Below are 56389 nucleotides of genomic sequence, written 5' to 3' on the forward strand. Positions count from 1 at the left end.
ATGAATAAATAAAACAATTCAATTCAATTCAATTCAATGTTAAAAAAAAATACTATAATCAGGTGTAAAATAATTCAATTCAAAGTACCTATTTTGCGGAAAAAAATTTTGAGTTCTGCAAAGTGGCCTTATGGTAATGATACGCACTGTATAATAAAAAAAAAATAATTTTGTATTTAAAATATTATACATTTCAAACTTGAGACTCTGGCGCTTGCATGCAACTATATGCCGAAATTTGGCACACTTACCCTATATTATAATATTTTATTTTTCCAGGTGAAATTTTTCTCTCCAACACTTTAGTATACATGGTTGTTCTTACGTATTTCTGTATTATTGACTTTTCTTTTGGTTGCTGTAACGACTGTTTGGTGGTTTGGAACACAACTGGGGAAATAGTCGTGACAGGAAAAAGAAGTAGATAATGCAAAAGCATATGAAACTTATAGGCATTTTTCTCCTTTACAATTTTTATTTAAATAGCACCATTAGACTAGCTTATTGTGCTATTCCAATGAAAAACGAAAAGGAATTTTTTTCATAAACAATATTTTTAGTATTCTTAAATGCCTTAAATTAGTTGTTTTGTATTAGGTGGCGAAAAAGTGCTTACAGGGCGAAAAGGGCTGACTCTACCCTACTTTGTGAGCGTCTCTCTGGTGAGGTAGTGTTGCCTATTCCGGCAACATCTTTTGCTTTCCTAAATTTCTTATTCATTTTGTGTTTTTTTTTTCAATTTCTGAGTTGTACAATTTCCAAAGAAAAAAACCATCGCTTTTATGAAAAAGATGATGTGGAAAAGGCCTTGGAAGAGTTCAGGAAGGGCAAATTGCTACGGGAATCTGCGCGTAAATTTGAGATGCTACTCATCAGGGTCTTCAGGACAAATTACACGGAAGATCTCTGGGCTTGTGGGTCATAAACGTATTAAACTAAATATTAAACTCGCTCCGTTTGACGTTTTGAAATTTTCCGTTGCGTCACAAAAGGTATGGTCAGAAAAAAGGTGGCCGGTATTTCACTCAAAGTGGCCGGAATACTACCCAAAGCAATGCTCATATTTTTATTGATTTTTCAATATTTTGGGAAGTAATTAAAAAAAAACAAAGATGATAAACTAGTCTTCAAGGTTCCACACAACCCTCCCGAAAAGGAAGTAACAAAAAATATCAATATGAATTAAAAATATTGCATTTCAAGCTTAGGACTTCGGTGCTTATATGCAACTATGCCGAAATTTGGCACACTTACCCTATATTTACACAAAGTTGAATCTTTCATGCTGTCTCCTGAAAAATGTTCGAAAATTAGTTTGCCCCTTGTAATTTCCAAGGAGCTGAGCGATCAGCTCGTGGTAGCATCCGTTACATTTTCAAAAATACACTTAAGTTCACTAAGATGCCATGGCGCTTCAGTCGCATGGAAGCGCAAAATAAGATGCTGCTGTGAAAAATTTTCTCTCGTTTTTCTTAGTTTTTTGTCAATATCACACGATAAATTGCTGGTTTTTAGTAATAAACCATGTCCAAAAGTACCAAGGAATTGATGTAAGTTGAAAGATTTTCCTATTTCTTGTAATATATTGAGATATTCTGAAAATTGTCTTCCTAACCTCTTCAGACAGTGGAAGCTTCTTTGGAAGCTGGTGTCCGGCAATCACTATGACACCCCTCTGGAGGATGTTGATGACAAATTGTCCGAGGTAGTGGATGAATTGAGACAGGGACTGAAGCAGTATGGAAAAAATACGACGAAATCCGATGAAAAACTTCGTGAAGTTGTAAAAGAGGCTGGACAGGAGAAATTGCTATCTTTTTGCCAACGCCTTCAGCATTTTCTCGATATTGATGCCCTGCAAACTTGGTCACTGCTGTGTTCTTATCTCTTGACAGAGTACAGAGGTGCACCAAATTCCCTGTCATTGTATACAGCCAATGAGGAGAGTATGATGCAATTCCTACAGGACATTTGGAAGTTCTATTCCATGGAACGTATGGTGGTGCTGAAGATTGTCCGAAATATTCTGGAATTTCACAAATCTCATGTACACCCCTATGCCGATGCATATGACAAAGTGCTGATGGAGATTGATGTGAAGAAATTGAGGGAGAGTTTGCTGAGTCAGCTGGAAATGTTGATCAAGGAACCACCACCGAGTACCTCTTCCAGCTTCGGTAAGCAATTGTTTAATAAAATTCCACAGTGGTGTGAGAGGAAGCTCAAGGAGATCAATGAGATTCTGCATCTTCTCATTCTCGTTGTGCATTTTGACGGTATTTCCGTGAAGGAGTTCAAACAATTGCTGGATCTCTTTAAGTATCACTCATTTGGGCGACAGCAGCAGTACATTGAGAGATCTTCACATGAAGAACTTGCCAATAAGATTAATTTCAGTGAAGTTGCTTTGTTTATTTGCTGTGTGAATATTTCTAGTAGGAAGGATTCTGAGGAATGGTTATTGGAGGTACAGAAATTGGATAAGGAAATCTTGGGAATGCATCAACAGCCCGAACATGGACCTATTTTGCTCTTTTGGATGCTCCTGAACTTTCGTTTAGCCATCACACGAATTGACGAAGAACTCATGCGGAAGTACACAAGGTGCGGTGGTAGGGCTACTCAATTGGGTGTCTTTCAGTATTTGACACAGATGATCCGGGAACCTATGTTCCAAGAAATGAGTCTCTTGGCTAAAATTGTTCGAACGTGTATTTATGAGAATTTGGGATTTCTCTGTGAACTCTTCGATGAGGATGGATCTGTTGGCATGAAACCGGGTGTTTTTGATCTTTTGGCCGAACTCCTGAAAACCCCAAAAATTTCTGGTGAATTTTGTTCATGTGAGAATGCTGCAGTAAGATCACTCTTTAATACAGCCATTGAATATTTTCCTGAGGATATTCTTCCTCTGGCTCAATTGGCCACATCTCTAACTACATCCGGTGCTAACCAATATGCTTTTGTGCGGGATCATTTGATGACACTACCCGTGTATACGGAAGCCCAATCCCAGAAACAATTTGATCTGCGTCAACATACCGAAGTTGATGAATATATTTTGGGCAGTGACTATACACCCTTTCCCGACATTCCGTATGTCATCCGCAAAGGCACAATTGTTGTTGTTATTGACAAAAAAGATCATACACTCATGCACTTTAAGGCACCACTTGATTTCTTTCATGTGCTGCACCATGAGATGAATGAACTGATGAGGGAATTGCAGGAATTCACAGTGATCAGGGAAAAACGAATTGAACGAGTGACGGCGGGAATAAAATTCCTGGTGGCTGTACTGAAGAGAATCAAGTCACCCGAGGATATCAATGAGAGTATGGTGTTTCCCACGGAAGAGGTACTCATCCTCCTGGCCAGATTGCGTGAAGTGCAGGATCCATCGATGGAATTAATGTCATGTTGCTTGGATGTCTGTACCGCACTCATTCCCCTATTCCCCAACGAGATCCTCCGCAGAGTCATTAACACCAACATCCTCCCGACAATTCCCAACAGAACACTCTCATATGTCGAATACGCCAGAGCTGTGAGCTTCAATTCTGGCAGCCTTGGATACTATTTGGTCAATGCTGAAACGACAAGTGGCAAATATGATTTTCTCAAAGCATATTTTCGCTTTTTGAAAGCCGTCTCAGTAGGCGATGGAGATGTAGAGAAAATGTTCAATGTTGAATTGCCAGGATTGCTTTTCCTCCTGCATGCTGTTTTTCCCCATTGTCACTCGTGGAAGTTTCTCGAGAAAACCGACAAGTCCACAGTGTACATCTTTGCACTGGAACACTTCCTCAGGATCCTGCAGGATGGAGTAAGTGGAAAGATCCATCGACGCCTTCTGGTAGATGTGACAATCTTCAGTTTACTCAATCTCGACTGTGGCCTTACACTTTTGCGATTTGTCGGTGTTGGCAATGGGAATTTGGAAGCATTGGTACAGGCAGAAACAAATTGGATGATGATTGCAAATTCCGGACTCAATCTAATCATTCAACTCTCAATGACCATTCTCATGCACATTCTCAAGCAAAAGGTCACACTGGAGAGTGATACAAAAAGTCTGTCGCCACTTGAGAGTGTCATTTACACTCAGCCCAAACAGAGGGATCCCCTCCGAATCATCCCAGTGGTCACCAGTTACATGGATAACATCTTCAACAGACGCCTACCCTTGTTGGCATGCCGTCTCCTGAGACGCTTTGCCATCGAGTTCCGGATGTCCCTGTTGGCGTGTCTAGACATGGATGCTGATCACATTCGTGTAGTGTTCCTCCAACGACTGAGGGATGAAGCAGAACGTGATGATGTCAAGATAGCCATACTGGAATTTGTAGAAGCATGCATTGATTGTCAACCAGGTCTAGTGGAGGCATTCTTCAGTGTTTCCAATGATCGACGTGGTTTACTGGGTATCAAGAGTACCAAGAAACTTCATATACTCACCGAAGGAATTCCCGTCTACATGACAGAATACCTCAATGTTGTCCATAAAGATCCGGAAAAGATTGCCAATCCATTGCTAAGTCGCATAATGTCCCTCTTTCATGCTATCTGGCGCAACAATATGCAGAGTTTGGTGGGAACACTCGTAGCTAGTGACACCTTTTGGCCATCTCTCTGTAGTCCACTCTTCACAACCATCAATCCCACCGTCAAAGCCTACTCCCAGTTATTCAATATCATGGGAATTGAAGCATTCAAAGCCAACACAGCTGAAGCAATGCCACTAAAACTCAAAGAGTGCTTTGTTAAATTTCTAAAACCAGATACCTTCACCAAATGGCTTGAAATTATCTTCACATTTGATGACAATGATGACAATTGTGAAGGAGATGTTCCTGAGTGGCTGTGTCGTTTGCAATCCTTCAAGGATCTCATGGTAGTCCTGTTACGTCGAAATTATCCCGAGATCCCGGTTAAATGCAAAAAAGTCCTCATCAGGATCTGTTTTCAGCGTCTTGTGACCAAAGCCAAGGCGGCTGATGACTTCAGACCCGTGATAATCCTCGCTGAACTTTTCCTAGTGTCCATGGAAAATAGCCTGGGAAAATTTGTGGATAATGAAAAGGAAGATCGTGAATTACTGAAGAATTCGGCAGATCTCCTCAATTGTCTGGCACTCTCATACGATGATATTCACGTGAGAGCTCGTGAAGCCATCTTAGGTGCCACAATAGAGATCACACGTGCCCTTCCCGATGATCTGGTGGATGATGTAGAGACAACAAGGAGTCTCTTGTGTGCCACAATGGATATTATATGCACAGAACTTATGGATGTAGAGAGAAAAGTGAGGCAGAAGACAACAGAAATCACAAATAGAGGTTCTTCACTTATACTGGCCATGCACCTTCTCCGGAATATTTTGATGATTCTCGAAAAGAATCAAATTGATGTATGGCATGAATGGTTGGAATCCTACAAGATGGCCAATAGACTCTTGAGTGCAGTCAATGGGATTTTCCATTCGCATGAACATAGAAAAATCACAACTGAACTTCTCAATCTCCTTGTGATTCTGGCCAAGACTCTACGTCCCGATTACCTTCTCCACTGTGATGTTGTCTACTATCTCTGGCTCAATCTTCTGCCACCACGAGAGCTAAATCAATCACTTCAATCGGGTCAAACCACTGGGAAATGGCACACACAAGATTGGCTGCCAATTTATGCACGAGGAGTGGAGTTAGTGGCAGTCCTTCTACAGAGAAATACACACATTTTCTTCAGGGATGCAATTAATTTTGTGGGAGTTCATGAAGAATTCCTAATTGCATCGATAATGCTGGCCAAGGAGTCTCTGGAAGCCAATGCTCTTGCTCTAATTAAGACTGTTCTTGATCTCGTGTATGAAATGGCCAAGTACCATCGTCTCTGGAGGCTGGAACATCCGCAAAGTATGATGAATATCATGGTAAGTTAATTTTATCTAAATTCTCAAATTTAGGGAAAATTTGAAACATTTGGTTCAGAAACTGAGTTTGAATAATTTTGTAATACTTATTGATTTTACCAATATTGATCGTAAATTAATTTATAAAATAAGCAAGATTCTTGCTGTGAGCTAAAATAGAATGTATACGTAGGGTAGAGTAAGCCCTTTTCGCCACCTTAAGGTTTTGTACCCTTGTAATTCTTACAATTTTTGTCGAAATAAACAGAAATTTTCTGTACAAGTGCTTTGAAGCATTGTCTCTCTAATGAACCAGGAGACTTTCCGGGAATTTTTAAGCATCTAGTTGAAAAAATACATTTCCTGCAACAATGCATGTTTCAGTACTTTTCGCCACTTTGTAAACACTTTTTCGCCACTGTGTAAGCACTTTTTCGCCACTTGTTTTTAATTGATTTTTAAGAAACAGCAGCTTTCGAAAACCCGCAAAAGTACATTGCACAGTACTTTTCTTATTTAACACCTATATTAGACAATTATTAGAGTATTTCGAATGATTTTTTGCACATTTTTTGTTTGCGACAAAAATCAATTGACAATTACGTCTGTTTCAACTAAATTCCGCGAGGTCCGCCACTTGTAAAATGCTTGGAAATATGAGTGGCGAAAAGTACTTACACAACCGAAAAAAGTAAGCCCTATTTCACCACATCCGTATTTCTTTATTTTTTTGGAAAACATTATTAAATAATTATATTAGAGCGAAGCTTAGTTAATAACAAAGTGACTTTCAGTGAAAAATATCAAATACTGTACTGCAAAAACATAAAATATTGCAATACAATTTGTCTGAGCGTTGACAAGTTTATTAAGAACTCCATATTTTTTTGATGACTGTTCACCTTGTCGACAATTTCTTCAATTAACTTGCAAATAATCTAGTCGGTGGAGCACCAGTTATGGTTTTCTGATCCGTTGGACTAGAGGTTACGAAGTAATAGTCATTTCGTAGTTCCATGAACTCATAATTCCCTGAAAAAGTGATTTTACTTGTAGGTGGCGAAAAAGTACTGACTCTACCCTAAATTCTGTTTTGAATTTTAAGTTTAAGTATCTAGGAATTGGAGATTTTTGAAGTATAGTTTTTTTTAAATTATTCTTTTAAAACTAAAGTGGGTAAATTTAAAGAGTTTCGTTTTAAACGTCTTGGCAATGGTTTTATTTACGTTTGAATCAAATAATTAACCAAAAGAGATGGCAAAACGTCCCAGCTTTGCGGAAGGCTCGAACTCACGAGACAGAGCACTCCGTAAAATAGTTTTTCGCTTGATTTTTTGGTGGTTACTGGTCTACTAGACATGAAATTGATTTATAAGTTACAAAAGCATTTCAAAATCAAAAATTGGTAGATAAATGATCATTTTAGATTTAGGGTGAATTTTGGAATGTGGGACACTTATGAAAAAGTTCAATTTCAAATGCAGTTTTAAGCAGAATAAATTTTTTTTTCCATTTACTTTGTTTAATGAGATTCCTTATGAAATATTCTAACAGAATCTTCGTTTTTATTAGAAATTTCAACCAATTAATTGGAATATTTAATCAAAAATTAGAAAGCAACACGTTTTGAAAAGATGGACAAAATTTTGGTAAATGGCACAAAAACTTTTGGAAAGATGGACATAGTGATATTAATCTCCATCTCCGGAAGTCGATAGCTCTTACCGTTTGATCTCTATCCGTGTCACAAGCTTTCGAACAAATAAAAAGTATTTCTGAAAAATTCTTGAGAAAGATACAGCAATTACGGGTACTATACTCACTCATAACTGATTAAGTCCGATACAGTCGAGTTGGAAAAGAAATCCAAATTTAAGGGAATCTGTTGAAAAATAGTTCATCCAAAGTGGTTAAAATATAATGTTCGAAAATTCGATATATAGAAATGGTTTTCGAACATAGATGTCCAATGACGAAAAAATATTCGCCTCTTGGACTACCTCTAAAACATGTGCGAAAATGAAAGAAATTGTAGGAACCGTTTTCGAAATAAACCAAAAAACATGGTTTTGGAGAGGAAGGTGCGGAGCTGGAGGAAAAAAAGCTGTCATAGATAATGTTGACTTATGGGGGGTCGTTGAAAACCATAAGTCGATATCTTTTATTGTTTGGCCTCTATGCGTGTCACCAGTTGAAAAATTTTGATTATAAAGCTGCTCTCTTTTTGAGTTCGAGCAGTAATTTTTGTGTTAAGTCTCACAACAAAGTTTAAGCTCTGAGAAATTACTCAAAATTCACCAGTCTATAATCTATACCCTAATCGTCCTTTTTTGCAACTGATTTTTAACCAGTTTGTTGATTTTTCAGTCCAACAAAAACACCTTAGTCTTGAAAAATCGAAATTTTATTTTAATTCACTTTGGGAAAGGGAGAGTAAGGAAAAATTAAAGTCATATTAATTATCTACGAATCGACTTTTTGGGGGGTACCCTGAAGCTCTTGCATTCCTATCTCTAATCATTTGACGTATAAGTTCTATGATTTGCTAAAGCTTTCGATGCTTTTATGAGGTCTACACACTAGAAGCAATTTTCGTAAAAAATTGCCTTTTTTAAAAATTCTGACGTTTCTGCCTACAAGGATAGAGGAAATTTTCTTTAAAAAGCATTTTTTAAAGAAATTTCTCCTAGTGTGTAGAGACCTTTACGCTCTAACCAATCACAAAATGCGATAGAAGACTCTCAAATTCGGGCATATGGGACCGAAATGTCAGCCGAATTAGACAGAAATTCAGGCGACAAACTTTTTGAAATGCAACGATTTTTTATTCATGTGCATATAGATATTGAGTTTACACACTCATATATAACGTAAATTGCATGAAAATCCCTCAATAATGCAAAATCACATCAAAACTAAGACAAACCATGCCAAATTTGAGCATATTTGATTAATTTGATAATCATAATCAAACTTGAAAAATGACAACAGACTTTTTTCAAATGTAACCGCTGCCCGAATAAAAAATTAAGTAGCCCGATTTTAAAAGAGCCGAATTTGCGAGAGGCTACTGTAGTAGTAGATTTATCTACAGCGGAAACTGGGGCACCATCGAACATGGGGTAGCACCGAACACTGCGATTTTTTAATTAAATGACTCCAAAGGACGAGTCCAAGTCCAAGTATAATTTAGAAATAAAAATAAGTGTTGGATGCTACCCCATGTTCTGTGGTGCCCCAGTTTCCCCTAAGTCACAATCGTCCCAGTATATGAAATTAAAAAAAAAAGTTCTCATGTTAATGTTTCCTGAAAATCATTACCATCCTTTTTATCCTGCAGAGAAGTATTCAGCAACTAATGGACCACGCAATTTCACTGCTTCATCGACCAAATCAGCTCAGTCAACTCCTGACTACTCCTCTGACTTCCATAAAAGCGAGAAGTGAACCAAATCCACCGGTTCAGCCACACAAAGTTCTCATAACTGCCATGAATGAGTATGTTTTTTGATAAATTTCTGGTCCTTATTTAATTATTTTAATTATACCTTGAAACTTTTTTCAGATTAATTGAGATTATTACACTTTGTGCTAAGACATTGTTGATCTTCAGTCCTAAACTTATGGATTTGCTCTGTGAACCAGAATTTCAGCCATCACAGTGGCAAGCACTCATTGAGATTCAATTTAAGACGCCTGCATTGAATGAATCTGTTAGGCATTTATCCCTAGGAGCTCTCCTGACGGCTGTGGTTACTCTGACAAAATCTCTGAAATTGGTAAGTTATGGTGAATAAAATCATAAAAAATACAATGAATAATATATTTAAAAAATTGTTTTTTAGATTCAGTACAATTTCACAGAGTATCCGCTGAATTATAAGGATTCTGATCGCACGGAAATGAGCATAAGTACTTCAGTTATCGATTATACACAATCAACAACAACAACAACAAGTCCTCGACCACCTTTTGGAAAGTCCCTGTCAACATCGAGCTATGGAACACCAACTCCTTCCGATGAGATTCTATCAAAGCTCAATGGGAGACTCTGTGTCATGGCTTTGGAATATTGTTTGACTCTTGTGGCCAGTCAGAGTCTTTTGGCTCTGCGGGATCCTAATCTGTCAATTGTGGACAAGCAGCTTATCCGAAAGGAACTAATGAGCAATGAATTGGCTTTTTTTCATGATTTTGTGAAGAAGAGAATACTTCTCAATGGAAGAACATTCAATGGTAGGAAGAAGTATGGCTTCCTGAATATTCCTGGTAGGTCACATGCCAAGCCAGATGATGATCAAGGAGGAGAATTTCCAAAACCATCTACTTCCAAGGGTATTAGCCAAAGGGATTCAATGAGGGTGAAAATGGTGAAAAAGTTACATCAGCAGAAAGCCCAACCTTTCATAACGTCAACGCCAATGAAGGAGACTTTCTTGCCAAATACACCGGGATTTGAAAGTAATACTCCCATTATGAAACCACTTCCATCCGGAAGCAATCCGATGGACAAAAGGCTTTGCCTGAGGGAAGAAATTCAATTTCATGAGGGTGATCCTCCACCGCCAACTCTCAATATTGCTAAATTTGTTGAGGAGGACTATCTACATTTCCTTTCTTACCTTTTCACCTCGGTCTGCCACTCAGATGTTTAGTTTATTTCCTAAAAACCAAATCTCTCATGAACTATTTTCCGTAAAGCTGAATAAATGCCGTTACTATATGAATTTCTTGTCTAGAGACTCTAGATTTCTCTTTTGTGGTAACTAGCGCCAGTGGTCTCCGTTTGGACTTAGTCCATTTCCCTGTTGGAGTGGATATCTTTTCGACAATTTCGCCGGAAAAAGGTAAATTTTCTACAATTTCTAAGCTTAATCCTGCAGTAAAATTGTCTTGAAAGGGTTACTGTGTGTTGGCAGTGAAAATTGACGAGAAATACTTCCGGGAAACTTAGTAATCCGCGAATGAGAAATTGCAGTGACGTTTCTCTTACATAATAATTTTTCTACCGCCGAAAAAGCCTAAATTCCTTGTGAAAATCTGATAGTTTTGCATTTAATTGTGTTTATGGGATAGTTGTGAATATTTTTGGAGTGTTTTAAGAGTGAATATTTGGAAAATTTGGACAAAAAATGCAAGTTCAGTTTAATTGAGGTTATGTTGTGTCATTCCAGGGAGCCCGACTTCCCAACCATGATGCAAAGATTGAACGTTGCCGGACCCCTCCTGAGGGCTGCTGCCACTCAAGGGGTTGAGCAACAGCAACAACGTGGCATGGCCACCCTCAAAGCCATCTCAATTCGCTTGAAGTCGGTGAAAAACATCCAGAAAATCACTCAATCCATGAAGATGGTGTCAGCTGCTAAGTGAGTATCCCCTCGGTGCCAGTGCACAGTGGGGCCAAAGCGGCCAAAACCTATTTTTTTCAACTATTTTTAATCAAACCTAAATTATTTTTATTTCATTTGGCGTTAATTGAAGAACATTTTCCCAAATTTTCATTAAGATCGGTCAAAAATTGTGGCCTATAGGGTGGATTGTGGAAAGGGAGACACTTAAGAAAAAGTTCAATTTCAAATGCATTTTTAAGCCGAATATTTATTTTTCTCATTTTTTTATCATGAGATTCCTTGTGAAATATTCTAACAGAATCTTAACAGTTTTTAATAGATATTTCAAGCAATTAATTGGAATATTCCATCAAATTAGAAACCAACACAGTTTGAAAAGATGGACAAAATTTTGGAAAGCGGGACAAAAATTTTTGGAAAGTTGGACATAGTGATATTAATGCCAAAATATCATACAAAATATGTAGAAAATCAAATGTTGAGGGTTTTCTCTGTATACTTGCACATTTGATGGTTATGCTAATCACTCCTTTATGTCCAGGTAACAGTTGAGGAATGCTAATTACCAAGAACTTCCTGGACGTCCAACCAAAAAGAGGTTTTGTAAATTTAAAATCAAATTTTCTATTTTTCTTTTCGTCATTTTTGGCTTTTTGGAAACGTTTTCATGCACCCTAATGGTATAGCCAAGAGTGCTTTTTTCAAGAAATTATGCCATATTTATCCAGAAGATGTATCACTGAAAGCGAAATGACCATTTAAAATTATCCTTATAAGGATTTACCAGGACTTCGACTCATATAATACGTATTATTTGAAATAAATTTCAAATTCTTAAGATTCATCAAAGGTTCTACTTATGAAGCCGCTACTTGCCGCTATTCTGAAAAGCTTTTTTTCCCTTCAAATTTAATCTCAACTTTCAGGAAATACTAAGCTCATTTTGCCCAAAGTTACCTGGGGACCCTTCCGAAGCGATTTTCTGAGACTATGCACACCCAGAATGTGGTTTTTAGTACCTAGTAGTCAAGGGATTAAAATAGAGACTTGGTACCTTCGGGGTACCCCCATAAATCGACCCAAGGATCGCTAACATGGAACACTTACCAGCACCCCCATCACTACTAGTGATTCCAACAACGGTTAACAGGTTTTTCGAAACGAAAAACCGGTGACTTAAATGCTAATTAACTCGTAACTTAAATACTATACCTAAAAAGTACTTTCTCATCATTTACCGTTCACCGGTTATTCAAAAGGTCCTTTAAATACCTTAAATGTAATTGAATTGATTTTTGGACAAAAATTACTTATCGGTTATGAATTGGTTTATTGGTCCTTCCAAGTAACCCTGTTGTTCAAAATCTATTTTTAACTCAGTCAGGACTTATCTGAGGACCTTTTTGACCAAAATTTTCCTATGGAATACCTTACGATGACGTGCTAGACTGATTTTGATACATTGAATCATTTGAAAATTCTGAATTGTTGTTGTTTTCTGACCCGTGGAACCGGTGGCAGCCAAAATTCCGAGTCTTATGTTTATGTAAACACTATATTGTGTTATGGATCATTGATTTTCGTTATTTAATGTAGTCAGCTATGATATTCACGATCATTCCATGCCTTCGTAGCCTCAAAAATCTAATAGAGCCTCTAACAAGAAAGTTCTACATTTTCTCCAATTTCTCATATTTTCATTTATCCAAACTTGGAAAATTAATTGTCAAGACACTAAATAATTACTGACATTACACTAAAAAATTTTTATATTTTAAATACTCGAAATGAATTTCAGTTTATAAAAATAAATTAAAGTGATTCTATTTTTTTGGCCGAGCAGAACATCCCTTTTGACGCATTCTGAGAAAAAATACAGACCTTTTGCGGCCAGTACTGTACTTTTTCGACGTAAGGCAATTACTTTAACAATTTCTAAATTGAAATTTTTTAAATAGGGTGAATGGTGGAAAGCAAGACACTTAAAAAAAAATCAATTTCAAATGCATTTTTAAACTGAATAAATAATTATTTTTTACCATTTTTTTGTATCATGGGATTCTTTGACAAATATTTTAACAGAATCTTAACAGTTGTTATTAAATATTGCAACCGAATAATCGGAAAATTCACGGAAATTAAAAAATAACACATTTTGAAGAGATGGACAAAAACTTTTGGAAAGTTGGACATAGTGATATTAATGACAAAATATCATACAAAATATGTAAAAAATCAAATGTTGAGGGTTTTCTCTGTATACTTGCACATTTGATGGTTATGCTAATCCCTCCTTTATGGCCGGGTAACAGAAACGCTAATTACCAAGAACTTCCTGGACGTCCAACCAAAAAGAGGTTCTGTAAATTTCACAGACGCCTCGCGCTGTCCAGCAGTTATAATTTTAATGCGGATGCAATTTTTAGCACATTTCAATTCCCCATCCGCCCAAATCCTTTTCCACTTGCTTTGGGAGTTCTGTAGAGGCTCCTATTTGTCTTTCTCCAGGAGTTTTAGCGATATTTACTATCCATTTTGTCAGAAAAAGTGGTCTTCGGGATCTGGAAATCTTTGCAGCCTTTTCCAGGAAATTTTCTCCTTATCAGCTGCTAACTGGTGTTGTAACTATTTCTCCGGATACTTAAGGATCTTTGTCGTTCTTGTTAACATGATTTCACTACACAAAACCACCAAATTCATTCACAAAATCAACTTGTCCAAGATTTCATAAAACTTGTTTTGAAAGCAACGCGAAATTAAATCACTTTTCTATCCTTTTTAAATGTAATATTTCACAAATATTTTTTATTCACCTTTTAAATGGATGTATGTCCTTCGATTTTCACTGCGGACTTAACAATATTTCACAAATTAAGGCGAAAAATCAAACAAAACACTTTGATATTTTCCTAGCAACTTCCATAAGAAACAGAGAAAATGACAACTACCGTGTCAAGGTTAAGAATATCATGCATCATTTTTTAAATTCTTCTTGCAAGTCACCCTTTGATTGTTTTATAACGATTTTTGCATTTTTAACTTCTAAAATAGTCATAAAATTAGGTTTAATAATCTTTTTATCGAAAATTGAAATATTTAATTGATTTATTATCAAGTTTTTAAGAAGGTGTCTCACATTCCACACTGCTTTGTCCAACTTTCCAAACTGTCTCGCTTTAGACCAATTACCCTATACTAAAAAAAAACTACCAAAAGTTAAAAAACTCAAGTTTAAAGGAGTGATTCTATTTTATTGGCCGCCACTGTAATATATGACCTTCTTGCCTTAAAGTTAGGATTTTGGCCGCATTTTGTGTGGAGTGGCCCCATTGTGCAGTGGAAAATTTTGCAGGAATTTGACGTCGGTTTTCATTGGTATAGGTATGCCCGAGCTGAGCGTGATTTGAAGAAGGCACGTCCTTTTGGTGTTGGCTCTCAGCAGTTCTTCGAAAAGGCCGAAATTGCTGTTCCAGAGCAGACAGAGAAGAAGCACCTGGTTATTGCAATGACATCTGACCGTGGTCTCTGTGGTGCTGTGCACTCTGGAGTGGCACGTCTCATTCGCAATGAACTGGCTGATGCTACTCTGGCAGCCAACACGAAGATTGTTTGCGTGGGTGACAAGAGTCGATCCATTCTTCAGCGAATCTTTGCTAAGAACATCATCTTTGTGGCCAATGAGGTTGGACGCTTGCCACCCACCTTCATCGATGCATCTAAGCTGGCTGATCAGATTCTGAACTCCGGCTACGATTTCACCGATGGGAAAATTGTCTACAATCGCTTCAAGTCTGTGGTGTCCTACAGCTTGAGCAACATTCCCATCTTCAGTCGATCCTCAGTGGAAGGCGCCGCCAATTTGTCCGTGTACGATTCCCTGGATGCTGATGTAATCCAGAGCTACTTGGAATTTTCACTGGCATCATTGCTGTTCTACACCATGAAGGAGGGTGCTTGCTCAGAACAATCCTCCAGAATGACAGCCATGGACAATGCATCCAAGAATGCTGGTGAGATGATTGACAAGCTCACGCTGACGTTCAATCGTACGCGACAGGCCGTGATCACCAGGGAGCTCATTGAAATTATTTCTGGTGCTTCGGCCCTCGAGAAAGAGAAGTAATTCACTGCCATCCGATCTGGAATGTGCAACGTGTAGTTGAAAGTAATCAATATTCCCTTTTTAATTTTAATCTAATTTGTTGTTATACACACATGCTACAAGCCTCCTGATCCTCCCAATCCTTGTTCACATCTCTTGACACAGTCTACAGCCACTGAAATCCGCTTATTAACATCCAACTCTCACTGGGAGACTGTGTCGAGATGGGATCAACGATTTGCCCTTAATCTCCTAAGATTTGCATTTTCAGGAATATTTAAAGGAATAAAAGTGGTACGAGACAAAACTTGGAAAAAAACCTAGATTCTTATTGAGAGTACGGACAATGTTCGTGCTCAAAATTATAATTTACAATTTTGCAAACTTCGATTGGATTATCCTCCTCTAATCTGATATTCTTTAGTCAGTCTGATTTTTTTGCGAAATTTCTGTTACTTCTGTCGAACTACTTTCAAATATTCTCAAAAGTTTTAATATAAAATGGAATGGTTACTTCGTTGCTGAATGCTCGAATTCGTGACTTAAGACCTCTACGCATTGGGAGCAATTTTCGTCAAAAATTGCTTTTTTGAAGGAAATTGTACTGCTGTAGGAGAAAACGTTAAAATTTTGTCAAAAATGCAATTTTTGACAAAAATTGTCCCCAATGTGTAGAGGCCCTAGAGATCATCATCATCATTTTCAACCGCTTATCTCTATTGGCGTCGCGGGCCCATGACATCCAAATTAGCACCCCACGTTTGTCGATCCTCCGCTACGTCAGGAAGATGTTTGGGTTCGATCCCAAGGCGCTTCAAGGCAAGATTCTGAATTTGATTCAGCCACCTTGTCCTAGGTCTGCCTCGAGGGCGACGCCTTCTCATAATGGCTCGCATAGCTTTTCTGGGGGACCCTTAGAGATACTATCGTAAAATGGCAAAATCTTTTTGGTCAGTAAAAAATTCAAATTAGTCAGTAATGGCTCCGGCACACCTTTTACATCAGGAAAATTTCATGAAGTCGAAATTCGAAGCCCTTTCTTTCTCACATGTTTTGCATATGACTATCTCATTCTTTCGCACACCAAATTCGATTGAGCTAAATTGAATTTGGAGTGATGTTTAAGAAAAGAAGAAGAGTGCGAGAGAATGAGATAGACATATGCAAAACATGTGAGAAAGAAATGGATCCGAAATTCGACTTCATGAAATTTTCTTGATCTAAAAGGTGTGCCGGAGCCATAAAAAATAAAATATTGGTCAGTAAAAAATGAAATTCGGTCAGTAAAAAATAAAATATGGTTAGTAAAAAATTGAATTTGGTCGGTGAAAATTCAAATTTGATCAGTAAAAAATCAAATTTGGTCAGTAAAAAATTAAATATGGTCAGTAAAAAACTTTAAAAAAAATCGTAAAAAATTAAATTTGGTCAGTGAAAAGTCAAATTATCAGTAAAAAATCAAATTTGGTCAGTAAAAAATTAAATATGGTCAGTAAAAAACTTTAAAAGAATCGGAAAAAATTAAATTTGGTCAGTGAAAAGTCAAATTTGATCAGTAAAAAATCAAATTTGGTCGGTAAAAAATAAAATATTGTCAGTAGAAAACTTTTTAAAAAAATCGGAAAAAATTAAATTTGGTCAGTAAAAAATAAAATTTGGTCAGTAAAAAATCAAATTTGGTCAGTAAAAAATCAAATTCGGTCGGAGAAAAGTTAAATTTGGTCGGTAAAAAGTCAAATCTGGTCAGTATTTTTTTTTAAATCAGTAAAATGTGAAATTTAATCAGTGGAAAATTAATAATATGATCAGTGAATAATAATTTAGTCAATAAAAAACTAAAAGGAAATCAATAAAAGTTAAAACTTTGCATATCCGGATAAAAAGTATTGGATATTTCGTATTTTAGTACATTTCGTATTTTACCATTTCGTATTTCATATTTCGTCTTTCCTAAATTTTGTACAAAAATTAAACAGGTGCTACTGATAACTTTCCAAAGCACAGAAAATTTCTCTTTGCCTCAACAGGCGATACAGATAACTTCCCGAAGCACAAAAAAAATGATTTTTTGCTGACCAGGTTCTTTATTTTTTACTAACCATTTTTTATATTTTACCGATCAAATTTCATTTTTTACTGACCAAATTTGACTTTTCTTCGACCGAATTTGATTTTTTACTGACCAAAACATACGATGATAAAATTTGATTTTTACTGACCAGATTCTTTATTTTTTACTGACCATATTTGACTTTACTGACCAAATTTGACTTTTTACTGACGAAATTTAATTTTTTACCGATTTTTTTAAAAGTTTTTTACTGACCTTAATATTTTACTGACCATATTTTATTTTTAACTGACCAAATTTGATTTTTTCTGACCAAATTTTATTTTTTACTGACCAAAAAGTCGCATCCCCCTAAAATTGTTTTTTTTTTTTTTGCTTTATTTGCCTTAAATGAACAAAGTTGGTTAATGCTGCAACTTCCATGTCATGAGAAAAAACTTCATGTTTTTTGATTTTTATTTATTTATTTATTTTTTACTTATGATTCATACGTTATCAGAGATTCAAAACGATCTTTCCAACAAAGCTAGACTTACTCCCTTACTCCGATTGGTTGAGAAATTCGACCTCTGGAGCCTGCTACCTCTCGCGTCTTTTGGGACTCTGGGTAACCATGGAAAAATATGTATGGTCTTGTCTAGGAAACACATATTTTAATTTCTTTAAAATCGATAAATAATATGCAATTCTTGTGGATGATTATAAACCATACAGCTGTCCAAAGATTTTTTTGTTATTGAACCTCCAATAATTCCTCAGATAAGTTATTTTTTTTTATCAAAAAATTATCAAATTGGCTTGCTGCATTCCAGAAAAGGTTAAAAGTTTGACCTTGAAAACTACTATTAGGGTTATTAGGAATGATTCAAGGGCATTTTCATATAAGTATAGGGGAAAGTGGCCTACCTTTGAATATTTCAAATTTTCCCAAAGCAGAGTTATTAATAAAAAAGAGGTGGCAAAGCGTCCCAGGCTTTGCGAAGTGCTTTGTTTTACAAACATTTGTTCGTAAATGTTCGTAAAATTTTGTAATTTGTTCGTAAATTTTTGTTTGGCAAAAAAATTATGAACAAATGACAAAATTTTACGAACATTTTTTTGTGTGTTTACGAACATTTACGAACAAATGTTTGTAAAAGTACAAAAAATGTTCGTCAAATATGATCATTTTACGAACAATATTTGTGAAAAAAGTACAAAATTTCACGAACTTGTTTGTGGGTTATATGATTCACGAGCTTTTCGTAAGTCCTCCATAGGATTTCACAAACATTTACGAACTATTTTACAAAATATTTTTTCTGTGTAGACGCCACTAAAGTCAACACAGAAAAAAGTGTCTCAAATATGCCGGCTCTCCTCTATATACCATCTATTTTGTCAAATTGAAATTAATAATGGATCTTTCTGCCACTTCCAATAAAATGAATAATTTTAAATTCATTATGACTCTAAAATCAGTTAAGCAAATAATTCTCAAAGAAAATGACTTTTTTTATTTTAAAATTGACAGTAAAAATTGTATTTTAAGATATGCAAAATGAGTCTCATAATCCTGCAATTCTTTAATTTTATTTTTTTAAAAATTATTATTTTGAATTTAAACAAATTTTGATCACATTTTCTCATCTCTATCTCCATTGCTTCCACATAATATCATCTTGGCTTTTTTGGGGCTTTATTTTGTCTCCAGGAAGCATTTGGTCAATCCTCCGATCCATACAGCAATTGCATATGCTCCTGGATCAGGATATTTCAGATTTTTGTTCACTGTTGAAGTCGTATAGGCTGCTCGACCAGCTCGTGGTATCATGTCTTTGGTAGCAGCGGCGCTTTCAGTGACAATCTTTAAAAGGGCTTCTGCTAGAGCAGATCCTGTGATTTTTGATGAATTTTGAAGGAAGTTCTCAATTGCCAGAAGAGGATCTAGCATTGTGCGATCACCACGTTTGGATCTTGCAGCTTTTTGCAGGGCTAAATTACCACATTTGAGAGCGTCCAGCCAGTCGTGAAATTCGGCAAAGGACTCTCCAGAAGTGGAAACAAAAACTGTAGAAGCTGCTTGGAAGAAGATTCCATAGAGAGCACCACTTGAGCCTCCCATTTTGCAGGAGAGTTCCCAACTTAGGCGTCTGAGGAAGTCTCCGGGGCGTTGGAAATCTGCAGAATTTGTGAAGTGACTAAGCAAATGGGATACTCCTCGAGAAATTGTGGTTCCTGTATCTCCGTCACCCAATTCAGAGTCCATCTCATTGAGCAGTGTGCATTCTTTTAGGAGATCGTTGCATGCACTTTTGAATAGTTTCTCTAGAAATTGAGGATCACGTTGGATTTTTTGTGGTGCAGAGTCATGCTCTGCAATGAGTTTGTCCAAATGCGTGAGATCTCGTGTTGTAATTTTGGGCTGGGGTTGAGGGATCCCTATGGAAATACTCCTGTTCACATATTCCAAGATTTGTTCCTTGTTATTGATATTGAGGAGAGTTACAGATATTCCTTCCTGGTCTAGAGACGTCATAAAGGCGCCTGAGGCAAGATGCACAATCTGAAAATATTCCTTGATCTTTGGCAGTAGCGATGATGTGAAGACATTGAGAATATGTTGAGATGTTCCACCTAAATTGTTTATCATTACAATCAACTTGGAATCTTTGGGTAAGTACTTTAGGAATATTTCAAGCAAATGCTGGGCAATATCATCGAATGTAGAGAGATTTGTGTCTCTGGAAGCTCCAGGTTCTCCATGAATGCCTTTTCCAATTTCCACATTGGAAATTTGGCCAGTTTTTAAGTTGCTGGAAAATGTAAATCCAACAGTTTGGATTTGTTTCTTTGAGAACAATTCTGAGCAAAAATTATGGATTTCCTGGAGAGATTTTCCATCTTCAGCCATAGCTCCGGCAATTTTAATAGTTAGAACACATCCAGCAAGTCCACGAGCTCCAACACTTTCCTGGACATTTTCAATGGCAATGTCATCCGTTACCAGGAGGATTTCAATGTTTGAGTAACCCAGGGAATTTTTAGCTATTTCTCTGGCCAGAGAGAAATTCAGCCAGTCTCCAGTGTAGTTGTTCACGATGAGTAGGATGGGATTCTCTGATGATCCAGATGCGAGGATACCAGCGAGAATCTGCTGGACAGATGGCGAAGCAAAGATTTCACCACAAACAGCAGCAGTCAAATGATTGGGTCCTACATATCCGACATGAGCAGGTTCATGGCCAGATCCACCGCCAGAGATCAATTTCACACGTCGCTGATCACCTACGCGAACCACTACCTGGACATTTTCAAGCAATTCCACGGGAGCAGAATGCGTCGGCAGGAATCCTCGAAGGGATTTTTTGATAGAACACAGTGAATTCATAATTTTCTTTTATCGACTTCTTATCTCTGTGTTTTTGACAGAACTGCCCTTGTTCAGTGATCTCTCTGTCGCAGTTTCAGAATTTTTATTGCTTTGTATTTGAAAGATCTGAACTGAACCGGCTTTTCAGGTTCAGAGATGAAGAATAGGTAATTCAGATTATTTTTAAAGGAAAGATTTATTTTCCTATAATTTAACTGCAAAAACATTGAGAACCTAAATTCCTTTATGATATGGCTCAGTTCTACTTGAACATAGGGGAAAAATCCCAATTTTAAAGGTGCCCCACTTTCCCCTGGGATTACCTGGACATCAATTTGATTCAATTAGTTTAGTTCAATTTGTTCAAATTTAAGATCTCTGAGGAATGAATGATTCCCCAGAAAAGCTATGCAAGCCATTGTGAGGAGATCTCACCTCGGATCAGACACAGGACAAGGTGGGTGAATCAAATTCAAGATTTTACCTTGGAGTGCCTTGGTATCGAACCTACAATCTTCCTGTGGCGGAGGCTCAGCAGGATTGGTCTGTTAACCTTGATGTCCAGGGCCCGTGACTCCAATATTTATAAGCGGTTCAAAATAATTTCTCTCTAAAGGATCCTTAAGATTTCACCTTTATTAAAATTATTCGTTCTTCAAGCCTTTCACGGTCGTTTGAAGAGAAATAAGGTAAAGTGCTCTCAAGTCGACGGGTTCCTCAATTCGACTGGTAGAGTTATTTATTCAATTTATTTATATTTGCACTAATATTTGGCGTATGATCTAACATTATTAATAGGTGAATTATATCATAAATAAATACGAATCAGTTATTTATAGAAATTCACCATCAAACATTTAAAGGGACAGATAATCCTAACCGGCTTATGTAGGTGAGATTCTTAACGTGAGCTAACTCGGAGTGCATGCAAATTCGATTTAGAGCTGAAGTTGGGAGACGCCATTCAGTTATCTTGAATCAAATTCGTGAAATTATACAAATTTTGTATCTAAACCAAAATATCAAGGATTTGGATGAACTGGCACAAAAGTAATATATGGGTGAAATGTAGACCAGAATGTACTCTATAATTTTTCTATAGAACATGATCTCATCGATTACTCAGAAGCCAAGATAAGCGAGGTTTTTTGTTTCTTAACTTGGTTTTTCATCCAGAGTGCCCCAAGTAGTCATTTGTTGAACTTCAACTATATCAAAGAATTGTTGTATTTTGTGGGACTTTCCATTTAAAACCATATACTGCTGTTTTTTAACTTGTTTTTCTTTTTTCTTTATCACAATTGTAAGAGGGATGAACCCTATTTTTGTGATTGAATAAATATTACTATTACTATTACTATTACATATTTTAAGTGTCTTGGTGGAGTAGAGGCAGTTAAATTGGCATCTGATCTGAGTGATTTCAAAGCGTTATTATGGGAAAAATCAATTTTTTCACACTTAAACGGCAAAATCGGAGTGATACTGTAGTCTGAGCGGAAAATGATGTATGGATGAAATGTAGAGACAAATGTCCTCTACAATTATGTCGAAATAATTATCAAAATCGGTTCAGCGACGGTCGAGATAATTAGGGTTATGTGATATTAAAATTGGTTTTTCGACTGTGGCGCTACTGGTGTTCATCCCACGAAGTTCAAATGTTCCAGAAAGTTGTAGAATTTGGTGAGATCTTTCGTTTAAGTCCTCATTCATCAAAATCGGTCACATAGAACCGGAGATATGATTTTTTGAATTTTGTGAACTTTGACCCCTCATATCTCCGGTTCTATTGTAACCACAGCGCACATTTGCACCATTTTGGAAACGTCCTAGACTGGACTACAACATACTAAAATTTCATTAACTTGCACAATGCCGTTTTTGAGAAAAGTGACTTTGAATTTCGATGAATTTTGACGCTATCACAGCGCCACCTGTGGTGACTTTTTGAACTTCCATCTGAAAGTGCTCATCGAGACGAAACCAAAAAGGTAAAATTTATGTCGCTATGTTAGTTAGAACCGGAGATAGAGACCGGTCAATGTTCGAACTTTGACCCCTTATAGCTCGGGTCAGGGGTTTTAGATCGACTTAAGGTTTTTTTTTGATAGGTATAATCAACGGCTACAACATACTAAAATTTCAGCCCGATGCACAATGGAATTTTTGAGTTATTTAACTTTTAAGATTTAAAAATTTTCTTTTTAATAATAGCGCCCCTAGCGGTGGTTTTATGAACTTGCGATGTTAGAAGAGGAAGTGGCATTTCACGAGAGCTTTCCAAAAAGCCCTCACTTTTTAAGTTCTGACAATTAGAACCGGAGTTATGGCCATTTTAAGAAATTTTTTTTGGACCCTTATAGCTCGGGTCAGGGGGGTCGGGGGACCTTAAGTTTGGTATTGATGGAAAGCTCTAAGGCCCAGCTATAACATACTAAAATTTGAGCCCGCTCGATGCCATAGGGGCGGAGCTATTGAGAAAACAAAAAAGGGTGGTCTTCAAAATGGCGGAAGGAGGGGTGGGGGGTGGGGGGTCAATGCACCAAGTTGCAATTTTCATGCGATATATAACCTTTGCCGAAAACCGCAAGTCGATATCTTTTTTAGTTTAGGAGCTATTAAGCTCCAAAGAGCGGCCGGCCGGCCGGCCGGGAACGTAAAATAGCCACATATACAGTGAGTGTCAATAGTTTGTTGCCTAATGGATGTTTGAAAAATCAAGTGAAAAAAATGATAGAAAAAAATACTTTTCCAAATTTTTCTTTTTGCAGATGAGTTCCTTGTAATCCGTAGATATTATTTATAATTTTCAAAAAAAAATAATTAATTTTATTTCATATCAAAAATAATTGTTTTCCAAAAGATGGTCATTTTTGAAAAATCAAAAGTTTGTTGCCTCATTAAAAAAACTAATTCAAAATGGTGAAAACGTGCAACCAACTTTATGTAAACCGGTTACATTTTGAGCTTATGTCATTTGATAGGCAAATGGTAGATTTGTACATTTTTAAGGCTGTCAATGGTAAATATATAGGTGTAAAAGTGATGATAAATAACAAGAAATGATCAGTTTTTTGATAATTCATAATTTAGGTTATAATGGCAAATTACAAAAAGTTGAAAGGTGGGATATTGTCCAGAGATACTGCTGGAAGGAATCGGCGTCGCTTAATTGCCAACTTTTATGGAAATTCATGAAAAGTTATACATAAAATGGTCAAATATTATAGTTATGAGGCACGAGTACATCTGAAAAACGCTATTGGTAGACCCAGGGTTTCGACTCAGAAAGTCGATAACCACATTCTAGGTATCTCTGATAGTAACCCCATGATGTTTGCTTCAAAAATTCAAAGTCGGCTGGTTACAGAAGGCATACAGGCTCCAAATGTTTCGAAAATCAAACTCAAAATGAAAGAAAATATAAGAATAGGTACTTGGCTCGCAAGATTCCATTGGTAAGCAAAACCAAACTACGTAAGAGGTTGTATTTTTACGTTTTTAGCATGCTCCAAGTGAATTTACAACCTTTTAACCAGATTGGTTTTGTTTACCAATGGAATCTTGCGAGCCAAGTACCTATTCTTATATTTTCTTTCATTTTGAGTTTGATTTTCGAAACATTTGGAGCCTGTATGCCTTCTGTAACCAGCCGACTTTGAATTTTTGAAGCAAACATCATGGGGTTACTATCAGAGATACCTAGAATGTGGTTATCGACTTTCTGAGTCGAAACCCTGGGTCTACCAATAGCGTTTTTCAGATGTACTCGTGCCTCATAACTATAATATTTGACCATTTTATGTATAACTTTTCATGAATTTCCATAAAAGTTGGCAATTAAGCGACGCTGATTCCTTCCAGCAGTATCTCTGGACAATATCCCACCTTTCAACTTTTTGTAATTTGCCATTATAACCTAAATTATGAATTATCAAAAAACTGATCATTTCTTGTTATTTATCATCACTTTTACACCTATATATTTACCATTGACAGCCTTAAAAATGTACAAATCTACCATTTGCCTATCAAATGACATAAGCTCAAAATGTAACCGGTTTACATAAAGTTGGTTGCACGTTTTCACCATTTTGAATTAGTTTTTTTAATGAGGCAACAAACTTTTGATTTTTCAAAAATGACCATCTTTTGGAAAACAATTATTTTTGATATGAAATAAAATTAATTATTTTTTTTTGAAAATTATAAATAATATCTACGGATTACAAGGAACTCATCTGCAAAAAGAAAAATTTGGAAAAGTATTTTTTTCTATCATTTTTTTCACTTGATTTTTCAAACATCCATTAGGCAACAAACTATTGACACTCACTGTATATTCGTGATCAGGAAGTGGCGAAACACATTTTGGCCAAGTTTGAGGTCGATCGGACGACATGAAATTTTGTTAGGATTATAGTAGGTGAGATTGTTAAGAATCTCACCTAATATTGACCACCGGTCGAGTCGAGGAACCGGTCGACTCGAAGGCACTTTACCTTATATTAAACAGTTTTTTCTTAATTTCCTGCGTTTATTCCCTTGTAGGGTAAGTGTGCCAGATTTCGGCCAGCTTCTAATTTCGGCCACTTTGAATGTAATTTCGGCCAAGCAAATAAATTAAATAAAATTATGTATATAATCTTCGAAATCCTCGAATAGTCAATGAATTCATTTTGTTTTTAAATATATATTCATCTTAGGATGTATTGGATGATTGCATAAGTTCGTGGGACTTTTTCACGCAGGTCACTATGGGGTATGCATGCCGTAACTTACCTCCACCATTCATGTTTACTTTTTGCTTGTACTGGAAAGATTATACAGTAGAGTTCCTCAAATTTGAACGACGGTTGAGTTCAAAATGTAAAATTTGAGGTTATGTGAAGAAAGTTTTGCGTGGAGTCTGAATTAGAACTATTTTTCTCTGGTGTTTCCTCAATATTATCGTATTATAGTAACTTCCGCAACAAATTCGATTCCTTTATCAATAAATTACATTGATATATTCCCTAAAATTATTTCTCTTAAATTTGGGAAAGTGGCATTTCACATGAATTCAGTTACGTTTTTGAAAATATTGTTCAAATTTGAGGAACTCTACTGTAATGTCTTTTATAATAATATAATAATAATAATGCTGGCATAACATTCCATGAAGGAACAAGGCCTTCCCGCAAGGAGATTTCTAGACCTGCAATATTATTTTTTCTTGTACGGGATGAGGTCGTCAGTCCCATGCCCGTGGAATCAAGTGCAGTGAAGCTCACTTGATACAATCCGAACACCTTTAACGCCAGAAAAATTCCTGGTGACCTAAAGGGGATTCGAACCCGGGACACTTGCATCATAGATCGAGTGCTCTACCACTTGATTCATTGAGTGCCCAGCCCAGTGTTTTATTTACATCCCTCTAATGCCAAGTATCCTTCAAATAAGTCAATCATGTCCTTTAGAGGACTTTTCCAAAATGTTAAACAAAAAGATGCATTTGCAGCATTTAGTCTTAGGCGAATTTTGGAAAGGTGTATGTAATGGACTTCCACGAAAAAGCATTTTGGGCGTTTATTTAGATCATAGGGTAAGTGTGCCAAATTTCGGCATAGTTGCATACAAGCGTCAAAGTCTTAAGTTTGAAATGTAATATTTTAAATTCAAATTGATTTTTTTATTCTTTCTTCTTAAAGAATGTTGTTTGGAAACTTGTAAAGAGTTTACAGTCTTTATTTACTCTAAAATCATTCTTAATACATTTTAAAATGAATAAAAATATAGACATAGCTTTGGTGCCCTATTTCGGCCACCTTCATTCTCATAGTTCCTTGCCCTTCGGGAATTCTTCCAATATCTTTTCACGTAATCTTGTTTGTCGAAGCTACATTTTTTGTTATTCGAGTACGTAAAATATAAAAGTTCATGGAAATTCGAAGAACAAAAAAGGTGGCCGAAATTGCAAGCTGGCCAGAATTTGGCACACTTACCCTAAATAAAATAATTTAGTACTGTATTTATCGTGAAAACAATGGTGTTTCCATTTGAAGTAGCGAAAAATTTCCATTTGGAACAGGTTTTGAATTAGCTTAATTTACCCTATTAAACTCGTTCCGTATGACGTTTTGAAATTTTCTACCCGTTGCTTCACAAAAGGTGGTAACAAACAAGGTGGCCGGTATTTCACTCAAAGTGGCCGGAATACTACCCAGAGCAATGTCCACAATTTCATTAATTTTTCAATATTTTAGGAAGTGATTTAAAGAAAACGAAGAAAACAAAGATGAGAAACTAGTCTTCAAGGTTCCACACAACCCTCCCGAAAGGGAAGTAACAAGAAATATCAATATGTATTAAAAATATTGCATTTCAAACTTAGGACTTCGGTGCTTATTTGCAACTATGCCGAAATTTGGCACACTTACCCTAATCGTATTAGGGTAAGTGTGCCAAATTTCGGCATAGATGCATACAAGCGCCAAGGTCTCAAGTTTTAGATACAATATTATTAATACAAAGTGAATATTTTTATTACTTCTTCTTAAGGAGTGTTGCTTGGAACCTTGTAAAGAGTCTACCGTCTTTATTTACTCTAAAATCATTCTTAATACATTTTAAAATAAATAAAAATGTTGACATAGCTTTGGTGCCTTATTTCGGCCACCTTCATTCTCATAGTTCTTTGCCCTTCGGGAATTCTTGAAATATCTTTTTCACGTCATCTCGTTTGTCCAAGCTACATTTTTTGTTATTCTTTTGCATTGCATAATCTCTAAACAAAAAATGTGGCAGAAATTGTAAGCTGGCCGGAATTTGGCACACTTACCCTAATTGAAAAACATTTCCAAATAAGGAAATAAATTATTTGCGATCATTTTAGAGGCCAGCATTTCTGAATTGAAAATATCTAGTCGATCATAGTTGGCTTAAAAAAAAATAAATCCCAGAAGTTGATCTAGTAATCGTGGGGTTTTTTAAAGACAAATGAAGTTTCCTATTGATTATAAAATGCATCTCCATTTATTTACACTATTATAGCTTGAATTCTTAATTAAGTTAACAATTTGGGGAGCGACTCAGAGTAAGGATAATTACTTGGCCAGATTTTATGATGATTTCCTAGTAGACTCTCCGTCAGTGTCTGCCGGAAGACTATTTGATCGTAGATCGTCAATCTTACCAGCGAGATCGTCAGTTTTCATAGTGCCATTTCTCAAGGATTCCTTCACGAGGTCATTGCCATTTGTGGTTGAACTTATGGTCTGATAGATAGCCATGGCTTGTCCCACCAATGAAGATACATCACCCACATTCTGTGGCAGAATGAGAGTATTGTTCTGCCGGGCGAGATTTTGAAATGCCCCAACATACTGCTCAGCAATGGCTAGGGAAGCAGCACTCTTGCCGTCTTTGGCAGTAAGAGATTTTGCTACCATTTGTAGACCACGAGCCCGAGCATCGGCAATAGCTAAGAGAGCAGCTGCTTCACCATTTGCCTTATTGATTTGTTCCATGCGTTCAGCCTCAGAGGCTAGAATGCGTGATTGTCTCTTGCCCTCGGCCACATTGATGTCAGCTTCACGAACACCTTCAGATTCCAGGATAGCTGCTCGTTTTCGTCGTTCAGCTTCTACCTGCATCTGCATGGCTTCATGCACACGCGACGGTAGTTTGATATCACGAATCTCATACCTGAGGCACATGATTCCCCATGCCGCAGCAGCCTTATTGATTGCATCCACAATACTCACATTTAGAGACTCACGCTCCCGGAATACCTTGTCCAAGGACATTTTTCCCAATTCCGATCGCATAGTCGTCTGGGCCAGTTGAGTGATGGCGAATTCTGGATCTTCAACTCCATAGGAAGCATAGTAGGGATCTAGGATGCGCAGATAGAGTACTCCGTCGATGCTGAGAGTGACATTGTCTGATGTGATAGCGCTCTGCTTGGGCACATCAATGGCTATCTCCTTGAGACTCTGCACATACTTCACCCTGTCCACAATAGGGAGTAACACATTGAGTCCGGGCTCGAGGATTCTGTGAAATTTACCCATTCTCTCAACGACCCAGGCCTGCAAAGAAAAACAACCAAGTATGAGGTTATGTAGTGTGTGCATCCAACGGGGCACCGCCGGCTCATACTCACTTCCTGCTGAGGCACAAACATGATGATTGTGTTGATCGGAGTGGAGGATTTCTGACGCATCTGGTTGGTGAAGAAGTAATTTCTGTAATTCTGCATAGTCGAGGACTAACCCAAAAAAAGAACGAGGGACAATGAGATGTAACCTCTTTCCCTGAAATTTCCAGACATCCTGGAGAATACTCACCTTGAGGGCACTCAGAGATGGCCCAGAGAGGCGCAATGTTGCCTGACGATACATTATCACTCAATTAGGATGCTGAAATACCTGAGATTTTTCACGAAATGTTCAAGAACAACTGTGCTATGAGCATCCAATTGGAGTGTATTTTTCTTCTACGACCGCCTGACAAACTGGTAAGGCTAAAAACGCTTTCTAAAACTGTGAGTCTATTGTGTACCACCATACTGCAGCGTTTCTTTTAATCATTTTAAATTATATATTTCCATTTGTTTTCATTCCTGAATCTCCTGGCGAAGATAAATTTTTAGCTAAGATTTTTATTATTATTATTATTATTTTTTAATTTTAATCGTTTATTTTTTTAATGATAAACTTTTCGCGGTCCGTAGATGATTTTTTCGCGGATTATCTCGGACCGCGGTTTTTAGGGAGTTGCAAAATTTGTCACCGTGGAATTTTTTGCAGATTTTAACGGAGATGCGGGTTTTCGCAGAAATTCACACATCTCAAGGATTAAGAAAGCTCTTAAAAAACTTTAAAAAGATATTAATATATAATCTTTGAAGCCTGTATCTTTCATAATTTCCGAGATTTCTCATAATTTTAAGTTTTACCAATACTTCATTCCTTATCCAATTTTCCTAATTTTCAAATGAAATTTTGTACATTTCAAGTATAAGGAGACTCTTCAACGAATCAGTTTGCAGCTTCTCTCTAAAAAATACCATTTGAATAAAAGTACTGTTTATATTAATTATTAATACGATATTATCCCTCTAGCTTGTCACAATTCCAATTTACCATGAATACCCAATCACACGTTATGTCCTGGACACACTTACGACTAAAGTCCAGAGACGACTGAGCTCGTTCATAGCCAAGTCAGTTCCTGACACACTACAAACGAGGCTTAAAATTTTCTGGCACTCACAAAACATGATTTTCGTGGGTTTTTATTCAGATGATTCAGAAATTTCTACTGAAATGCACTAGTAGTCCTTTGAAAATAAAACTACTTTTAAATTTGCTTCACAAATTCACGTATAACAACAAGAATTATTCACTAGAATCGCCTAAATTGGCTTAAGTCGCGAGTTAGCTTCCACCTCACAAATAATTGTAATTAATAATCATTATTATTGAACGTGTACTGAGACATGATATTACAAATAGTTTCATTATCAGAGGAGATTAGTGCATTTCAGTAGAAATATCTGCATAAAAACCCAGGTGTTGGGGACCAAGTCCCCTGGGTCAAACAAAATCAAGAGTTAGTGGACTGTATTTATTTTTTTAACTGATTTCACGCGTGGCGGACTGCAAGGACTTGATTAATTATGGCGATGACTGATTGGCTAATGGCTAATTATACGAATGTTGCAATATAAATATGTGTGTGTGTTGATGGTTCCTAAAATATAACCTACATTTCAATTCACTTCCTTAAACAAGATAATTCAATTCTTACTTTAACACAAACGGCCTCCGTTTGCTTCCATCAACCTCAAGCTTTCAGGAGTTTACAACCTGTAATTTAATAATTTTCATACTATCGCCATATTGAATTTCTCTAATTTTTCTCTTTCAACCTACCAAGTTGTAAAACTCTTTATCCTGACTCAGGACCTAGCTTGATCGTCTCCCAAGGAGTTCAGCCAAACCTATATAATAAATACTACTAAATTACATAGGTTTTAACATAAGAAAATATCCTAACTTACGCAAATTCCTTTCTCAAAAGAATTGCACAACTTGGCACAACTACACGTCACGCCACGCTTTTCACAAAAAGACTGACAAATGTGCCGGAAGGGCTTACATAATAAACCTTCAAATATTTCCGCTAGTTGGCGCTCGTGTTTCCAACACCAGGAAAGTTATGTTTTGTAGAATCTCTCAAATCTGAATCTCTCAAATTCGAACGCCGTTTGGATTCAAAATGTCATTTATGGGGTTATGTTGGAAAGTTCGCATTCTAGGTGAATGAAAATCATATTTATGTTTACATACATTATGTTCGTATGAAATGAAAAGGACGTATGTTACCACTAAGACTTGCAAGAAAATACGGGAATTTGATTCAAAGTACAATTTAATCTCACAGACATTTAGTTAGTTTTGAAAAATCGTTCGAATTTGGGAGGTGAGAAATGTCAAAAATACCCCCCGAGCGTTCGAATTTAGGAGACTCTACTGTAGACTGTACCAGTGAATACTAATCCTCATTTGTAGTGTGTCAGGAACTGACTTGGCTATGAACTAGCTTAGTCGTCTCTGGACTTTAGTCGTAAGTGTGTCTAGGTCTTTATACCGGTCACATCTCTATAAGCTGATTTGGTTAGCCCTGTGTGCCCTGTGTTCGAAAACTGCTCACCGGTCAGCATTTTTGCTGATCGATTCAGCAAAAATATGCTGAAAACACTACCTTTTTCAGCTAACTGTGCTCGTTGGGTTATCACAAGATATATAAAAACTGTTAAAAAAAAGTTGCGTACTATTAAAGGACCTCATTAGGTGAAGACTTTTATGGTTCGCATATACGCTACATACCCTACCTTCAAACACTTCGAATTTCTCCCGTAAGGTAAAGTACCCTTACTCGACCGGGTTCCTCTATTCGACCGGTGGGTCAATTTTTGAATATTTGATGGTGAATTTCATCAATTTCTATGAATTTGTCACTGATTCGTATTATTTAAAGAATAATTGACCTATTAATGTTAGATCATACACAAAATATTATAGCAAATATAATTAAATTGAATAAATAAATCTACCGGTCGAATAGAGGAACCGGTCGAATAAAGGGTACTTTACCTTATTCCTTTATAAATCTCAACAATTTAATCATTTTAATAGATAGTCTCAAATCGCACATTTCCTGAAAAAATTAGAGTTTAGCTTCTTTTCCCGGGTTTCAGGAAGCATAGATCAAAAACTGGTCTAAAACTTTTCCTGTTCTAAATAAACTCATAATTGCCTTACAATGCTTACAATGTGATTTTACTTTAGGTGGCCAAAAGGGCTGACTCTACCCTATTTGAGAGAGTCTAGTAAATATAATTATATAAACAAAATTCTTTTGCCAAATGCAATAGCTGTGATTTTGCGATTTAGTTAACATCCAATCTTACATTGCGTCATAAAGATGAGGAAATCTCTTGAAATTTGCCGCGAGAGTTTTAAAAATCAAAAAGTATTTAAATAAAGGAATATATTTATTTATTATTTTTTTTTGTAAAGGCACACGTGTAATATTAAAAAGCATTTTCCCAATCCATGGTAATTTGTGCAGGATCCTGTGTTTGTGTCATCAACGGATCTGGAAGTTTAACATCAGGATCATTACTCGGATCTTCCCATAACTTGGCATCATCATCTAGAAGTCTTTCTGATTCTGTTTTTATCTTCACTGGTTCGGATTTGTCCCTCTTGCGATTTCTGATGACCACCTGACTCTCCTCAAAGTACTTATTGGGATGGGTAAAGCTGAGGGCAAGCTGAACATCATGGGAAATTTCAAAGTAGCGCTTGCAAGCTTCCTGGAAATTTCCAATCTTGGCTATTCCTGTGATCTCTTCAGCATGTGCACGAGAAACCCCATAGGCGAGGAGTTTGTCTCTCAGACGAGCTTCTTTGAGATTTCGGAAGGGACAACCATGCACTTGTGGCGGAGTTGGAAAAGTATCGATGATTTTGCGACATCCGTAAGCGCTAAAGTCTTTGTATTTGCCTTCCTTGCCGTAGTTGTATCGGATGTTATAGCGGTATTTCTTCTGGAAGGCATCTACAGGAATGAGTCGTGTGAATTCTTCCTGCCAGAACCGTAAAGCGTCTTCCAGTGACAGTCCGATGGCTTTGAGGAAGAGTCCATACTGCAAGCGTCCATCGTGTTTCATCGTATGGGTGCTTCTGAGGTGCTCATGCATAATTCTCATGCAGAGTGGGAAGGATTTTTTCGAGAGATCATCGATCTGGTGGAGAGAAACACTTCCTGCAGCTCCTGTGGCATAGTCTCGTCCAATGTAGGATTTATGGAGGTTCTTGATGATATGATATACCCTCTCGTCATTGTCCACTTCAGAGATAATCTTTGTCAAGGCTTGCAAGCCATCTTCCAAGATCTTCTTAAAGTCCGTCGAGACAATGGATACAATGTCATTGGCACTGACGAATGCTACACCACGGTACAAATAGCATCGACCTGTTGTGACGAGATCTGGTACACTGGCAAAGGGTACTTTGAAATATTTTCCATTCTCAACTGAAGCCACACTCCCGGAAAAGGTGCAGGAGGCAATTGAGGCTTTGAAGTAGTCCTTCTCCTTTGCAGTCATTTCATTGTATTTCAGATCGTGAACCTTGAGAAACTCAGAGACTCCATCGGGACTCAGATGCATAAATTTGAGACGGAACAGTTCGGTCTCTCGTGTCACAAACCACCTTCGCAGATCCTGAGAACGGCAGTAGGCCAAACGAAGGAGAAAATGCGATATGTAGTCCCGACGACGTGCCTGAAGGACACTTTCCTTCTGACCAGAAGCACCCTGAATGAGGCGTACATATCCTTTGAGGCCAGCCACATTGAGTTCTGTCAACACGAAATCTCGCCATTCGTTGCTGTAGGGTTTAAATTCCTTGAGAGTGCTGTGCTCAAGGATTCGCAGAAGACGCAATCTGTCCAGCACCATTTCTTCAAATTCCTGAATACTCACCTCCGACATGGGAGGTAGGCGATACATGGAGATATTGGTGAAGTAGAGCTTCTCCAAATTCTCCATCTCAGGCTGAATTTCCACCGTCCTTGGGCGTCTCTTTGGAAAATCCATTTTCTCAGGAACCACGACAAGGAATAAAAACACCAAAAGTGAGGTTATGTTACTGCTTTCCCGCGCATTTTTTTTTTGTGTAAGAGAACCTCCCCATTGCAGCGCCTCCTAGTTGCGAAATTGTTTTTGTTGTTCATGTTGAGAAAATTGCGTGCTTTCAAGTTTTCACTGATTTTTCCAATTTCTGTGTACGTATTTACACGTGAAAATGGCACCAATTGTGCGTGCTGAGAAGGTGCACCAGGATTACCTCGAAAGTCTGGCAAAGAACAGTAAATTCCGAGTTGGCTTCCTCCTTGGAATGGTAATGTAAACATTGATGACGTGTGGAAGAAAAATATTCATGTTTTTCCCTATTTTCAGGAAAATACAGGCGGTTTTCAAGGAATTGTTGTTCACATGGCTGCTATACAATTCTCTGAGTCTGATGAAAAGAGTCATGAATCAATTTCAGGGGCTGAGAGTGAAGAAATTGTCCTGCAAGCTATTAACCTCACTCGCATGCTTCCGGGAGGTTTCACAATTTTGGGCCTATTTGTGGTCAATCCGGAGAATGTGCTGGAGGATGAGGAACAGAAAAAGGAACTAACAGATACTGTCAAGAAGATACAGGAGCAATTCCGACAGAATTCCTTTTTAGTGGCCTCAGAGAACGATGAAAAAAATTTCCTAGTTCTGGTTTATTCGTCCGGACGTCCGAATCCCTGTGTTTGTCAGCAAATTCACACGGGAAAATCTGTGGATTTCACCTTTGCCCCCAAGGGGATTAACTGGCGTACAGTGGAATTGTATTTTAATCTTGAGGATGAGTATGCTCTTGAGCAAGTTGGAGATACTTGCAATATTGAGGGAAATTTGCAGAGAATCCTCGGGAGGGTGTCCCAGCAACTGGAAAATGCATATGTATTTCGGGCTGGAGCTCCTTGTGAGGAGAAAGACACAGTTGAGATGTTGTTTAAAAATAATAAGGATTCCATGGTTCAGACACAACCACTTATGATTTGCCTTAAGAATGAGGATAGGGACAGTGTGGAGGAAACTGTAGAGGTCAAGGATGGAACTGTACGCCTCTCTGGAAGCATCTGTTGTAGAGTTTTTGTGCCTAAAGGGACTTTGTTGAGTGAAGTGGTGAAGTTTGCTAAGAATGACATCACACGATCTCTGGCAGCTCGTCTTCAGCTATACCGGGATTCTCTTCAAGAGGACAAGGTCTCCACTGAAAATTGTGAGTATTTACCACTGTTTATACCTTATGCCGTCTAGACTAGATACATTTGCGACTTAAGCCGAGAGACGGCTTAACGTAATTATAATTAAAATGTTGATCCGACTGAATTCCCATTATTTTCATTTATAACTAAGCCATTTCTGGGTTTAAGCCAAGAGATGGATTAGTCAGAAACTGATGGAATTATATCTGAACATTATTTTGATTATAATTACCTTAAGTCGTCTCTCGGCTTAAGTCTAGTCTAGTGCATTAGGATAATCGAACCACTTAGGGGGAAGTGGGGCTACTTTGAGCTGTGGGGCTACATTGTTATACGATTTTTTCGCATATTTCTAATGTAAACTGGGCTTTAGCATGATGTAATTTGGATAGACAAAATAATTGTGCATCTAAATAAAATAATTGTCAGGACCAGTTTCATTTAGAAATATGCGAAAAAGTCGTATAACAATCTAGCCCCACAGCTCAATGTAGCCCCACCTCCCCCTACTGCTTTCCGTGTCCCATTTCATGCTCCTTTGAACAAATTAATAAATTTTAAATATCGCAATAATTTGATATAAAATGTAAGTGATATGGCGTTTTTTCATTAATCTACGTTTTTCGATAAGGATAAGTGTTCAAATTTCGTATTCCAATTGGTACAGAGTAAGGTGTCAAAAGGTCCTGACAGGAGTTCTTAAAGTGTCAATAGATGTTCCATTCACCCTATCTCAAAGACTTATGTTTAATTAAAGGCCAAATTTACAAATTTTTGAGCCCCAGAAAACGTTTGAGGCAGGGTAAGTGTGCCAAATTCCGGCCAGATTGCAATTTCGGCCACTTTTTGTGTTTCTTGAATTTCCATGAATTTTTAGTTTTTACATACTCTTTAGAGATTATACAATGCAAAAGAATAGCAAAAAATGTAGCTTTGACAAGCGAGATGACGCGAAAAAGATATTGGAAAAATTTACGAAAGGCAAGGAACTATGAGAATGAAGGTGGCCGAAATAGGGCACCAAAGCTATGTCTACATTTTTATTCATTTTAAAATGTATTAAGAATGATTTTAGAGTAATAAAGACGATAAATTGTCTACAAGGTTCTAAGTAACACTCCTTAAGTAAAAGGAATAAAAAAAATCAATTTGTATTAAAAATATTACATTTCAAACTTGAGACTCTGGCGCTTGCATGCAACTATGCCGAAGTTTGGCACATTTAGCCTAGTTGTAATTCAATTTTTAATTTTTAATTTAGACCAAGATTCGTAAAAAAGCACTTATCGAGGCAAGTTAAGAAAGATCCATGCGAACATTTTTCGATTTCACATCATTAGGGTCATGACCAGAGGAAAAAACAATTTTTTTGACTATTTACATTAATTGAAATCTATCGGTTTGTGCACGACATCGTAATAGAAGGATGTAAGATTCTTGATTAATTTTCTCAATACTTCAGATATTCAGGAAAAGAAAATATTTGAGATCAAAAATCACGAATTTCGAACTTTATGAAATGACTTTTCTTTTTCAAAATTTTTTATATTCATTCATTTTTTTTAGCAAAAAGTTCTTTAGAAACATAAAATAGAATATCCAAAGATTGTATATTGCATATTTTGATATAATAAACTACTCTCAATTTTCCAGAAAAGCGTGTAGAATTTTTCGAGTCATATATGACCCTATTGTCGGCAAGGGTAAAAGTTTATGAAAGTGTTTTCGTGCCATGTAGTTGGAACAGTTGGGACATTTTTTTTCTTTGTGAAATCCTGAAGGAAAATATCTTGCTACTGGACATTTCATCTTATATCTGATGAATTGTAACATATTTTGCAATATTTTAGAGTATTTTGCAAGCGTCCCATATTGTACAATTGTATTTTGTGTGAATACATAAGTAGATAAGTTTATTTTTGCCAAATACCATTCAAAATAGTGTGACAGAGACTGTTCAAGGGATTACCAGGAAGATTCCTTGAACATCAGGAGTACAGTGTTCATCAAAACAATTCAGTTTGCCATGGTTTTGGCTAAATTAATAACTTCAAGCAAAAAAACTCTTAGAAAGCCCGTGATATAGATTTTGAAAATGGTATGTACACTTCCCTTGAGGACAATAGGGTCATATATGACCCGGGGTTTTTCCGAGTTTTCACGCAATGGAAATTATTTTTCCTCTCAGGACTATTATATTTGATCATAAAGCATTATTAGGAAAAACTCAATTTTACATGAATTCACTTGATTAATAAAAGTGTGACGCGAAAGAGTTAACTGTAAGACGAAATCACTTACACGGATTTGTTCCCGACAATGGGAACAAAAAGATTCCCCATATGTGTAACTATTTCGTTCCAAAAATTACCTCGTCCACTTGACACCGAAAATTTTTGGAACATATATGTTAAAGATGTAGGAACAATATTGTTATAAAGAAAATATACCAATTTGTGCCTGACAGTGGGAACAAAACAGCCGAGTGCAATAAATTCTGTTCCAAATTTCAGGAACAAATTTGTATAAAATGAAATCAACTCAAATTTGTAGGCATTTCACCGTATCAAAACTGTTCCAAAAATAAAAACTAACAAAATTGTAACTATATTTCGTAGCAAAACTGTAAAGAAAACTTTTCGAAACAAACAAATATCTTCTCTAGGAACGAATTGATTCCAAAAAAATTTGTTCCAAGGAAATCTTGTTCCAATATTTTGGTCAGTGTCCAAAAGTCTTTACCGTGTAGAGCTGGCAACAGCCGGACTGATCAGTTGTCTTCTAAACTCAGCTGTAAATTGAATTTGTATCCGTTTGATATTTTGTCCCATATTGAGAATCTCACCGAGAATAAACAGATCTAGGTTTATCACTAATTTTAAATAAACCACCAATTTATTTAAGGTGTGTGGAATTTATTGGCCCATTGCATTAAGGGGAGCAATTACTTAAATGGATTGGTAATGAATCGCTGTTTTTACTGCTCGAACTCCACGGAGAGAGCAATAATCCCTCGATTTTTTCACCCCACCCCCCAAAATTTCCACCTTCCACCCTCCGGAGACCAATTTTGTGATCAAATATTCACGTTTCAGACGATTTCTGTCTGTCTGTCTGTCCGTCTGTCCGTCCGACTGTCGCCAGCTCTAGAGGCCAAACGATTAGAGATAGCAACTTGGGACCTTCGGGGGACCCCCCCATAAGTCGACCCAAGGATAGTTAACATGCTCCTCATTTTCCCCCACCCCTCTTCTTCCCCACCAAAACTATGTTTTTTAAGGATTGCTCGAAAACGCGTCGTGCGATCTTTTTTTATTTTTGGATATGTTTTAGAGATTACCCAGGCGGGCATTTCGTCCTTATACGAAAATACCGTTGAATCTAGGGGGGTGACATTAGCTCAGAAAAATGCGACCGGTTTTAGTGTAATTTTTTCCCTGTTTTCGTACACATTTCATGAGATATCTCTAAAACTACGTAGGCTGCCAATTTGGGGTTTTCGGTTGCTTCTTCGTTATAGATAGATAGATAGATAAATTTTATTCCCATACTCTGTAACCTGGTTGCGTCTGCCACCGCCTTACCATTACCGGCCTCCCCAGGTAAACGGCAGAAACCCTGGTTCAATAGGCCGTATATGCCACTCATACAATCGAGTAGTTTGCAGTACAATTATGCAATGAGTAAATAATTCAATAAATAAAAAAAAATACAAAAAATGAAGAACCATAAGCATGAGGCCATCATTTGGCACTAGGAGGGTGCATGGAGGACGGACACATCACAAGGAAACAGTGCTGGGTTAAAGAGGCAACGGGCTCAGAGAGCACGTATTGTTGCCACTGTGTTCAGTCAGGGAATCAGGGAGAGGAGGCAAAAAAGAAATATATATATATATAATGCAAATAAAATAATATTAACAGTAGTGGTTTAGTGAATATTTGGTAAAGGATGAAAGGATGATGTTGTATCCAGAGAGAGAGAGAGAGTCGCGACAAAAAATATAAAAAGAAAAACAGAATAAGATTATAGAAATCAATCAATAAATAGAATAAGAAGAGAAGCATGAGAAAGTAAAATAAGAACAATTTGACTTAGAGGAAATAAGCGAGACCAGCAACGGCCCCAGGATTACCCACACCAGACGACGCAATCCGGTACCAGATGTTACTGAAATGCAACCAGAGGCAGGTCAGCCAAAAAATAGGCAGTTCATTTAATAAAGAAGTAAAAAAAAATATATCGCGGGGTGTATATATATTGCAGACAATAAGCAGGCGAAAACTGTACACAAAGTGTGGACAGAGAAAGAGCTGAAGGCCCCAAAGAGATCCCACTATAGAGATCGCATGAACTATTATCTGCCGCACCAGAACATTCATCATCGCAAAATATAATATAAAAATAATTACATTCAGCCCAAATAGCACTATCAGCGCATCGCCAGACATGTGGTAAAACAGGGACGCGAAAACTAACTTCTCGACATACTAAATTCCTTCCAGATCAGAGCTCTAATTCTACTGATAAACGAGAAGAAGGATAAATCTTGAGATCTTAAGTCATGTGGAAGGGAATTATATTGACAGGGTCCAAGGTAAGAAAAGGAGCGCTTGAACCACTCTTTCCTAGGAAAGGGAACAGGTACTGAATGACCAATTCTTAATGGACGTATCCTTCTGGAGTTAAGAAAACCTCCACGGACATAGAAAGTGCGGAGGGTTTTATACTTATATGAGTATGCGATTGGGATGATACGATGGTCAATAAAGGTCTGCCACAAGGAGTCATACTTTCCCTTTCTAAAAAGAGCTCTAATAGCAGATCTTTGAATCATCTCAACAGATTTGAAGTTGGAGGGGAAAGATGCGCCCCATGTAGCCAGTCCGTATTGCAACCTAGAATCGACACACGCAAAATAGAAAGAGCGTGCAACATCACCAGGGCAATGTTTGCCTATTTGAAATGCTTTGGCCACTATTGGAGCCAGAGCAACTTTCAAACGGTTAATCTGGGGCTTCCAGGTTAGTTTGCTATCTATGGTAACACCAAGATAAGTAGCCAATTATTAAATTGGCTTTTATTTTGTATTAGTATATTTGCTAATTCATTCTACAATGACAGAAAACAGCTAATAAAATCAAAAGTTTTTTCGGCTCGCTAGAAACATATGGGAAACATAGGAAATGTCATGCCCCTGGTTGAATCATTCCCAATAACGGTTTCTCAAGGTCAAAGATTAAAAAGTCCCTATAGAGCGCATTTATCAAGCGAATGGTATCATGTTTGGGCTCGTTGGAAAGGTCTTGGAATTTCCGACAAAACTGAATCGGTTCGAATCGGTTTTGAACCGATAATGAACCGGTTCATAACCGATAACTAATTTTTATACGAAATTCAATCAAATTACTCCAGAGGTATATTTTGGGAAATATTTTGAGTGATTTATGAACCGGATCAAATCGGTTGTGAACCGGTAATGAATCGGTTATGAACCGATAAGTAATTTTTGTTTGAATATAATTTTTATTACTCTTTAAACTATTTTGTGGAATCTATTGCGTGATTTATGAATCGATTTAAATCGGTTGATTACCGGTAAACGGTAAATAATGCGAAAGTACTTTAGCGGTATAGCATTTTTTTTTTGCAGTGATTGATCTCCACAGTGATACTCCAAGGAGGGTTTTCTTCACTGTTCAGCCCACTGGCGTACAATTTTCTGATTACCTGTTTGCTGGAGAGAATGATGATACTGTACGGGAAAATGTGAGCAAACTCATGGACATAGATCTTGAACCAACAGACATTTTTCTCATGGTTGAAGCGGCTGATGGTAAGTTGTTGAACTTTTTCAGGATTTTCTTAGGAAGAATCTTGGAGCAATCTAATTTTTCTGTATATCTTCCAAGATACTGAGGATTTGCCCGATACTGATGTACAGTTCAAAGAGGATAATCAGTGTACTCAGACAGAGACAAAGACCGATTGGCCAGAAGTTTTTCTTAAACTCCTGGCAATTGTGTCACTCCTTGTGGCTCTAATTGGAGCCTATTTTGCTGTCAATCAATCCCAGTAAATGTGAGATATCTCATCTTATATTCCGTGAGACGGAATCAGCCAGAAACATTCGAGTCATAAATATGGATAAAAATGAAGTTTTGTCAAGTAATATCTTTCGAAAAATAATTTCTTGAAGTGTTGCATTAAATTTCCTATATTTATTTTTTCACTGTAAAAATACAAAAAAGTGTTTAAATCTAGCATAAGCCGTCGCATGCAATTACGGAATCTATCCACTTGCGGAAGGAAGACACACGCGTGTAGACTCCTGGACCCTCGCTAACGGTACAGTCGTCTCCGAAGCTCGTGATGCCAAAAAGGGTCCAGGGACGGGATGGTGTTTTGGGATCGCGACAGAGAAGGGGTCCACCTGAATCTCCTCCACAAGTGTCACTAGCGTAGTTGCGGGATGAGGCACAAAGCATGTGACGCGTTATAACGTTCCCGGTGCCATAGTAATGTCTTTTGCATGACTTTATGGGTTGGATGTTCATATCGGCTTCTTGGAGGATTGTTCTGTGAGTACCTCCGCCCCAGCCCAACACTTTGCATACTACGCTACGGTCTGGAGAAGCCTGAAGGTAACTGGGTAAGCAGGCAAATCCCACATTGTCACTCAATTTCACTTCATCGTAGAGTCTGCAAAGGGAGCATATTCCAGTTAAAGAAAATCATTAATAAAGAGGAATTCAGAGAATCTCACCTCAATAGAGCGATATCGTTGTCATTACTTTCAGGATCGTATCGTGGGTAAGTAACGCGCTTCTTAATGAGATGAATACTGTATGGAGAATCCTCGACATCTGCAGTATCGTGAAGTCCCACAAAAACAGTGATATCAGTCGCAAAGTCAGAAACCAGACAGTGGGCAGCTGTTAGGACCCAAGATTTTGCAATCAGAGTTCCCCCGCAGAAGAATTTCTATTAATTGAAAAGATAATCCGGGGATTAGCATAATTTAAATAACTATGAACTTCTTTGATTACATCAGAATCTTTTGACTTTTTGTTTAGGTTTTTTTTCAGAATTTTAATTAAAATTATGTACTCATTCAAAGAACTAGTCTAAGTTGTCAATCATTTATTGATTAGTTTGACTAACTTTATTCTAATTAAAAAAAAAAGGCAACGAAGTGGAAAAGAATGCAGAATGTTCTGATTTGATTAGGGGAAAAAGGGGCAGATCGGTCAAGTAGAAGCAATAAAATTGGCATCTGAGTGGTTTCAAAGCGTTATTATGGGAAAAATCAATTTTTTCACACTAAAACGACAAAATCGGACAGATGGCATTGTCTGAGCGAAAAATTATGTTTGGATGAATATAAATGTCTACAATTATGCCGAAGTAATCATCAAGATCGGTTAAGGACGTGTCGAGATAATTGAGGTTATGTGTTATGAAAATTGTTTTTTTCGACTGTGGGGGCCCTAGGGTTGGTCCTACGAAGTTTAAATGTTTCAGAAACTTGTTGAGCTTTGCGAGAACTTTAATTTGCGCCCTCATTAATTAAAAACGGTCAATTTTTTTTTTGTTCCCCCCCCCCCCCTTCCCCTTTGTAGGTCTAAAGCCCTTGGGCTTATGATGACCAAGAACCACTTCTAAATTGCTAAAATGCTAAATAAATAAATAACAAATAACAAACAACACAAATGAATTACAATTTGTCTCCTTATAAAATTAACTCACACACATTAAAACGGTCAAATAGAACTGAGATATGATTTTATGAATTTCCTGAACTTTTACTCTTTATATCTCCGGTTCTATTATAACCACAGCGAACCTACGTCACTTTTTGGAAACTTCATAACCTAGACTACAACACTCTAAAATTTGATTAAGTTTCTTAATGCCGTTTTTGAGAAAAATTAATTGGAATTTTGATGAATTTTGACGCTATCGCAGCGTCGGCTATGGTGACTTTTTGAACTTCCACCTGAAAGTGCTCATCGAGACGAAACCAAAAACCCAAAATTTAGCTCAAAATGTTAATTAGAACCGGAGATAGAGGCCGGTCAATTTTCGAAATTTGACCCTTTATAGCTCGGGTCAGGGGTTATCGATCGACTTAAGTATTTTTTTGTTTGATGGGTATAATCTGCGGCTACAACATACTAAAATTTGAGCCCGATGCACAATGGAGTTTTTAAGTTATTTAACACAGAAAATTGAAAATTTTTCTTTTCAAAAATAGCGCCCATAGCATAAAACCTAAGTGGTTTTATGAACTTGCGATGTTAGAAGGGGAAGTAGCACTTTACGAGAGCTTTCCAAAATGCCCATACTTTTTAAATTCTAACAATAAGAACCGGAGTTATGGCCATTTTAAGAAATTTTCCTTCAAAGAAAAACTGTTCGGATCCATGAGAACGCTTTTGTATCCTTTTATCTAAATCAGTAAAAATCATTAAAATCGCTACAGAAATGGATTAAAGGTCCTAATAAGGATTGTACAGATCTTGAAATAAGATCAGTTATAAAATTGTTTTTGTTTTGCAATTTTTGAGAAATAAATCTTATTAAAATCCTAGATACGCCCTTGTATGACAATAATTTTATTTCACTTAGATTTTGACTGTCTAAAAATTTTTAACTCCTAAGTATATTCATTTATTAAGGTATTATCGGGTAATTTGAAACCGCATTTATATTCGAAATTGCAAAATTCAAACATGTCAGATTCTTAATTACTCGATTTTACTCTATAGCCACAAAATATATATTTTCTAAATTCACTATTGTGATCTGCCCTACTTGACCAAGACAAAAAATACAACAATTTTTTGATATATTTGAATTTCATCAAATGAACACTTGGGGCGCTCTGGTCGAAAAAACGAGTTGAAATAAAAAAAAACTCGATTATGTCGGCTTCTGATTAATCGATGAGATCAAGTTCTACGGCAAAATTATAGAGGAGATTCTGGTCTACAAGTCCATCTAAATCCTTGATATTTTGGTTTAAATACAAAATTTGTACAATTTCACGAATTTGATTCATGATAACTGAATGGCGTCCCTCAATTTCATCTTCAAGTCGACTTTCCATATATTCCGAGTTAGCTCACGTTAGGAATCTCACCTAAAATAAGGTGATCTAAGCTTATCACTAGCTTTAGTTCCATAATTGTTTTGTAGAGCTAAATTGTATTGCTTTAAAGCTAATTGACCTTTAGGAATATGTGAAAATATTGTAATATCAATGTAGCCCCACTGCTCAAAGTAGATTCACCCCGCCCCCCCTATGTAGCAAGCCAATTTCAAGATTTATTTTAGCAAAAATATTTTATACATCAATTGAGGTCCTATAACAATATCCTAGATCTGGACATCCTTTAGTTTTTAATCACACACAAGAATTGGACTTTTATCGGCTTTAAATAACTCAAAAAAATGTTAAAAGTGAACAAAAAAGAAATCTTGTTCAAAGTGGCTTTTGTTTCATTAAAATGACGGGAAATTGATGAAAAATTGAATAGAAAATGCTCTTTACGAATCACAAAGTTTTCTTTCCGAAATTAATTGCTAACTCAATTTTTATAATTTTTGAGGCTAGATGTGGAAAGCTCTAGAGCAGGCCTGAGCTAAAAGAAAAGCCGAAGTGAATTTGGTGGTGCCTGTTGGCTTTCTTCGACATGCCGCGAAAATTCACGTAGAGAAAATGAGAGGTTTTTTAATATGAAAATTGTTTCATTCCTTAGAGTTAAGTCATTTTTACAAGAAAATCCTTTTAATAATTTAGTTGAATACAGTTATTTGGGTTAATTGTGAATAATTGTCGATATTACAAAAAAAAAAAACAGTGGGATGAAATTTTGAGCTGGAAGACTTATATTCTTTTGAGTTGTCCCAAAATTCAGGATAGGTTTGAGAAAAACCCTTTTGTACAACACTATTTTGGTCAATAAGTAATGCAAAAGTACATATTACAAGAAGGGACACGACCTGCTAATAAGGATAAAATAGAGAAGAAAATATTTTGTCGCATTTCAGAGATTTTTTTTTGCAACCGCAGCGCCGCCAGATATTTGTCAAGTAAGTTATTTGTGTCTATTTCTCTCTCACAGTTAAATTGTGCGCGATTTAAGAACTTTTCATTTGAAATGATATTTGCATTTAATTTCTTTGTATTTCTGCAAAATTCAAGTAAAAGGATGTGTAGTGAACAGCTATCCGTCTTCCGACAAAGATATCAAGAAGACAATTTCTTTCTTTATGAGTTTTTATGTTTGTTATATCTCTTTGGTGCAAAAATAATTATCATGGCACCGTGAATGAGCGGGATTAGTGCTACCAGTATGGCTATCTGTAATTTCCATTAAAATTAGCAACACAAAATTTTCGATATTACACGACTTTTAACGAGCACAGGTCTGCTCTAGAGATTCCCTAAAACTTCTTTTGAGACAACATTGTAGCTTTCTTTAAGAAAAAGTTGACCAAAAGTTTGCCCATAGTTCTCTCAAAAGCCTATATTTGAAGATTTTAAAAATCATATTTTTGCAACATGAATTTAACGAAGTGGTTAAACTGACGTGACAAACTGACGTGTTCTTAAGTTAAGCTGAGCTAAACCTTGATTTATTTATTATTATTTTTAATTTATTGTTTTCGAATACTGCATTTGACCTAGAGCTCTTAAATGCAAAATTTTGAGTGATATAGGTGTTCAAGGAATTCAATGTTTGTTTGATAGCGGCCACCGCCGTCTTAGCGTTGGTAACCAACCTCCAGAGTAAAACGGTGGAAAACTTTCTCAGGCTTCTCTTTTTTAATTATTTCAAAATCGTTGTAGGGGGGGGGGGGGGGTACAACGGCCCTTCTCTGGTAATGATGATAACAGGGGATCTTAGTTTTTACACTGAGAAAAAAGGGTGCGATTAACTTTTTTTCTTCGTAACTTTAACATGTTTAGGTGCAAAAATATATCAACTTTTTTAATGTTAATTTTACACATTTTTAAGTGTAAAATTAACATGAAAAAGGGTAACTTTAACCCATACTACACCTAAAAAGCATAATATTTACACCGATTTCGGATCAATAATAATAAATTAAATAACAAATTAATATTTCCGGAATGTTATTTTAACTTTTTCGGATTTCTCTCAGTGTACATTTGTTAGAAATACATTATTTTTCCTCGTTATTAATAGCCCCGGCCTAAAAGAGACTTGAACGATCTTTAGTACAATTTTATAAATTGTTTTCCAAATGAGTTTGAAAGAGAAAACTTCAGTTGCCTGAACTGCCCTGCTTTTCCTTTATATTAATCTAAAGCGAGAAGTACATTTATAAAAAAAATTATTACAAGTCTTATCGTTTTACCTCATATTCCTGACTGAAGAGTGCCACTTGCCACGGCCATCTGCCTCTCATTGCATTCCTCCCGCCTATGATTTTTGCCATCATTGCTGGAGATCTTTCATTCTTTGTTACTCCGCAAACGTGATCCTTACCAAACAATTCCTCTGTATTCGTTTTGCCATCCACAAATTCTACATCTTCATTTTCGTCATGTTCATCCTGTTCTTCAACGTCATTGTCAACAGGACTACTACTGAAGGGAATTTCCCACTCAAAATCGAACGAATTGAAGAAATCACTGAAGAAAGTGTCCAATTTAAAGTCATGATCACTCCTTGGATTTTCCATACTGGTATCAGGCATCAACCTATATTCCTCAGAATTCTCCATTCCATAATCATCTTGACTGGAGTCATCCAAACCGAAGATGGATAGTAGTTTCTTCACAATGCTGATCTTTGTACTACATCCTGGGCATTTTCTCTCCTTCATGAGACGATTCTTTTCACATTTCCCAATGAGGCATGATCTCACCTTTTTCTGATGGCAATTCTCATCACAAATACTCCATCGGCTCCAATCTCCATAAGTGGCGTTTTTATCTGCAGGAGAAGTCTCATTTTGGGGAACATGCTGCAAATAGAATATTTCTATTTTCTCACAAAAATACAGTCTTTTGATTCAAGATCAAGATCATTTTCAGAGGTTGAGAGTTATGAACTTCCGCAAATTCTCTCAATCATTTCTAGAGATCTTTCACGTGTAAAGCAAAATTGTGCTGAGAATTGCTAGAAAAACATTATTTAGTTAGAAAGTATTAAAGATTGAAAATTTTCTGAGCGATAATTTCTCAGAATAAATTCAGCAAAAATATGTCTAAAGTTCAAAAGGTTATCACAAAAGAATGCTTTAGCATAAACAAGTGAACAAGTGAATTCGAGAGAATTATTTCGCAGTTGAAACGATGCACTTTTTTTTAAATTGCAATGATCTTGATTTTGCGGATATTACCTGAGCTAGAATTATTATACACAATAAAATACACAATTGCACTAATTTTAACATTTCCTTCTGTGATTTTTCTCGCACAAATTTAAAGCACTTTGGGACACCCAAACTGGGGCTGGAGAGCGGAGAAATGCGTCCGAATTGGGTGGATAGTTATTGTAAATTGAAACGTTATCAATATTGAGCATTTCATCTCACGCGCAGCAGTTTCTAAGTTATCGCATCAAATTATCATCTGATGAATTTCATAAGGAACAAGGGAAGGGGAAAGGCTTTTCTTGAGTGACGCTTTTCATCGTTATATTTCATAACTCTGAGAAAAAAGTCACGAGGAAAATCATAGCATTTCACACAGAGATTATTACAATTTTTTCATTTAGAATGTCAACGTATTTTTGACGATCAACAATTAGATGTGATTCCTTCTAATCACACCTATTGTAATCCTCTAATTTTCTCAAAGTGCTCCGATCGAGCTAAAATTCACAGGGTATATGTTTTGAACATCCGTGATGCCGAAAATCATAAGCCGGCAATATCGGGACCGGCCGGCCGGCCGGCCGTCCGTAGTACGCAATATCTCTGGTTTGGATAGAGATATCTTCATAAATTTTTTTAAAATATATCTACGCGCGCGTACAACGATTTCTGTGCTATTAGTTTTTTGAAAAACCGGTTCTAAACCGGTTAAAAATCACGTTTTTATCTCGAAATCTAGGTATGCGATTTTGAAAATTTTATGTTTATGTTGTAGTCCAGAAAATTTAGACCAATTTAAAAAATATATATTAAGACATTCGTCGAACGGTTCTCGAGATATTTTACTTTAAAGATTTCAATTTTAAGAAAATTTGCTATTAGCGCCAGGCGGGAAAAAAAGCGGGAGAAGCGGCGTCGGACAAGCTTTTCCCATATACAGGGTGGCTGAAAAAAAATGCAACAAACTAAAGCCCTATATTATCCTCATTATTTGTTTAACTTTTTTGAAATAAAGACAAAATGGTAGTAAATATATCAAAATTTTAAAACATTATCGGTTTTGTTCAATATGATCTCATTTTGACTTAAATATGGTCTTAAGTCTGTCGGAAGCGCTATCTCAGTTTGCACGAATGTGAGCCTTCTGAATGTCCTGCTATTCACGAGGAAGGGCTGCCTTCAGCTCATCGATACTGTGCTATTTTTTAGTCCTAACCTTGACCAACAAAATGCCTCTTTTGGAGGAGTCAAACGATCTTGCATCCTAAAATCGTTGAGGTCATTGTGCTCCCAAAATGAACTGCGAAACATTCTTTTTAGCCAAATCTTGTTCGGCGCGTGATTTCTGCGACGTTGTCGAGTCCTTATCGAACTTCCATTACTTCATGCTAAAATTTTTGTTTGTTCATGACTCCAACTCTCCTTCCAGGACAATTTCTAGAAACACATTGGCATTCGTTTCGACGGTATAGCCTCAAAACCCCAGTGGAAAGCGATAATTTGTCTTTCAAGGCAGTCCAGACCTTCAAATGAGGTGGTCCTTGACTTCCGGTGATCATTAGAACGTGTAAATTATCGTATGATCTTTCCTTCAGATAGACACAAACATTTTGTTCGCACATCAATTGCTGAATTGAAAATTTTTCTTATCAGAAAAAATTATATTCTGTAACTGACCATGAATGTGCAAGCGATTTTACTCCTTTGTCGATTGAGTATAACTTTTTTTTGAGGATCGATGAAATCTCGTCTTTTTCAGGACTTTTAAGGCTCCATATAGAGGTCCTTCAACAATATTTATTTCAGGGTTATTTGCGATGTATGCGTCTCAGAGATCGTTTGTTTGTAAATGTGATGCAGATTTTGTTCAATTTGCTTCTTCACTTTAAGAACGATGTCTCGCAATGAAGCAATTTTTTTAGACCTCCACCAAAGCATTTTAAAATGCTACTAGTATCCCTGTACCAAATTATGTTTCGAAAAACCGAAAGTTTAATTACATTCAGGGTTTTGAAGAGCCCTAACGATAGCTGCTTTCGCATTTTCTGCAAAATATAGCGATATTAAATTGTCGCTTTTGAGTTCCATTACGGTTTAAAAAACTTTTAGAAAATATTATCGAAAATGCTTTTGCAGGTTTTTAACCAATAAAATGAACTACCACTATGCAAAATATGAAACCGCTATCACCAGTGCCAGTGGTTTGACAGCTATGCGCTCTGAAAGTTGTTGCATTTTTTTCAGCCACCCTGTATATTCGAAGATTTGTAAGGTGGCATATACAATTCACGATCCGCAATGTCTTTCGCGGATCTTCGCGAGGTGCGAATGTTTTCGCGAATTTTCGCGGGGCGCGAATGTTTTCGCGGATTTTCGCGGTGCGCGTATTTTTTCGCGAATTGTTTCGCTGATTTTCACGGGGCGCGAATTTTTCGCGGGTCGCGTATTTTTCGCGGGTCGTGTATTTTTTCACGAAATTTCGCTGGGCGCGCATTTTTTCGCAGATATTCGCGGGCACGTAATTTTTCGCGGAGTTTCGCGGGTCGCGTATTTTTTCTCGAATTTTCGCGGGGCACGAATTTTTTCGATGATTTTCGCAGAGCGCGAATTTTTTCCCTGGTTTTTGCGGGGCGCGAATTTTTCGCGGATTTTCGCGGTGCGCGTATTTTTTCGCGAACTTTCGCGGGGCGCGAATTGTTTCGCTGATTTTCTCGGGTCGCTGGCAGAGGTTCTCAATGAATGTAAAGTTGAGGCCTCTATCTTTCATAGTTTTCGAGAAAATCAACTTTAAAGTTTTTCAGATACTTTCATGCATTTCTCATCCAGTTTTCCGTATTAATAACGATAATATGTTACATACAGTTTAAGAATTATTAAACGAAATTTGCATTATTTATGTATAAATATCGTTCGAGTTTGCCACAATCTGAATTTACAACGAAGGAATCACACCTCTATAAGCTGATTTAGGCTTATCACTGGCTTGAGTTGTGTGATCATTCTGCGTAAAATACTTAGTAGATTTTCATTGACTGGGAATGACCATGATCTTCATCAACATTGATTTTAGTGAGATTTACATTGAATTTATATGTAATAGAGATTTTTGTAATTACCAAGTTCAACGCTGGACTTTGATTTCTTTCTCCAATGAATTACTTGACATTTTCTTCACATAAAAATTATCATTTCCTTCCACAATACCTTAACATTTCCAAAGAAGTGTTTCTTTTAATTAATTATTCTCCCAGTCAAAGACAAAAGGTTATTTATTGAACTTACGATAGTATCACCCTTCTCAATTGATCGCGATCTTTCGTTCCTCCCTTTTCTCACCTTGACGACGCTCAAGCACTTCCCATGACTTTTTTTCCTTCGTTTTATTAATGTTTGGCCGCGCGTGAAAAGAGCTTTATTTGATCTGTGAAGGAGCTATCGCCCAGATCATTATTATTTGTAGTGATCGTGATTTGAGAGCGCACCGAGGAAAAAACAACCCACATACAATTTCGAAGCTCACACAACCTTGTCTACGTCCCGCGACCCAATTGACCGAATCGATGAACAGCTTTTTGTTGTCTTTTGCCAGCAAATTATTTTATATATTTTTTTCCACCCAGCAACAATTGTAAGAATTAAAATTTGCAAAAATTTCCAACACATAATTTGTGACCTCTTGCCTGTAATTTTGATGTGAACTTTAAATCCGAGAAATTATAATTCTTCGTGTGAATGACATGAAAACCTCCCCAAAAAAAGAATAATACAAGGTTGCAAAAGTGTCTCTCTCTAGAAGTATAATTGAGCAACATAACAAAGTGACAGACCAGGAGGATTCTTGGAACAGAAGGGTGGACATTATGAGTTTACTGGGATGATTAATTGATCAAAAATGCAATCTTCCCAAGAATGAACAACCTCTTTTTAGTAATTCACGTGATAATCGCAGAAACTGCCATATTTTCAATGGCACGAAACCATGTAAAATAAACATTACATACAAGAGACACAACAGAAGCATTGACTTCTGTTTGATCTTTTTTGGTTTTGTGTGACGTGAGGAAGAAAACGTGATTAGCATCGAATGCACACACTGCAAAGCTGATTGACGAAAAATGAGGGGCTCCTCATTCTTCAGACAAAGGTGCTAACTGACGAATTGCATTGTTGATCAATGTATCAGCTCAAAGACATTGAGATGTGGTAAGTGGGATAAAGGTCGAATTTTGAATATTTTTTTTTTACGTAGAACTGAAAATCTTGCCCAGTTTTATGTAATTCAGTCCACAAACATTTCTGAGAAAAAAACTCGCGGGGAGTTTCCCTATCCGTTTCTCGAAATTTCCATCTGTTTTAGCTGAAATAAGGAGAAATTTGTCTAAGAAAATCTTCAAATAGAGGCTTTAGCCACGTTTAAGAAAAAAATAGGAATAAAATCTCGTATTGTACAAAAATATTGCCTCGTAATATTAAAATAACATATATTTTCATTAACCCGCAATCTTGCTGTCTAGAGTCACTAGTCTAGTCTAGTCACTGAGAGACTAGAAAAGGATAACTCAGAAAATTTAGATTTTCTCAAAGCTTTTGACTCTATCTTCAAGACTTTTTCAATGGCCAAACTTGCAGTCGAAGCTTTAGAAAAAATTAATCTTGTTTGAAATTCCTTCACCCCGAAATTCACCGGATCTTAAAATAATTGAAATTACTCGTTGAAAAATATCAACTTTACGAAATATTTTAACTCGTGACATGATAATGCTTTATCCAGAGTTGAACACCTATAAACTTTATGAATTATACAAATTAACTATGAAAAACCAATTTTGGAAAATAGCATCTAAAATGGTCTTTAGATTTGAGGTTTAGTTTATAAGTATATGATAGGTATTTTTAAGGCTTCCATAAAACTGAGGTTTTTGATATGTTTTTATCTTAAGGGGTTATGTAGATTATTTTAAAAATATTATTAATATTTTTAATATTGTTATTAAAAATATTTTCTATTTTTTCAGTATAATTAAAAAAAATAATTAAAACAATTACAGGAAAGTTCTGTAATTTAAAAAGTAAGACATTTTTGTCTAAATATTTTAAATATTCAGCCGTTGGAGCCTGATTTTCCGAGACCTTTTTGAAAAAAAAAAAAAAAGGAATTTGCTTTTCACGGTGGACATGATAACTCAAAGTAAATTCATTTAAAGTCAAAAAACCAAATATTTCCTGTTAGCTGAACTCGTATTTGAATGAGGGAAATAAAAAGTCCTTATGAGCTTAACTCAACTGCTATCTGAAAAAATGTTGTTTTTTTAGCTGAGATTCTTTACAATCTCAGCTTTTGTATTCACATGTGAAATTCGACCTCATCAGATCGGGCCCAAATTTTGGATTTACACGTTTTGACACTCATAGATCACGAAAATCATGTGTGCTAAAAATTGATTTTCGTGGACGTCCGTCCCGTCCGGATTACAAACGCTTCTGGAGAGAGAACAGAAAGAGATATCGACAAGGGTTTTCGGCAAAGGTTAAATGTCGATGGGTCGAAGTAAGTGATGCGAAATTAACCTCCCCACCCCCACCCCCACCCCTCCTTCCGCCATTTTGAATACCACCCTTTTATTGCTTTCTCAATGGCTCCGCCCCTATGGCATCGATCGGGCTCAAATTTTGGTATGTTATAGCTGGGCTTTAGAGCTTTCGATCTATATCAAACTTAAGGTCCTCCGACCCCCCTGAGCCGAGCTATATGGGGTCAAAAATTAAACTTTCAAATGGCCATATCTCCGGTTCTAATTATCGGAATTCGAAAATTTTTGGTGTTTTGGAAAGTTCTCCCAATCCGCAAAAATTACTCTGACTCAAAAATGACAGTTTTTGATGTACAAAAAATGGTCGAAAAGATTACTCCTAATTGGAATCTTAAAAATTAGTCGTATTCGCGTTGTATTTTGGTCACAGTATTACTCAAGATTGAATTAGTAATATTATCGTTATTTTACGGTTCTAAAGTTTACTCTGCCATGCGGTAACAAAAGCGACTTCAAACGACGGTCTTTTTCCGTACAAAAAATGACGCGCCAAAAATAATGCATTTGGCGTCCTTCTCTACCACATAGGTACGAAATCGACGAACGCACTTTGAATGAAGACGTGAAGTACACTTCACAACTTTGTATTGCATTACCACCGTAGACACTATTTTCTCAACAATTCATCACATTTTCTGCCGTTTTCTACTACGTTCTATGTAAATTTCTCTATTTTTCCCTAATTCACTACTCGCATTTGTGAAGATTTTTGCCATTCGACTATTGCTGAATGAGGCATCCGACATATTGAAAATTTTCCAACTGCATAGCAACAACACAAAAAAAAATCTTTTAAAATTTTCACTAAATAGGTCTTTTCGACACAAGATTTTAATCACAGGACACTACAGAAACTGGAGCAAAGTCCTGAACCATAAAATTTCATTTTACAGAAAAATGTTTGTGTGTTTATCATGTCAAAAATTGCCTACTTTTTACTTAATTCCTGTCGGCACTGTTCTTTTTCGAATCACAACACACATGTCTACCGGGAGAGCTTTTCCTCCCAATGCACACTATAATATTGTTGAGAAAACACGCGAAAATATCAATTACTTTGCGAATTTACAGCACTGAATAGTTCTATTTGTCATTTGACAAGTTAATTACCCCTCAGATATACCCAGTGAGGGGAAGATTTTTTATAGGAACAATGGAAGGTACTGGAAGTCGGCGTCATATTTTAGTCATGAGCGAGTAATTTCAGAGTTATTATGACGCCAAATGACTTCCGTAATTACCGTTATATTATTCCCCACTTACCGTCATTCGACTCTCTGACGACCGTCATAGGACCCGATTTTGGAATCCAGAATACATACATCCAACGGTAATCTTACTCCAAATTGCTATTTGGGCTCGTGGAATACTACAGCCCTTATGAGACCCCAATTTCATCCGATTTAATTGAAGGTCCGATTAATCGAAAAATCGATTTTCAATTAATCGATCTCGAATATCTCGAAAACTAGACGATGCTTTTTCTTTAAATTTTAGTATGTAGTAGCTGAGTTCGAGACCTTTCCAACCGTCTCCGAAAATCGGATCTCAACTATTGAATTTTTAAATAAAAATTTCAAAACATCGATTAAATATTATTAATGATTTCATGTGCTTGAGAGGTTCAAATCCTTTTTTTATTATACTGAAAAAAGGAATAGAAAAACTTTGATGTTTTTTAGTTTACGTTACCCACATATCCCCTTAAATGTTTAAGATAGTACAGTAGGCTCTCGCTCAATCGGCTCTTTTTCAATCGGGCGAAAAATTTTGTTGGCAATTTTCACGTTTAATTTTGAAGCAAATTTGCCCAAATTCGCTGTAGTTCCTCTTATTTTATCATGATTCTTTATAATTGAGCACTTTTTGTGGAATTCACAATGACTTTGACGCCTAAATCACTCGATAATTCGGATGATATTTTGCTCCAAATGTCCAATTGAGAGAGAGTCTACTGTAGGATAAGTGCAATCAATCTTCCAGACTCTTTAAAAAATCACTGGTCCTGCTTGCTGTGCCAAAAATGGATAGGTTCGGTAGGTAAACCAATTAAACATTTAGTGTGAAGCCCATTTAAGTCTCGAGTTCGAGCATTGCGCTAAGTTGGGATTATTTGTTTCTAGGGGAAGGCGCATCAACTTTGTACGATTTATGCTTCGAACAATTCATTTTCTGCAAGTGGTATAAATGAATTTGGCCCATTCACATTTTCAGAAAAGAACTATGAGTGAAATCCATAAGGAATATAGAGAAAAAATTGAATTGTCCGAAGGTATCGCGCTTTCCCCTATTAGAGCAAAAAAATCATTTGTCTTTACAAACTTCATAACTATTGAGTAGCCCCTAAAATTGCCAGTAAAATTGAAATTCATTCTTGAATCTAGGCAAAGGTTTAATTTGATGGTGATCGTGGTGTCTCATTGTAAATTTCTCACGACAGTAGTCAGTTTTTGGAAGTGTCTTACATATTACTCTCTTCCTCCGTCAAAGGACGAATGGTGTTTTCATGTGCGAATGTCTTGGAATTTGCATTTGAGCGCGTGTGTGCAGAAACAATAGATTCAAATAATTCACTCTTAATTTCAATGTTAATGAGTCTTCATCGTTTTCTGTTGCTGGGTATTTTGCAGCAAAATCCGTTCAATAGTGTTACAACCGTGGAGAACTTGTGATTTGTGTGGATATCTTTAGTGTTTTAATTGCCAATTAAAATAATAGAATTAACTCTGGAGGCTTTTTCTGCCACCCAAACTGCCCAGTGTTCTTCCAACTATTTTATATTTTATTCAAAAATTGCCACCCATGTGAGTGTGAAGATCGTGCTTTTAGAGAATTTTTTTTTCAATTGTGCAATTTTGTGACTGAAAATCAGTAAAGTGTGGATTGTGGCATTTGGGAAAACTGGAGTGTACCATTTTCTGCATTTTCTGTTAAATGTCACTTCATTTTGCTTTTTCGCAACAAGTGTTTTCCATACAGTACAAGAAGGTCAATAAACTTACCTGTTGGACAGTAGATTATTTACATACAGAAATAGCACGGTGAGTTTTGTGGTTTTGAAAAGAGTCACATGAAAATCCCACCCAAAAATTTGGGCATATAGAAACAAGAAGTATATTAGAAGATGTTAATTGGGAAAATCCACGTAAAAAATAATGACTGTGCCAGATGGGTCTATGAATCCGGGATTTGATGAACAATTCCTTGTCAATCAAAACATATAGTGGATGTTTTGTTTCACTGCCGGAGATCATACGTAGAGAGCCACTCTCCTAACTAGAACATTC

The 56389-nt window shown here is 36.6% G+C and overlaps 7 protein-coding genes across 9 annotated transcripts; 3 read left to right on the forward strand and 4 right to left on the reverse strand.

The window, feature by feature from the left end:
* The first annotated feature begins 1416 nt into the window (after positions 1 to 1416).
* LOC129801394 (nucleoporin Nup188) lies at positions 1417 to 10635 on the forward strand. Its single transcript, XM_055846361.1, has 5 exons — positions 1417 to 1550; positions 1624 to 5929; positions 9249 to 9406; positions 9474 to 9687; positions 9754 to 10635. Exons 1-5 carry the CDS (start codon positions 1525 to 1527, stop codon positions 10561 to 10563), a joined length of 5514 nt encoding a protein of 1837 aa, XP_055702336.1. The 5' UTR covers positions 1417 to 1524; the 3' UTR covers positions 10564 to 10635.
* Positions 10636 to 10660: 25 nt separating this feature from the next.
* On the forward strand, positions 10661 to 15680 carry LOC129801409 (ATP synthase subunit gamma, mitochondrial). Its single transcript, XM_055846387.1, has 3 exons — positions 10661 to 10755; positions 11083 to 11274; positions 14641 to 15680. Exons 2-3 carry the CDS (start codon positions 11102 to 11104, stop codon positions 15380 to 15382), a joined length of 915 nt encoding a protein of 304 aa, XP_055702362.1. The 5' UTR covers positions 10661 to 10755; positions 11083 to 11101; the 3' UTR covers positions 15383 to 15680.
* Positions 15681 to 18982: 3302 nt separating this feature from the next.
* Positions 18983 to 21309, reverse strand: LOC129801400 (PTS-dependent dihydroxyacetone kinase 1, dihydroxyacetone-binding subunit DhaK-like). Its single transcript, XM_055846371.1, has one exon. The coding sequence runs from the start codon at positions 20800 to 20802 to the stop codon at positions 19111 to 19113; it is 1692 nt and encodes a 563-aa protein (XP_055702346.1). The 5' UTR covers positions 20803 to 21309; the 3' UTR covers positions 18983 to 19110.
* A 6469-nt stretch (positions 21310 to 27778) lies between these two features.
* Positions 27779 to 29301, reverse strand: LOC129801407 (stomatin-like protein 2, mitochondrial). 2 transcript variants are annotated; one of them, XM_055846385.1, is made up of 3 exons: positions 29118 to 29301; positions 28934 to 28993; positions 27779 to 28859 (listed from the first exon to the last, which is right to left on the reverse strand). In XM_055846385.1, exons 1-3 carry the CDS (start codon positions 29169 to 29171, stop codon positions 27888 to 27890), a joined length of 1086 nt encoding a protein of 361 aa, XP_055702360.1. In that variant the 5' UTR covers positions 29172 to 29301; the 3' UTR covers positions 27779 to 27887. The 2 variants fall into 2 exon arrangements, with proteins under 2 accessions (XP_055702360.1, XP_055702359.1); XM_055846384.1 differs by having other exon boundaries at positions 28934 to 29038.
* Positions 29302 to 32313: 3012 nt separating this feature from the next.
* LOC129801402 (DNA primase large subunit) lies at positions 32314 to 34016 on the reverse strand. Its single transcript, XM_055846376.1, has one exon. The coding sequence runs from the start codon at positions 33941 to 33943 to the stop codon at positions 32372 to 32374; it is 1572 nt and encodes a 523-aa protein (XP_055702351.1). The 5' UTR covers positions 33944 to 34016; the 3' UTR covers positions 32314 to 32371.
* Positions 34017 to 34037: 21 nt separating this feature from the next.
* Positions 34038 to 41365, forward strand: LOC129801406 (protein odr-4 homolog). Its single transcript, XM_055846383.1, has 4 exons — positions 34038 to 34247; positions 34307 to 35168; positions 40808 to 40990; positions 41067 to 41365. Exons 1-4 carry the CDS (start codon positions 34152 to 34154, stop codon positions 41231 to 41233), a joined length of 1308 nt encoding a protein of 435 aa, XP_055702358.1. The 5' UTR covers positions 34038 to 34151; the 3' UTR covers positions 41234 to 41365.
* LOC129801405 (neurotrypsin-like) lies at positions 41356 to 47863 on the reverse strand. Of its 2 annotated transcripts, none has more exons than XM_055846381.1 (4): positions 47536 to 47863; positions 46546 to 47157; positions 41921 to 42138; positions 41356 to 41856 (listed from the first exon to the last, which is right to left on the reverse strand). In XM_055846381.1, the coding sequence occupies exons 1-4, from the start codon at positions 47587 to 47589 to the stop codon at positions 41415 to 41417; spliced, it is 1326 nt and encodes a 441-aa protein (XP_055702356.1). In that variant the 5' UTR covers positions 47590 to 47863; the 3' UTR covers positions 41356 to 41414. The 2 variants fall into 2 exon arrangements, with proteins under 2 accessions (XP_055702356.1, XP_055702357.1); XM_055846382.1 differs by lacking the exon at positions 47536 to 47863 and having other exon boundaries at positions 46546 to 46822; positions 47059 to 47138.
* Between the last annotated feature and the right edge of the window lie 8526 nt (positions 47864 to 56389).

Source organism: Phlebotomus papatasi, chromosome 2, assembly GCF_024763615.1.
Source record: "Phlebotomus papatasi isolate M1 chromosome 2, Ppap_2.1, whole genome shotgun sequence".
NCBI lineage: Eukaryota > Metazoa > Arthropoda > Insecta > Diptera > Psychodidae > Phlebotomus > Phlebotomus papatasi.

Excerpts from the sequence above, each read along its gene's own strand:
- LOC129801406 (XM_055846383.1), top strand. The coding sequence starts at position 34,152 with ATGGCACCAATTGTGCGTGCTGAGAAGGTGCACCAGGATTACCTCGAA. Across the intron at positions 35,169-40,807 it reads CAAGGTCTCCACTGAAAATT|TGATTGATCTCCACAGTGAT; the intron begins GTGAGTATTTAC and ends TTTTTTTTGCAG. Across the intron at positions 40,991-41,066 it reads CATGGTTGAAGCGGCTGATG|ATACTGAGGATTTGCCCGAT; the intron begins GTAAGTTGTTGA and ends ATATCTTCCAAG.
- LOC129801394 (XM_055846361.1), top strand. The coding sequence starts at position 1,525 with ATGTCCAAAAGTACCAAGGAATTGAT. Across the intron at positions 9,407-9,473 it reads CTCATAACTGCCATGAATGA|ATTAATTGAGATTATTACAC; the intron begins GTATGTTTTTTG and ends AACTTTTTTCAG. Across the intron at positions 9,688-9,753 it reads TGACAAAATCTCTGAAATTG|ATTCAGTACAATTTCACAGA; the intron begins GTAAGTTATGGT and ends ATTGTTTTTTAG.
- LOC129801405 (XM_055846381.1), bottom strand. The coding sequence starts at position 47,589 with ATGTTAAAATTAGTGCAATTGTGTATTTTATTGTGTATAATAATTCTA. Across the intron at positions 47,158-47,535 it reads GTATAATAATTCTAGCTCAG|CATGTTCCCCAAAATGAGAC; the intron begins GTAATATCCGCA and ends TTCTATTTGCAG. Across the intron at positions 42,139-46,545 it reads TCTTCAGTCAGGAATATGAG|AAATTCTTCTGCGGGGGAAC; the intron begins GTAAAACGATAA and ends TTCAATTAATAG.
- LOC129801407 (XM_055846384.1), bottom strand. The coding sequence starts at position 29,171 with ATGTATCGTCAGGCAACATTGCGCCTCTCTGGGCCATCTCTGAGTGCC. Across the intron at positions 29,039-29,117 it reads CATCTCTGAGTGCCCTCAAG|TCCTCGACTATGCAGAATTA; the intron begins GTGAGTATTCTC and ends TTTTTGGGTTAG. Across the intron at positions 28,860-28,933 it reads TGTTTGTGCCTCAGCAGGAA|GCCTGGGTCGTTGAGAGAAT; the intron begins GTGAGTATGAGC and ends TTTTCTTTGCAG.
- LOC129801402 (XM_055846376.1), bottom strand. The coding sequence starts at position 33,943 with ATGGATTTTCCAAAGAGACGCCCAAGGACGGTGGAAATTCAGCCTGAG.
- LOC129801400 (XM_055846371.1), bottom strand. The coding sequence starts at position 20,802 with ATGAATTCACTGTGTTCTATCAAAAAATCCCTTCGAGGATTCCTGCCG.
- LOC129801409 (XM_055846387.1), top strand. The coding sequence starts at position 11,102 with ATGATGCAAAGATTGAACGTTGCCGGACCCCTCCTGAGGGCTGCTGCC. Across the intron at positions 11,275-14,640 it reads AAGATGGTGTCAGCTGCTAA|GTATGCCCGAGCTGAGCGTG; the intron begins GTGAGTATCCCC and ends TCATTGGTATAG.